We start from the raw sequence: 72,089 nt of genomic DNA on the forward strand, positions 1-72,089 counted from the left end.
TGTTTTTATCTATGAATACTTTTAAAAACATAATTTGGAGAAGATATAAATTTCATATTCTTTTTTAAGAGAATATCAATTATGAATATATTTTAATAAACTGCTAAATTTTTAGATACACTCAAAGAAAATAAAATATTGAATCTTCGTGGTTTTGAGATATGAAAATTCAAGTGAAATAAAGGAAATTTAGTTGATCATTTGAGATTTTTTCTAACTGAAGTAAATTAATAATGTAAATTAGTGTTAAACTGTGCCACTTTGACCAAAATTTGATAATTAATAAAATTAGTCAATAGAGAATTTAAGTTAATAGAGATACATTATTAATATACGTCAATAAAAATTAGTTTTCAATATATTATTAAAATAATTTGTTACTCATATAAAAAAGTAAAGAAAATCAAAAATTATATTAACAAATAAATTTAAATAATAAGATAAAGTTTTAATTTACAAAGCCCAAGCGCGTCGGACAAAAAATTCTAGTTATTGTATACATCTCATAGATAATGGTAAAAATATTTATTATAAGACATTTCGAAGATGAAAATCTTTAATTTTTAATGAAATTGGGCATGAATAGATTACATAGTGAGGTGAATGAATAAATTTTGTAATACTTTTAAATAATTAAATAAATATATTTGTTCAATATTATTTTACCATTTATTTATTTTTAGACTTTTTAATTTTTAATTCAATTTGGACCAAGTTTGACCCGAGCTAGACTTAAAAGTAGGTTTTATTCAACCAATGAAAAATCAGTTCGTGAATAAGTTCAAGTATGTATTCGATCGCTATCTTGGCATCGAGTGTTTGAAAAATGATTTGAATTAATCGGACATTGACTCAGAAAAATAAAATGTTAAAATTTCATCTAATAGAAATAATTTATTAAATATAGTACATTTCATTATTTATTATTAAGTATAATTCTAAAATAAATAAAAAATAGTACTAAAAGTTTAATTAAATTAGACAATAATTTACACCCTCATATTGGCCAATTTAATTTTCATCATGATACCTTTCCTAATATACTTCATTTATTATTATATTTTAAGACACCATGTCATTTTTCATTAGTTTTAATATATCTTGCACTCTAATTAATTACCCAATATTTTTCCAATTTATTTCACTGACCTTAAATATAAGATCCACTTGGTCAACCTGAATGTTAACAATTCATAAGTGAGACAAATTAGTAATTAATATTCTTTTTTTTCATTCTTCATCTTTTATTCTCAACCAAACAAGTAGGATGGGCATTAGTCTTGCCCCTCCAAGACCCCAATCCAATCCACGCCCTGCTTAAGTTGGGGATTCAAGAAATTCTCAGGGGGCGGGAAATAAGGAAAGGTTTATAAAAACTTTGGGGATCGGGGCAGAAATTAAGATCATTGTCTCCCCAACCCCGATTATATGTGTATATATAATATGATTTAAAATTTGGTTATATTTTTAAAATAATCTGTATTTTTCTTGATCAACTGTTTTACGATGTAATATGATATATTTTTAATTTTTAACTTGTCATTTATTTATATTATAAATCAATTTTAAAATAATTTGATGTTAAAAATTGAGATATTATTAATATTTTTATATATTACGAATTTGTAAATTATTTTAATCACAAAAACTTATTAAAAATATAAAATTTGTTATTTTAAAAAAAATTCCCTCTCAGGATTTCTGGGCGGTGATATCATTTTCCGACCCCGAAATGACCCGATACATATCTCTATAAACAAACTTCAAATGTTTCTATTATATTAATATAATTTTGATTTGTTAATAATTAGACTTATATAACTTACAATAAGTATCTAACTCAAAATTTAAAGGGCAAAGGAGAATCGGACTCTACTACAAAAAGTAGACTCTGAACACTTATATTATCTAATCAAAATTTAGCGACATGTATTAAAAAAAGAAGTAAGACGATTCAGTGATAAATTTTATATCATCATATTTTTATTTATATAAATGTACGAGAAGTAATCAAATTTATAAAATATATTATTTATTATTACGTAATTATTATAAGAATATAAAATTAAATTAAATTAATCAGTTATAATATTAAAAAAGTGCAAATTTATTCGAGAATAATCTTAATATATATAAAGGAAAACCCCCCGGAGCTCTACAATCGCTCGAATCATATTTATCTATTTTTCTAGAACTCCTCTATTTTAATTCAATAAAATTAAATTACATTATATACATTCGAATTAATAGGGAAGATAATAAATATTTAGAAGTAAATCGTATTTAGAATTTGTTTAATCGAATTAATAGGTAAGATATTAAATATTTAGAAGTCAATCTTATTTAAAATATATTTAAACCAATTTTACCAATTCTCAACTAACTTAAATCGTAATTTCCTATTTAAATTTGAAGTTCAAACATATTTCATAAATTACTTTATCTTTCTTTTATATATATAAAGGAAAATCCCAAAAAGTTACAGAATTGCCTGGAAATTATTTATTTATTTTTTTAGAGTTTTTATTTTTTGATTCATAAAAGTAAAATTCCTTTTTATTAGAAAAATAAAATTCGAATTTATATAGAAGTAAAATTTAAATTTTGTATTTAAAAATAAAATTTGAATTTATGTAGAAGTAGAATTTGGTTTTATATTATAGAAAGGCACCCTATATATATATTTAAACCATCTAACATGTTTTTCCATCTCTTTTTACTCCGTTCGTTTTTGCATTAATTTTTTTGTTTATCAATGTTTATTGTGCGCAATGTTTAAAATTCAGGTGGCTATTCATAATACCAAATATTTTCATTGTAGGAGGTTGCTTTTTCGTCTGGACTCCGTTCGAGGTGATCAATGTGGGTGGTCAAGTTCATATCTAAACTTTTTACTATGCATAGCACAAGTTATGAATTTATTTATTTTTAAATAATTCTACGATTTCTTCGAGTTGAATTTTCTTCACTATTGTTGTCAATCAATTATTATTCTTTCAGATTTTTTAAAATTATTGTTCTGAACATCTGTATATGCATCAAGATGGTGAGATGATGTTTTTCAAATTATCTCCGTAAATTATTTTATTATAGGTTCAATTATCCATCTTTTGAGTTAAGACTATTTTTGACGTAGGTTCCATTACAGACCATTATAGCGTTATGAACAATTTTTGCGGATAATACTCATTACCTATCCGAGAGGTGTGATTTAATATTTTTTATGCATTCAATTATTTACTAAAATTTAATAATTTAACTATAATATATCCTGCTATTTTGACGATTATATAAGGAATATCTTATATGATGATTTTTGAGTAGAACTTTATCTTCTAAAATTTCTCACTTACCGACATCTTATTTTTAGGGTTTTTGTGTTCTTGGTCATACAATAAATACTAATTTTTATGAATTTAGATCATTTTTATTGGTGAAATTGGTCCACCATATTTGTAATTAGATTTATTGAAATTTATGTTTACCGTGTGTCAAGATGTTTTCATATGTTTATTTTTTTAATATTTAAATATTTTTTGTCTAAATTATAATAATTTTTTATTAGTATTATATTTGACGGAATGACGGCTCAAACTAAATTTTATCTTAATTAGAATATTTTTTATTAGTATTTTGTTTGACTGGTGGGCGGATCAAACTAAATCTTATCTAAATTTTAATAATTTTTTCATTAGCATTGTGTTTAACCGGAAGGCGGCACAAACTAAATTTTATCTAAATATCAATAATTTTTTCATTAGAATTGTGTTTGACGGGAGGGCTGCTCAAACTAATTTTTATCTAGATTATAATAGATTTTTAATGGTATTATGTTTGACGGGAAACCAATTTTTATCTAAATTATAATATTAGTTTATATTAGAATTTATCTAATTTTTTTATTACAACAGACGTCGGTCTAACAAATCCTCATAATAAGTACGATTATTATCGACTTATGAAACGTAATATAAACTGGTATCATGAAGAAAAATGTACACTATGTAACTCCTTAGTTTTGATGATCACAACACAGCAATCCATCATGTTGTTATTTGAGAATGTTTGATGGATATAACAACTTAATGTCATTGGTGTTTAAGTATCATGACAACAAAATATCATTAGACAGTAATCTATTTCAGCAAGTTATGATCAACTATGTCAGAATAACAGCAAGCCAAGATGCACAGTCCATATTCAACAAGGAAGTCGAATTTTATGGAGATTTTATAGGATCTTTATATATATCAGTTGTAAGGACTTCTCTAATATAATATACGTGCATGATATATATAGAGCTCTTTTATAAAACGTTTTTAATCATTCAAATTGATTTCCTAAAGAATAGGAGTTTGTTTCTCTTTCAAACTCTTTCTTCTACCTTCTGATTAAAACGTTTTATCCTCTACAAAATAGAAGAGATTTTTTCTGAACGTTGGACTTCTGTGTTTCTCTTCTATCTAACGTACACATGAACGTTGGAAAACCATCCCAACGATCTTACACGGTAGAATTGGATTCTAGCCGTTGTAATTTGTTGAGGCTGTTTTCAAATGTTAATGTATGGTTATATATATATATGTGATTTCTTGCAGTTTTTTTGACTGACGAATTTGCAAGCAAGAATACATACAACTCCTGATCTTTATTGTTTCTAAAATACTCTCGAGCTCTAATTATATACACGTGTTTTTATCTTAGAGAGAGTTTATAGTTTGAGTTGTAATCTTTATCATTGATTTGTATTGTTCAAATTGTATTGATTAGTTGCTGGATAAGTTGGCTAAGGGAAACAAGGGTTTATTGGTACTTGCTAGAGGAGTTTGTACTACGGGGTAGTATAGTACTTAGAGAGCAGATTCTTAAACAGGGTTTTAGCAAGCCATTATCAGCAGCTGGGATAAAGGGAGATATATTGTTGTATCTTGTAGTTGTAACCTTCATTGATCAATAATATATTCTCTTACCAAGTTGGTAAGGGACCAGGATGTAGACCATAGGGGCTTAGGGGTCGAACCTGGCTAAAATTCTTGTGTGTTCTATTTACTTTCCTGCACATTATTTTCTGCATTGCATTTAGTCATCTCAGCTTACTATCATTGTCAGATTATAGTTCAGTTGATAAAATCTCAGTAAGCTATTATCGGGTAAAATTTAAAAGTAATCCTAATTAGCCATAATCACCTATTCACCCCCCTCTAGGTGTAATTTCAGTTGGTATCCGAGCTTTGGTGTACTAATCTTTCTGTAACAGGAATAGTTTTCGAACGAAATGGCTGACAAATATCCTGAAGGAACCTCAGATTACCGAGCACCTCTCTTGCTTGGTACATAAAATTATAACTGGTGGAAAGGTCGCATGGAAGTGTATCTATCCAGGGAGCCACTAGCTTTGAGAGTTGTTCAAAAGGATCCTTTTGAGTTCAAGGACAAAGAAGGCAAAGTGAAAGACGTTGATGATCTCACAGAGGCTGAACTGATCAAATACAACTTTAATGGAAAGGCTAGGAATTCTCTCATGAATGGGTTATGTCCTAGTGAATGTGATAAAGTCTCTTCATGCAAATCAGCTAAAGAGATATGGGATACTCTGGAATTGTATCACGAAGGATCCAAGAGCTTAAGGAAGGTGAAATTGAGCAAACTAATGAATGAGTTTGGAAATTTCAAGCTTCAAGATGGAGAAACTATTCGATAAAGTCAAGCAAGATTCCAGATAAATCTGAATGCCTTAAAGCAGCTTGGCAAACATATCCCACAAGAGAAAATCAACATGAAGATACTTAGTGCTGTGCCATTTATCTATGAACCAAATGTAACAGCTCTAGAATCCTCTCCAACTATAGATACTATGGATCAATTGGCTGTTTTTGCAGAATTGGAACAATTTGAAAGCAAAATCAAGGAAAGCCAATCAAGTTCTGTGCAAGCTCCAGTTGCTCAAATGAAGCAATTAGCTCTTCACACTAATGATAGCTTACTGGAATCTGAAGATGAGTCAGACGAAGAACTAGCTTTAATATCCAGGAAGATCAGAAAGATGATCGAGAAGAAGAACAAGCTGAAAAGAGATAAAGGCAGATTTTCCAACAACAAGAAGCCCAACAAGGATGCTAAAGATCAGACATGCTTTGAATGTGGAAAGCCAGGCCATTATAAGCGGGACTGCTACAAATTGAAGTCAAAACATCAAACTGTCTTCAAGGATAAGAAGAAAGCTAAAGCTCTAATGACTTGGAGTGATGATGACTCAGTTTCCAGTGATGATTCAAGTGGAGACATGGTCAATCTTTCCCTAGTTGGACTTGATGATGATTCTGTTCGAGGAAATTCAGAAAATGGCTACCTAGAAAGTGATTCAGAAGAAGATCAGAGTGAGGTAAACTCTTGTAAATATAATTTATCTTCTGAAAATATTGTTTTGGAACCTCTAACCATGCAGGAATGTGAGAATGTATCTATGGGAGAATATTATTCTCTTAAAGCTGAAAATAGCAAGCTAAAAGAGAAGAATAATTATCTCAAGACTATGGTTCAAGATTTGATGAGCAAGGTGGATACTTGGATTAACAAGAAGGTGCCTACACAAGCTGACAAAGAGGCTGAAATCAAGGATCTTCAAGCTAAAGTTAGTCATGTGGAAAACTTCAAAAAAATTATCCTCAAAAGAAACAAGACTCAATTAATGGAGATCACAGAGTTAAAGAAGGAGATTGAAGCAAGGGATGAATGTTTGAAGCTGTTCAAACTCAGAGAATCAATAGATGCAACACCTTCAAATCAAGCAGAAGAACCATCTCAGCAAGCTGAAATCATAAGTCAGCAAGCTGTAAAGATTGATCTGCTCACAAAGGAAGTTGATGATCTGAAAAGGGGCATGAGAGCTTTTGTTCAAGGAGAAGAGAGTCTCAAATCAATGATGAATAACACAAATATTCCATTGGTCAGAGAAGGACTTGGAATGAATGCCAACAAGAAGGACAAAGCTCTAAGATATGAAGGAAAATATGGCATACCGTATGATTATGCTATGCCTTGGAAGATATGCAACAGATGTGGAAAGAAAGGGCATCTTGAAAAGCATTGCAGAGTTCAGAATGGACAAACATCATACCATGGAGGAAACAAACAGAAAACAGCTTACTATGGTCAGAATGGCAGAACAAAGACAACTTACAGTCATCAGGATGGCAGAATTAAATCACCTAGATTTATCCAAAAATGGATAAAAAAATCTGATTTACATGTTTTATATGTTTTATCTGCTAACCATGTCGGACCCAACAAACTTTGGGTACCAAAAGGTTGAGTTATTTTATTTGTTTTGTAGATGTATCTTGCCGCTCGAGTCAAACCAACTCAATGGATTTTAGATAGCGGATGTACTAGACATATGAGTGGAGACAAAGCACAATTCTTGAGTCTTCAGATGAAAAAGGGTGGAAGAGTGACTATTGGCGATAGCAAAACTCTTCAAATCCTTGGAAAAGGTAAAATAGGTAATAAACACATTTCAATTGATAAAGTTCAATATGTTAAAGGCCTTAAATATAATCTGCTTAGCATAAGTCAGTTATATGATGATGGTCACACTGTAAACATTGGTATTGATAAGTGTATTATTACTATTGGTACTAACAAAGTCCCCCTAGTTGCTAGAAGGGAAGGAAATATATATATTTTGGACTTTGAGTTGCAGAAAACAGCTTGCTGTCTTGCTGCACTAGACACTGATCCTTATGTTTGGCATAGAAGATTGGGTCATGCTCACATGGACCTACTTAACAAGCTTTCAAAGAAGAAGCTAGTCAGAGGTTTACCCAAAATCAAGTATGTTAAGACTGAGGTGTGTTCGGCATGCCAATTAGGTAAGCAAATTAGAAGTACTCACAAAATAAAGAAAATGGTATCTACTCTTAAACCCTTAGAACTTTTACATTGAGACTTATTTGGTCCAAAAGCTTATAAAAGTATAGGAGGTAAGCAATATGGTTTTGTAATTGTTGATGATTATTCTCGTTTTTCATGGGTATTGTTTCTTAGAACTAAAGATGCTGCTTTTAATGAGTTTGAGAAACTAATTAAATTTCTTGAGAATAAGCTCAATACAAAGCTTGTAGGAATAAGGAGTGATCGAGGTGGTGAATTCCAAAAAGACTTTGTTACTTATTGTGAAGAAAGAGGAATATCACATGAATTCTCGGCTCCAAGGACTCCACAACAAAATGGTGTGGTGGAACGCAAGAATAGGTCACTGCAAGAGACAGCAAGGACATTATTGCAAGAAAGCAAGTTACCTAGAAGTTTTTGGGCAGAAGCAGTCAACACATCATGCCATGTTCTGAATAGAGTATTGGTAAGACCTATTTTAAACAAGACTCCATATGAATTTCTCAAGAAAAAGAGGCCCAACATCAGTTACTTCAGAATCTTTGGTTCAAAGTGTTTTGTGCTCAAGACAATTGGTAATGATGGTAAATTCGATGCTAAATCTTATGAAGCTATTTTTCTTGGTTATTTTATGAATAGTAAAACCTATAGAGTTTATAATTTGTCTAAACATATTGTTGAAGAATCTATAGATGTTACTTTTCAAGAACCTAACAATGATCTTCCAAGATACGAGGAAGATGATGCAGGTCAAGCTGGACAACATCAAGCTGAAACAGAGAAGGCTACTCCAAAACAGCAAGCTAAAACAGAGACTGATTCTGGAAAACAACAAGCTGAAATTGAAACTGCCTCAGGAAATCAGCAAGCAGAAACTTCTACTCCAGTTGATGATGCAATTGTAAAAATGGCAAAGATGACTCTTGATGGTCCTAGAGGAAATAAAGCAAAGGATAAAATGCCAATCTATGATGGTGAAGACTTAGCTCCTCCATCTAAGATAAGGAAGACCTCACATGAAGATATTGCAAAGCATTCATTGCCAAAAGCTACACGAACAGTGAAGAATCACCCTCCAGAACAGGTTATTGGTGATATTTCTGATGGTCTCAAGACAAGAAAAGGTACTGTAATTTTTTGTGCTTATGCTGCATTTTTAGCTCAAGAGGAACCCAAGAAAGTCAAAGAAGCACTTGTAGATGAAAATTGGATCACAGCTATGCAAGAAGGACTCAATCAATTCGAACGATGTGATGTTTGGGAACTGGTCAAGCCACCAAAGGGTGCTTCAATCATTGGTACAAAATGGATTTTCAAGAATAAAGTGGATGAATTTGGTACTGTTACTCGAAATAAAGCAAGGCTCGTGGCACAAGGGTACAACCAACAAGAAGGCATTGACTTTGATCAAACTTATGCTCCAATCGCTAGATTGGAATTAATTAGGATGCTTCTTGCTTATGCATGCTACAAGAAGATCAAGCTACATCAAATGGACGTCAAAAGTGCCTTTCTTAATGGATTTCTGGAAGATGAAGTTTATGTCAAGCAACCCCCTGGTTTTGAACATGAACAACATCCGGACTATGTTTACAAGCTCAAGAAGGCATTATATGGCTTAAAGCAAGCACCAAGGGCTTGGTACAAGAGGCTTAGTAAGTTTTTGATCAAAAATGGCTTCATTCGAGGTAAAATTGATCCTACTTTATTTACTAAGCAAAATGGTAATGATATTTTGATTGTCCAGATATATGTAAATGATATAATCTTTGGATCAACTAATGATTCTGTGTGAGTGGTTTTCTAAGTGTATGAGCAGTGAATTTGACATGAGCATGATGGGTGAGCTCAATTATTTCTTGGGGCTCCAAATCAAACAATCTAAAGATGGAATTTATGTGCATCAATCAAAATATGTCAAGAATTTGCTGACCAGATTTGGTTTTGACAATGTCAAGCCTAAATCTACTCCAATAAATCAAAACAACAAGCTGACATCAGATGAAAAAGGTAAAAATGTTGATATCAAGAAGTATAGAGGTATGATTGGTAGTCTTTTATATCTTACTGCTTCTCGGCCAGATATTATGTATAGTGTATGTGTTTGTGCTCGTTTTCAAGCTAAACCTAAGGAATCACACTTAAATGCAGTTAAAAGAATATTTCGATATTTAAGTGGGACTATTAATCTTGGGTTATTTTATCCTATTACAAGCACATTTGATCTTGTGGGGTATAGTGATGCTGACTATGCAGGTTGTCAAACTGATAGAAAGAGCACAAGTGGTGTTTGTACATACTTAGGACAAAGTCTCGTATCTTGGCAAAGTAAGAAACAAACTTCAGTTACATTATCCACAGCAGAAGGTGAGTATTTGGCAGCTGGTAGCTGTTGCTCTCAAATTTTATGGATGATTTAGACTCTAAGAGATTTTGGAATCAAGTGTGGCAAAGTTCCAATCTATTGTGACAACACTAGCACCATCAACATATCAAAGAATCCAGTTAATCACTCAAGAACAAAGCATATTGATGTTCGTCATCATTTCTTGAGAGATAATGCTACCAAAGGTAAGATTGAATTAGTTTTTGTACCTACTGAATATCAATTGGCAGATATCTTTACAAAACCCCTTGGCGAAGCAAGATTTTCTACCATTCGAAGGGAACTTGGCATGTGCAATGTATAATGGCAAGCTATATTTGGAAATTTGGTAATGTTGGCTTACTATCATCTTTCATGTTAGCTTACTATGATTTGTTATTTAAATAATATTTTTGTGATTAATTTTGTTTTATATGTCATTATCTGTTTAATTATGTTTAAATATTTGCATGATTTGCTGATTTAATTGTTAAATGATAAAAATGCTAAATGTGGTGTTTTAGATAGATTTAAACTGTTTTAATGATAAGTGTTAGATTTTAGGATATGTATAATTTGTTTTTAATTTTTTATCCTAAACTCTCCCCTAAATATCATTAAAAGAGCACGGGTTAGGGTTTTATTTCACACCGCGACTCAGCTTTCTCTATCTACCACCGCTTCGATCAATCAAGATCACCAGTTCAGTTCCACTCAACATGGTTCATGCTACTAGAAATTCTGGTATTCTGGGCAAGCGTAATTCCTTGAAGATGGATACTACAGTGGTCGATTTGGGTCACGAGAGCGATGAAGAAGTCTCTCACACCCCTGATTCAAAGAAACTCAAGCAATCTTTGGTGTTTGATTCTCTTGATCTTCAACAACGATTCACTGAAGATGCTTTGGATGTTCGTCCTATTATTCCTGGAATCCCGATTTTTGTCAAATGCAGATTTAGGCACCGGCTTGGATGATCTTGTGGATGCTGCTGAAGATTTGGAACAACAGGAGAAGCAAGATAAGTTTCTTTCACCAAAAGAGGATGCAGGTGTCAATTCTGCTCATGAAGACTAATATGATTTTGATGATATAAGGGGGAGAACTTAGGAGAATTTAATTTCTTTTAAGTACTTAGTTTCTGAACTTGATTTAGTTTAACTTAGTTTCTGAACTTGATTTAGTTTTTGTCAAAGTATCTGTGGTTTTTTTAAGACTTGTTGCATCTGGTACTTGATTTGATGTTTATCTGTTTATTTGGTGTGGTAAAACTTGTTGATGAATGTTTTAGTTTAAGACTTGTTTATGCTGATGTTACTGGTATTTGAAATCTGTTAAGTTGTTTTTGCATTTTGAAGTTTATTATGCTGATTGTGATGTCTTAAGTTTTAATTTATATTTTGAGATATGCATAGATTTAGGGGGAGTTTTATAATTCTCCTAAATGTGTGTAATCATCAAAAAAGGGGAGATTGTAACTCCTTAGTTTTGATGATCACAACACAGCAAACCATCATGTTGTTATTTGAGGATGTTTGCAGGATATAACAGTTTAATGTCATTGGTGTTTAAGTATCATGACATCAAGATATCATTAGACAGTAATCTATTTCAGCAAGCTATGATCAACTATGTCAGAATAACAGCAAGCCAAGATGCACAATCCAGATTCAACAAGGAAGTCGAATTTCATGGAGATTTTATAGGATCTTCATATATATCAGTTGTAAGGACTTCTCTAATATAATATACGTGCATGATATATATAGAGCTCTTATATAAAACGTTTTTAATCATTCAAATTGATTTCCTAAAGAATAGGAGTTTGTTTCTCTTTCAAACTCTTTCTTTTATCTTCTGATTAAAACGTTTTATCCTCTACAAAACAGAAGAGATTTTTTCTGAACGTTGGACTTCTGTGTTTCTCTTCTATCTAACGTACACATGAACGTTGGAAAACCATCCCAACGATCTTACACGGTAGAATTGGATTCTAGCCGTTGTAATTTGTTGAGGCTGTTTTCAAATGTTAATGTATGGTTATATATATATGTGATTTCTTGCAGTTTTTTTGACTGACGAATTTGCAAGCAAGAACACATACAACTCCTGATCTTTATTGTTTCTAAAATACTCTCGAGCTCTAATTATATACACATGTTTTTATCTTAGAGAGAGTTTATAGTTTGAGTTGTAATCTTTATCATTGATTTGTATTGTTCAAATTGTATTGATTAGTTGCTGGATAAGTTGGCTAAGGGAAACAAAGGTTTAGTGGTACTTGTTAGAGGAGTTTGTACTACGGGGTAATATAGTACTTAAAGAGCAGGTTTTTAAACAGGGTTTCAGCAAACCTTTATCAGCAGCTGGGATAAAGGGAGATATATTGTTGTATCTTGTAGTTGTAACCTTCATTGATCAATAATATATTCTCTTACCAAGTTGGTAAGGGACCAGTACATAGACCATAGGGGCTTAGGGGTCGAACCTGGCTAAAATTCTTGTGTGTTCTATTTACTTTCCTGCACATTATTTTCTGCATTGCATTTAATGATCACAACTTACTATCATTGTCAGATTATAGTTCAGTTGATAAAATCTCAGTAAGTTATTATCGGATAAAATTTAAAAGTAATCCTAATTAGCCATAATCATCTATTCACCCCCTCTAGGCGTAATTTCACACTATTTTATAATGTTATGTATATTAAAACATGTATCGACTCAACAAACCATGACACAAAATGAACAATAATTATGAATAATTTTTTTTATTATAGTTCATGCTTTTTCTTTTATAATCTTCCTATTAAATATTTTAGGGATCTTTATTAGGGCTGCGCGGTACTGCTTTGTCGACTAGTATTTCAATATATAACATAAGCCATCAGGCGCTTGGCACGAATTTTTACGTTACTTTTTTTTTCCTGAGGACACGCGTTTGGTACTACCGGCTCATCCCCTAAATTTTGATACCAAAAATATTCTAAGATTAATTTAGTTTGCATTGCTTCTGGAAATGGTTTTGTCGCATTCATGCAATGTCAGCGATGAATTCGGATAATTACGTCATGTTTTATTTGTTTGGTAGTGACGGACTGACGGGTAAGAGTTTTGTATTTTATATCTGTTACGTATGGTCCATGTTCATGATAAATATAAAGTATAGTTTTATATTTTTTTCAAAACTTTTTTTTTTTGAATAAAAATTTAACTTCTTTTTCTGAATAAAAATAGAATATTTAAATTTTTATTCAGAAAACGATTTTTTTAAAAAAAAATTATAAAACTATACTTTATAGTCATCTTAAAATGCGTGTCGGACACTCTAAAAAACGATAACAATTGGGAGGGACGGAGGAAGTACAATGCAGTAATGTAATAATTAAAGTGCTATTCAAAACGAACATCATTTATCGTATACCCGATCTAATAAATATCATCAATAGGAAGAGATAGGTAAAAGTTTCGATTTAAAATTAATCGAAGAATCGTAAATTAAGCAGAAGAATTTATCGAAAAATTTTTTTGGACGTATTTTAATATTTTAATAATATTTATTTCAAAACCCTTATTTTATTAGTAATTTACCTGTTATTATATATTTGTCATATTACATAATCGATAGTTATTTAAATTTCATTAAAATTCAATTTTATTTCAAATAATTATGGTGTAATATATTGATTTAGAAGGATACGTACGGATTAATCAAATTATAGAAATCAGATCAGTCACATATCTTATAGAGAATTTTCAGAATAGGTCGATAAAATCGGGATTTTTTTGGAACCAGACCTATACCTCAATAATTTGTTTTATCAATTTAGACCAAATACATATTGATGTTGTATAAATCATTCTGCATCTCTGTATGGAAGCTGATCAAATACAAACAAGAAATTTCTTGTTTCTTTTCAACTCATTTATAACTTTGGTTCAACATCGTTTGTTAATTAACAATTAAAATTTACTGATTACGCGTAATTTTTTCTTATCGATAACATTTTAGGTTTGTCAAATTAGAAATAAACTAATATATAAATCGTGCGACGCACGGTTGTTTTTTTTTATCATTATCTATCTATACTATATTATAATAGATGAAACATTAAAAATTTGGTAGTCAATCGGTCGGTACTTGCAAATTACTCTATTACCTTTATTTAATTGTTCTAATTTTAATTATTGGGTTAGATCAATTCTAATTCTAATTGATATTGAATTCAACTTCCTCTATTACTTTACCAATTTCAATTATATTTTACATCGAACTCTATATCACTATAATTTATATTAAATTCAACTTCTTCTGCCAATTTAAATTTTAATTAATATTGAGTTCTATATCATTGTAATTTGTTATTTCGGGCTAAATTAAATTTAAACAAACTAAATATAATTCTTAAGATTTGGTTGGTATATAATGTGACTCAGGTTAAGATAAAATAATAAAACTATCAATCCTCCGAAAAAAATTATACCAAGAACTTGAATAAACAAAATAATATATTTTATTTGTACAGGATAAAAAATACATTATACAATTGATTCAGTCTAACACAAAAACAAAATAAAAATACAATTCGACCAACAAAAAAACATATATACTAATTATTCAGTCTAATTTAAAAAAAATTAAAATTAAACTAAAAATAATTAGTTTGATTACATTGGGCATCGTGCATCGGGCTAAAATTAAATATTGTAAATCATTGATATGAGATAGTCAAATTAATATTAGACTAAGTATAATTCGTATATTATTCATGTGAAATAAAAAATCAAATTTTTATTTAAAATATATTTTTTTAAATACACTTATAATTATCAATAAAACCATATCGTTCAATCAGTAATATTGCCTTTTTCAAATATCTTATATAAAGTTATAGTTAATTGATTAAGTAATCACCATGCTAAAATAATAGTTTTTTAAGGTACCAACATAATTGAGACAATATATTTTTACCCTCAACAAAATAATAATTTCATTATACTAATATTTCCCCCCTTACCAATGTTATTACTTTAAATAAGTTTAAATGTTCTAAAAAGTTATGAACATATACGTTTACTTATATAATTATCATGAAATCATATCATTTAAAATTTTAAATGAACACAATTAAAGGTTGAATTATTATTTTTTTAATTATATAATATTAAAAAAAATCTGTGTAGTACGTGCATCGCACGAGTTTTAAACTAGTATATTGTAAAATATAGTTTTAATATATTGTTGTTGGGATTCGAATATTATACTCTAGTATAATAATTTTACAATGCATCACAATTATTTTTATCATTATATATTGTAAATTATAATATTAATATATTGCTGGTAGGATCGAACTTTATACTTTTTGTATAATAATTTTTAAAATTATATCTAACGATTCTCATCAGTTTCATTTGACGGCTCTGGATTGAGTGAATAAGGATCAACAACCAAGTTTTTAATGTTTCGTATTTAATATAATAGTGTAGATATATATTATGCTATTATAAACACATAAGAAGCCTGAAATACATAAGTCCGTTATATGAACCAAATTCAAATAATTACATTTCGCTTCTTTTTAATTATATTTTAATTTGAACTGAATATTATTTTGTTTTAATTCAGATGAGTAGTACATATTATTTTGTCTTTAATCTGATGTCATTATATCGACCAATGGATTATATTTTGGTTTCAGTTTTATTTTAACCCGGTTCAATAGTAATTTTTTTTTATCTACGTAGACATTTTTTTTATTATTTTATTTTAGCATGATGCAGCAAATCCAACGTATTATTATTATTATTATTATTATTATTATTATTTGTATTTTAGATCAATAATATATATTTTTTAATAGTTTATATTATTTTCTTTCATCTGAAACCATTATACATATCGACGATTTATCTTTTGATTCTAATTTTGTTTAGATTGGTTCAATATTTTTTTTCTTTTTGAATAGTGTATATTATGTTAATTGGCGCCAGACCATTAATTATATTGTGAATATTAATATATTGTTGAGAGTGTTCACTACCAACAAAATTTTCAACGGGTCATTTTTAATATTGTATAATATAAATATATATTTTTTAAATTGTAGTCACTAATAATAATAATTTTTTAAAATACGGATTAATAGGGTGTATAGATTACAATTTTATTTTAGTTACCCAATTATGTTTATAAGTGTTTTAGAAACCATTGAGGTACAATACATTTCCTTTTTTTAATGAAAGGGTATGATACACTTTTAAGTCCAAGTGGTTAGTTATTTTATAGGCCGGTTGTTAATTTTAATTATTAATTTTAAGGGTAATACAGTAAAATTAGCGAGTACCAAAATACAGGCATCATACAAATTTTTTTAATATTTCGTCTTTTATATAATAATATAGATAAATGAAATTTTTATTTGTTCAATAGGTAGACTTGTTGGAGAGTAATTACAATTTTGTTTAGTTAATATTATATAATTTTCAGTTATCCTTACTGTTCATCAATACAATAATTTTAAAAAGATAATTGATTTAATATGATTTCTTAAATTTACTAATGTAATATTTTAAGGTAACATAAATAGTTCTAAATCAATCTCGACCGGGTGGATGGAGTGTCAAACAAAGTTTTGACAAAGGCAATTTAGATTTGTTAAGTTGCGGTAAAGCTGTTATGAAATTAACATTATCTGAAAGTCTTTCCCTCTCCCCTGTAGTGTTCACATACACCATAGGCATAGCGAGGGGCTTGCCCTATTATGGAAAAACAAAGGAGGATTTAAAGTGATCGAAACCACTAGAAATTATATTGACTTTGAGTGGAGAATGAATGTGTTGGAAGATGGCGATATACAGGATTTTATGGCTGCTCTGAAAGACATAAGCATCGAAAATTGTGGGGGATGTTAGTAAGTTTAAAGGAAAGATCAAATTTACCATCTTGCGTAATCGGGGATTTCAACGACATGATTTATGAGGATGAGAAAAGAGGAGGCAATAAACAACCATATTATTTTTAACAGATTTTACAGAGACTTTGGAGTTATGTGAGTTAAGGGATCTTAGTTTTGTGGGCGAAAATTTACCTTGGAGAAGTCAAGAGGTAGTCACCACTGGATTCAGGAACGGCTGGATAGAGAAGTAGCTAATCAGAATTGGCGAGAATTGTTTCCAGAAGTAGAAGTCCAAGTTATTGAGGTAGCGACTTCAGATCATCTGCCGTTATTTCTACAGTTAAATAAACAAACGTATGAACCTAAGGAGAAAAATTTTAGGTTTGAAAATGTCTGGATAAAAGAAAAAGAATGCAGAAACATCGTAAAACATGATTGGGAATCTGGAGAAGCTGTGGATATTGTGCGTAAAATTAAAATTGGCAGCAAGAATGGGGGGGGGGGGGGTGGAATTAGTGAGGAATTTAAACGAAAAATTTACCATTGTAGAGAGATGTTGAAGAGACTACGATCACACAGGAATAATCAGGGGATATGTAGGTACAATGAGGGGCGAGATAAATATTTGAAGTTATTGGAATGACAAGAGATATATTGGAAGCAAAGAGCTAAACAGAATTGGTTGCGCGAAGGGGATAAAAAGACAAAATAATTTCACAGGTATGCATCTAATCGGAGGAAAACTAATAGAATTAGTCGACTTAAAGATGGGTATGATATTTGGAAGGACACACCAGAAGGGGTGATGAAGGTTATAGAGAGCTATTTTATCAACTTGTTTCAGGTTTCATGCATAGATGGTAAGCTGTCGGAACGTAAAGTGGCGAAGCAGGTGTCTGAGACTGAGAACGAGGAATTGCAGGACTTAAATTGGAGTTGCAATGTAAGAGACAAGGGAGGACTGAAGTTACAGGACTTAAATTGGATATTTAGAAGGAGTACGATAAGCTAGAATGGAGCTTTGTGCGGAATATGATGGAGAAGTTTGGGTTTAAGTGGTGTATGAATTGATAGGGTCATGCAGTTTATTAGTTCAGTGTCGTATAGTTTTTTGCATAATGGTGAAGAATTTGGACGTGTTGTTCTCGAAAGAGGACTCCGTCAAGGAGACCCGATTTCGCCATATATATATTATGTGTGCGGAGGGACTTACTACTATAATCAGGAGGATTAAGGAGGCAGGGCTGATAAACGGGTGTCGAATTGTGAGAGGGGCACCGAGTATATCATACTTATTATTTGCAAATGATTGTTACTTGTTGTTTAAGGAAACCAAGGCTGAAGCAAGCAATTTAAAATGGATTTTACAACGATATGCTCAAATATCTGGACATGTGATTAACTACAATAAGTCAAGCATTACTTTTTCCTCGAACATATGTATATGGGATCGTCAGGAGGTACAGGAACAACTTCAGGTGCACGAGAATGAGAACTCGGGCAAGTATATGGTTTTACCTATGAGAGTTGGTCAAAATAAAAAAGTAGTATTCGAGTTCCTGGTAGAGCTGGTTAATTCTAAGTTAAAAGTATGGGAAATGGGGAATATTTCTAAAGCTGCAAGGGTAATACTGCTTAAATCAGCACCACAACCTATACCAATATTTTGGATGAATCTGCTACTAATTCCCTCAGATGTATGTGATAGAATTGAAAAAAAGATGAATTCGTATTGGTGGGGAGGTCGAGGGGAATATGATGGAATTCGATGGATGAGCTGGGACCAGTTATGTGAAGTGAAGGAAGTGGGTGGATTAGGATCTCGAAACTTGAAGGACTTTAATGTGGCAATATTAGCCAAACAAGCTTCGAGATTAATAAATAACTCCAATACACAGGTAGCTGCAATCATGAAGGAAAGGTACTTCGGGAATACTAATTTTTTAAATGCAGATTTGGGATCGAATCTTAGTTTTATGTGGAGGAGTATCATGGAGTCACATGAGGTAATAAAACAGGGGTGTAGGCGAAATATAGGAGATGTGCGAGATACTAATATGTGGACGAGTTCATGGTTACCATGTATAGAGAATGGATTTCTTACGAGTAATGCTTATGTTGCTCTTCAGGATACAACTGTCAATGGACTGATGATGTAGGGGGAAAATAAATATGATATAAAGGTGCTAGATGATATTTGTAGTGAACGAGATAAGAACTTAATACAATAAAATCATGTTCCTAGTAAAAATATTATGATTCTTGGTACTGGTTGCTAGATGATAAGGGGGAATTCTCAATTAAAAGTTGCTATAGACAACTGAGGGGTAAGAGGGTGAGTCAGGATAAAGGGTTTTGGAAGAAATTATGGAGTTTAAACTTACCAGGAAAGATAGTAAATTTTCTGTTGAGGTTCTGTCGAAGTGTATTACCTACAACTACCGAATTAATTAAAAAGGGTGTGTAGGTTCAACAGATATTTTCATGGCGTCATCCGCAGGTTGAAGATACGGTGTATACATTATTCTCTTGTTATTTTGATCGTGAGTTGTGGAATATGGTGAGATTGCAGGAGGTGGTAAGAGTCGACGAGGGTATGACGGGGTTGCAGTTACTCAGACATACATTTCAATGTAGAAACAACAAATAATGTATTATGCTGGGTGTCATTAGTTGGAGCTTATGCGTTAGATGAAATGAATGGGTATGGAATAAAAAGAACATGTTAGTTTTTGGTGTTCGGTCTATGGCTTTGAACCTGATGTCGAATGGAGAAATGTTATTGAATGTGCGGTTGGAGGTATGAAGCAGAAGCAACCATCGACGAAGAAATGGGGTTGACCACCTGAGGGTTGGATAAAAATCAATGTAGATTCTGCAAGTCAGGGTCATACAGAGAACATAGGAGTGGCATGTGTAGCTCGGGATGACATGGGAAGTTTCCTCGGTGCTAGAATTTCTAATTTTCGGGGGTATACACAGACTAGAGAGGAATAATCAGTGGGACTTTGAGATGCATTAGCATGAATAAAAAATGGAGAACAACGAACTACATATTTGAATTGGACGCAAAACTGGTGGTGGAGGCTATCTATAATAACACGGGAAGATCGAACTTTCATAATATTATAGATGATTGTGTAACTTTACTTCAACATTTTGAGAATGTGTTAGTTGCGTATGAACATCGATCTGCGAATAATGTAGCTCATATGTTAGCCTGAGCTGCATTTTCCATGACAGGTCATATGGAATGGGTCCATAACGCTCCAGAGTTTATTTGTTGTAATTAGATTTCGGAGGAATATTAATATATGCAAGTACGGTTATTTAAAAAAAAGACCAAAAAATCTATAAAAAAATATTATAAAATATTATGATATGATTGATCAGGAGTATAAATTAATTTAATTGATGTTATTCGTGTGAATATAAAATTATTTTAATTTAGTAGTCATGATATTTGGAAACCTAATTGTGTAGCCTGATATTTTTCTTAGATATAAAACCTTAACCTTTTAAGTTAGTATTATAGGCATTAAATTTTCTATCTACTCCATCTCTATTTTGGTAATTCTTTGTTCATCATAGAGTGCAATACCATGAATAACACATTAGTTTTTGGTAGCAAGGAGTAAATTGTTAGGATACAGGTTTTTGTTGATGAAATTTCTGAACTTTAATCTGAGAACATTACAATACGATTCCAAGATTAATGGCTATTCAAAAGACAGTGTTCATAGCTTAAAGTTGTTAGGTTGATAGGACTTAATATAATCGAGTTTGACTGGATCTTTCTCTCCTATCTTTCCTCAAACAAACTCTATCTCATAAACCAGTTTTCAATTAATCAATACTTATCTTTATTCAGATTTATTATCTTAAAAAAACTAACGGTTTATCCTCGAAGACTTATTCATATATTTTTCAAACAATCTGTTCAAAAAATCTTATATTATCTCGTGTTTGAAAAACTAACTCATTAGACTTACGCCTATATATACAAATCCAGTTTTCAGATTTGAGACTAATTCTTTCACGTACATTCTTTCTGAAAAACCTTCTTATTCCTATCTGGAATATCCATTCAAATAAGAAGCTAGTTTGAATTGTAAATATTTGTTATTCTTTGCGTGTATTTATATTAACTTGTGCCAGGTTGTGGCAATGGTTTGATTTCAAGGGAATAGCCAAAGGTAGCCAGTGGGCTAGGTGATAGCAGTAGTGCTAGATAGCAAGTGTGCTAGTGGAAAGGGTTCTTTCAGAGACTATCCTTTTGTAATCAAGAAAGATTATAAGTTATTTCACTACACCATAAGTGGGCTATTGTAATGGCTAAATTATGTTACAATAGGCCCAAAAAGCGTTATATTAGGTCTATTGTAACACCGAGGGGCGTTACGTATATGAGCATTACAATAAATACCCTAATGTAACACTTCTTTGTTCTATCGTAACAGTGATAAAAATGTTACAGTAGGCAACTAATGTAACACTGTAATGCCAAATGTACGCAAAATGAGTGATGCATTAGGTTCGAACAAGATTGCAAAAATGGGGCACACTGCTAATGGGGTATATTAATTTTTTATATTATTATTGTTTTTAAATCTCATTCTCAGTGGCTACCTTTCCATTCTATTCCAATTAAATGTATTAATTAACAAAGCAAGTAAGAGTTTATAAACATAACTAAAAACAACCCAGCAAGTAAAATTACATATTCAAATATTCTACCTAAGTTTCTATGATTTAACAAAAATAAGAAGAAAAAGAACAATCATGCTAAGTATATATTTCTTTGGTGTATTTGACTTCCTTTCCACCTATACAAATATCTTCCACCCAAGTTTTTTTTGTGTTGCTTCCGTCCAGTTATACTTCCGGACCATTTACTAGTTGTTACTTTTTGGACTAAAATTTTGCTGATAATACAACCTCAATATTGTTATTCGGTTCTCATGATGTCAAACCGTGTCACATTCCTATGTAAAATTTTACGGTCTTTTTGACATTACTGGCTAGCTCATCCAATGCTCAACTTACATCTGGGTCAGCTTCTGCCTGAGAGGCGGTGGTTTACCCTGCGGCGTGTATCTGCCTCCCCATTAAATACAAAAAATGATAATGTCACCTATCAAAAACTCATTTGTCAAGTATCTGCACAATTAAAAAAAGAGAGGTCAGAGGCCTCTTTGTACAAAGCTACTATTAAGTTATTACAGTTTACAAAGTTGTTCATTAATTATAATTTTTTTACCTGTTCTCGCTTAACAATTATCAATTGCAGTTTGTGACACAATTTTGGTTTCATTTCACAAGTCCTTTAACTTGAAAATAATTTTTTTAAGATTATTGACACTTATATTTTACGCAATTCACCTAGCTATATAGACTCTTGTAAAACTATTTAAATTTCTAAAAAATGAGCTTGATTACAGCCTATAGGAATTGGAGAAAATATATATTAACTTACAAGTTTGTACGTAGGAGATTTCAAGCCATAATAGGAACAAATATTTATTTCTCTGTCAGACTTGCTCAACCTTCCTTTTTGCCTTTGGACCTACTATTAGAAAGGATTGTCAGGGACAAATATAATACAATTATCTTTTCACCGTGATCCAGTTTTAAGTAAATATAAGAGCCAGAGAAAATAACTTGTTGCACAACATGTAATCTAGTTCTGAATTTGTCAAGTTAATAATTGTCTATCATTTTGTGCAAATCAGTCCATTGCGACAAAATCACCAACACCACAACTAGACCATAAGGAAACTAGAAGTACGGGTATCCAATATAGATACTACTTACCAGCACATGGAGACTCGCTCCAATAACGAGGATAGGGTACCAGTGATCAGCATGGTGTATGATTTTGTTGACATAAACTTTTACACAGAATATTAGTGCCGACACTAATATATTGTGAGGTACAAGAAAAAATAATACCTAGCATTCCCGGCAGATTTCACTTCTTTTTCTCTACTTTTTTAGGAGGTATCTGATTACCTAAAAATGAAATGCTAGCTTCACCATAAGCAGTGGAGTCATTCATTACGGATGAATTATCTATATCTACCAGCATGATTATGATGACTTTATATATGTATTTCACTTGAAAGAGAGAAAAAAACTTGATTGTATGCTTTTTTGGTAAAGTTCTTGAAGTGAAGTTCTTTTGGTGTTGAATCTGGAAAAGCTACTAGAACTTGTACATAAAACACTTGCAAGAGTTCCTAATTCATTAGTGGGAAAATAGGAGATGAAAACCTTTTATTCACGTCATAATCATGTTGCATTGAACTCCCCAACAATAGTTCAGTATTTAAAATGACCTTTTTTGCATAGTCGAGCTTGCTTCCTTCAAGTCTAGAGCAAATATTGGCAACCCTGCATAACAACTCAGAAGTACGGTTGAGAAGTTCTGTAACTAACTCTAGACCAGGCCGTCCTTTGCTTAATGAGATTGCATCATAACTCCACTAATCCATCATGATATTTATACACTCTAATTAGAAAGAATTACCAAAACAAATAAGATATAACTCAATTTGTTAGAAGACATAACAATTTTCACTTTATTGCGGGAACTGCATAAAACTTAACTATTTGAATCCAAAATAAACAATCATTCACTTACCTGAAGTATAATCCATAAAGCTGAAAAGGTCACTCTCACATGAAATGGGAACAAGAATAGATACCGGGCTCAGACTATTACTGCTGTCATTTGAGTAGCTTTAAGAATTAAGAATAAGAATTAAAAATTAAGAAACAAAGATGCCACATCATATATTGTAGGATAAAATTAAGAATTAATAATTAAGAATCTTGAATTAAGAATCGAGAAACAAAAGTAATCTCTAGTTTGTGAATTAAGAATTTAGGATAAAACATAACCTTTTATATATACTGAGAAAATATGAAATATCATGCTGGTCTAAGTTTTAATGGTAAATTTCATAAGTAATGTACAATAACAATTAGCATGTTCCTTTTACCCTTTTTGCATAACAGACCACATCAAGTAATCGTCTTTGCAATATATTTTAAAACAAAATTAGATAGTTCTAAATATATTTTCAAAGACTTTGAAGTTATAATCCATTTTATGTCAAAACAAAACCCTTGAGATTCATCGTTGCAATTAGCTATAACAGTTCAATTACCTGCAAAATCAAACCAAAAATTAAAAATTAGAAAGTCTATTGGGGAGAAGAAGATGTTGAAAAGTTCAATGATCGGGGAGGGAAGATGTTCACCAAGAGAGAGAGATGATAAGGAGGAGAGAGGATAAGGGTGAGTGAGAGAGAAGAGGGTAGGAAGAGAGAGACTTGAGAAAAGGGGGTAAATATTGGGGTAAATTTTTTGCAGGAGAACCATTTTTATTAAAGCGGAAAAAATGCCGCCCAACATTTCACATACTAAAACCTGTATAATTTTTTATTTTTTCCTATTTAACTTTTTCATTTAATTAAAAAAATTATTATTTATTAAATAAATAACTAAAAAAAGTCTTTTATATTTTTATATACAATATATTTTATAATTTATAAAATATTTTATATTACATTCTTTATTCATTAATTAACCAAAATATAATTTTAATACTAATTTATGATAATAATTTCACTTTAATATTTTTAAAAATTAAAAAAAGTACCTAATGTAACACCAGGTGCTTGTGTTACATGTTATGCAACACCGTCGTTTCAATGCAACACTAGCTTTATAGCTATTGTAACACTAATTGAGAGGTGTTACAATATGACAAAAATTTCTTAGCTAATGTAACGCTTCTTGTAACACTTGCATTACAGTAGTCCACTTATGGCGTAGTGTTTATTGAAGTTGATATAATACATTCTCTATGCTAGTTGGCATAGGGACTTGGATGTAGGCCATAGACTAGGAGTAGGGGCCGAACCAATTGAAAACGTCTTGCTGGTCTGCATTGTTTATTTCTGATTATTATTGCATTTATATTTCAGTATTTTATATTCTGCGGATTAATTGAGGCTGTCTCATAATTTGTCTCATTCGTGAAAGGATTTATCCCATTCACAAAAGAGACTGTCCCATTCTTTATAACGGACAGTTAATCAAATATACAGATTGTGCCTTTGAATTTCATTTAATATCTCAGATAAATATTCAAATAATTTTCCACCATTGTTTCTCGGTGCTAAAAACTACAACGACTGGAAATTCAACATGAAAATCTTCCTCCAGCGTGATGCTTTTGAGTGAGAGGTTGTTAAAAATGGCATTGAAGTCCCGATGAAGGATGGAAAGCCTAAATCTTTCCAGGATTTCTTTCCTGAAGAAGTCAACTCTTTGAATCACAATGCTATAGCTATGAACTCACTTCTCAATGGAATGGTAGCTACCGAGTTACGCAAAGTATCAGCTTGTACAACAGCTAAACAAATCTGGGATACTATCAAAGTCAACCACGAAAGTACTTCAAAGGTATGTGAAGTAAAACTTAGTATGATAATGAGTGATTATGAAGGTTTCAGGTTGGAAATAGATGATAGTGTCAAAGATGCTCAAGGAAGGTTCTTGACCTTGATGTACTCTATATGTCATATGGAAAGGATTATTCCTCAATCCGAAATCAGTAGAAAAATTCTCAGGGCTATGAAAAAGAAATTTGCTCCGAAAGTAACTCTTATACTTACACTATGGATACTCTAACACTTTTCAGTAAATTGGAAGAATTCGAGAATTAACTACATAGGCGTGATGAAAAAGATGATGTTCCTCGGAAAAAAGACTCTGGCACTTAATGCAGATGCAGATGAATCACCTGAAGAATCTGATGAGGAAATTGCTCTTCTTACCAAGAAATTTCACAAATTCCTTGCTAAACGTAATGCATCTAAACGTCCTATGAAATCTCAATTTCCAAAGAAAGATTTCAAGTCTAATCCCAGCTAGGAAAACAAGACCAACTCAAGCAAGGATGCATGTTTTGAATGCGAGAAAAAAGGGCATTTTATAAAGGACTGTTACAAGCTCAAATCTAAGAAAAAAACATACTTATATGGAGTGATGATGAATCTGATATGGAGATCGATTCAGATGATGAAGTTGCTCAACAATGTTTTGTTGGACTTGAAGATAATTCAAATGATAACGATGAGGTACAAAATGTTCAATATAATATACGTTCAAATATATCTCAAACCATACTAATCTTGCAGGCTCAGAATAGAATGTTAAAATAAAATAAAGCTTATTGAAAATAAGCATTGAGTGAGGTTCTTATTAAAATGAATGATCCAATGAAAGATGAAATGTTGGCTGCTGAAAATAGCACATTAGCTGAGAAGGTTTCTAAGCTTACAGAAGAAAATGAGTACCTCAAGAAAGAGATTAAAATGAAAGGCACCCGTATTGAGGCTTTGCAGAAAGAGTCAGTCTCAGTTGATCCAGAAACTATCAGAAGAGACAGTGCACCTGATCTTGTGGTTCCTGAACTGTAGCAGAATGTTGCACAATAAGAGAAGGATCTAGCCGGTGTTTTAATGATGAAGGAACTCTGAAGCTCTACTTGAAGAACAAAAATCCTCTCTAGATAAAGAAGGTTTAGGATGCGACTCAATCGAGAAAAGAGCTTTTCAAAATGGTTACAAGAGGACTCCAATGAAGTACAAGATGTCGTATGAAAAATATCGAGATTGTGGCAAACCTGGTCACACTATCTCTGAATTATTATTATGTGGTGTCAAGGGCCACTATTATAACTTATCTACTAGATCATCTACTAGATATAAATCCGCTCATGCATCTTTTAATATTATTTATATATGAGTTAAGAAATTCGATAAATATTTATATAATAATCGTGATACTAACAAACAAAGACCCAAAGTTATGTGTGTACCTAAGAGATGAAGTATCTTTTGCAGGTGTGTTTGAAAGTTCATGCTTCTCGTAACAAATGGATTATTGATAGTGGATGCTCTCACCACATGACTGGTGACAATCCAAGTTTCTCTCACTAGAAGCTAAAGAGGGAGGCCTAGTTACACTTGGTGATTCTAATACTGTGCGTATCATCGGTAAAGGTACCATATGTAATGATATATTTTCTATTAATAATGTTCATTTAGTTGATGGTTTAAAGTATAATCTTATTAGTGTGAGTCAACTACCTGATGCTGATCATAAGGTTAATTTCGATAAGGATGTGTGTTTTATTGGTACTAAAGCTAATGAGTTTGCCTTAGTTGCCGAAAGGGAAATATTTTTGTCTTAGATTTTAATGAACAACATGAAGAAATTTGTCTTGCTACTATTCAAGAACAATAAAATATCTGGAATAGGCATCTCGGTCATGTACATATGGACTTTCTTCGCAAAATATGATCTCATGGTCTTGTCCAAGGTCTGTCAATGCTCAAGGACAAGAAGGCGGAACCTTGTACAGCCTATCATCTTGGTAAACACACTACTAGAAAAAGTAGAATAGACATCGGCTAAAAATCGATGTCTATGAACAAAAAAATCCGATGTCTTCATGGGTGATGTTAAAGACCCCCCATTTAACATCGGTTTTAAAATGATGTTAAAGAAGACAAATAACATCAGTTTTTAAAGATGTTAAATTTCTAATGCATATCTAATCTTAATATATTATCATAATATGATATTTTTATCAATTTAAACATAAGTGAGATAAGAAAAATATTTCCATTTACCCATTAAACTGATGTTACTAATATCAGTAACAACGGTTTTCAAGATAAATCGATGTAAATAGAACTTTTGACATCGGTTCTTTATTTTAAACCGATATCTATTGGTGAAAAACCGATGTCTATAAAGCTTAATAACATCAGTTTTCTGTTTTAAGATTTTTTTGTTGTAGTATTTAACATCATTTTTATTCGATATTATTGATGTCAATGTTCCACTAAAACTGATGTATTAAGTTTTGATAGACATCAATTTTTTATTTTATAACAGTTGTTAAAGTGTTAAATTAACATCATTTTCCATTGTAATGATGTCTGATTACCTATTTCATTAACGTACATTTTATAAATGTAGATGCCAAAAATTTTCCAAAATAATAAACTAACAAAACCAATAAACGCATAATACATTGTCTATATATCCAATAACAATATCCAAACATCAGGCACAACACTTTTATCTAATCCAATTATGTAGCATACTGTTTGCAAACATACTGTATCTTTGGCTACATAGGCAGTCAATCCAACAACAGAGCTCCCTCGTCCACTTGTGTGAATTCCGTAAGGGGATAGCTTATGTGTGTAAGTCAGCAACTGTGACTTGCTGGTTCCCGGATCGCCATGTTGATATCTCATCAAAAGCTAGCCCCAGATTGCAATGTCAATGCACTCCCACCAAAAAGCTATAATTTGGCAATCAACCAAAACTCAGAGTATGGAATGTATATGACTAAATTATAAAGGACTGTGTCAACCGTAAAGAAGAGCAATAAAATAGAAAGTTCGGACAACTACATGTAGAATCAGGTAGTTGTATGGAATGTATTGTTCCTGATATCTGTAATCAAGGATGGGTAGTTGTTGCCAAAAATATCTTGGATGGGTATATTGTTCAACTTTACACTAAATTATATAGGACTGTTCCAACTGTAAAGAAATGTATTGGCTAGAAGAACGCACACATAATCCAAAGATAAATCAAGATAACCGAGAGCAAGAAAGAAAAAAATTTAAAACTAAAATCAAGTTTGGGAGCGGTACCTTTGTTGCTTCCAAATTACAGGATTTAAATTATGTAGCGGCTTCATTCCTTCAAGAAAAACCAAGCCATAGAAGTAATTAGTTGCAAACATAATTAGATAAATGATGGTTGCAAAAGGAGATGCAATTTAAGCACTCAGGTGCCTGCCTATCTAAAAGTAACTAATTTAATGTCCTTGAAAAGAATATGCATTAAATTAAATTCCAATGAATTACCTACAAAATTAAAGTGAAGTTATCATATGTATACCTTTTTTTATATGTAAGTAATAGATGAAAATACAAAATTAAGACATATAATCTTAGACACATATATTAGCCTGCGAGAAGCGCCAAAAGAGTTACATTAAGACATATAATGACATAAAATCAAATACAACTATATTTGCCTTTCACATACTTTAATTGCCTTCATATTATCATGCCTTTCGTATACAATAACCAATTTCATTAAATATGAAGTGTGACACATAATTTATAACTAAATCCCTGTACCTTGTGCCACATTAATGCTGGTTTTTTGTCATAGCTATTTTGAAGCCCGTCAGCTTCAAGCTGCTCTGGATCCTTAAACAGACTCGAGCATTCATCCTTTCTGTACATAGTAATAAAAGATACCTATAGCAAGATTATATAACAGATTTGTTAGTGGACATAAAGTTCAAGAATATAATCAAAATTATTGTAGAGAGATAACTTACATCTAATTTTTGGATATGGATAAAATCCAAGAATCTCATCACATCTTCTTTGACTATGGGCAGATCACTAGTTTCAACAATTCTTCCATAAAATTGAATCATATTTCTAAGCTGATAGCAAATCCAAATACTTTCTTCATCTATACTTGATTCAGTTGTTGGTGGAGGGCCAGTAGTATGTTCAAAGATCTATATTACAAGGAACAGATGTTAACAAAAAAGAAATTGCCACAAATGACAAAATCAACCAGATACCCAAGTCAATATTTACCTGCAACCTTTCCAGAAAATCTATGTTATGAATAATATCATCCTTCTCTGTCATATACTTCTCTGAGAGAATGGTTGGGTCGAATCCCCTGATATTCCTTAATTCCTTTCTTCTTTCAGGTGGATCATCAAATCCACTCATCTCTGTTAATCCTTGCTTGCAATGCTTTAATAGATCATCCACATTTCCAAATATTTCATGAGCTTCCTGTAATGCAGCTGAAGTCACCCCTGGCCTGGGCTTCTTATTGGTTACCTTCCTTCTAAATGATGAGGAATATGTAAGGAGCAACTTACGAAACAAAAATATATACATAATATTCTACACAATCTGAAAATAGCAGAAAATGCAGGACATATTTTTGCTAAATCGACCAAAAACCTCAAGACCGTAGTTGGTAAAGCAGGGGTTGATGCCTATCTACTCATCAGCCGATAAATTACACAAAATAAACATATAAATACACACACACACACACACACATATATATATATATATATTAATAATAACTCAGTGAAATTTAAAGTTACACCTCTGTAATGCAGGACACAAACTTTAAGTTTTACATATGGTATGAGCCTATGATGAATGTAAACTATATTTCGTTAATAATCCGATGACTTGTCAACCTATAGTACCACTATACCCTTACAGATCATCACTTTTGTTGGAAACAATTTGGTGCAGTAGTTAATAAGCAAGAACATCTGGTACAGTAATTAATTAGCCTGACATTGTGGTAGGTAACCAGGCATACGGATTTGTACATTATACCAAAATGTACTATTTTGCATCAAGTAAAGCAAATCGAGAATCAAGACAACACAATCAGTTCATTAAGTAAAGAGTTATTAATATCGCGTGGCACTTAGCTTTGCCGCCACCTCCTGATAATATTCTGCTTGGAATCAAGATAGCTTTACCGCCACCTCTGTATACTGCTATAAATTAACTTCCACGCTGAATGATAAACTCAAGATAAAAAACAAATACACTGCAACTCAATTAGTCGTAAAAAAGAGCTGTGCCTGGAAGAAAACAATATGAAATAAAAAACCCCTAAAATTTCAACTCTTGTTAGAATTTTGAAGCAACAACTGAAGGCTTCTTATTGGTTAACTTCACCTGCAGTCCCAGACATTCCCGCTAAAACCCCCTGCAATAAAAACTCCCTCAATCTCAGCTACTAAAAAAAACATCAAAGAAAACATGTAAACTCAATTCACACTAATTTAATAACATCATTTTTCTCTTTCATATACGCATAAACAACTCTCCATTCAAATTCAAAGAGCGATTGAGACAACAATAAAACAATTAAAAAAATAACTCAATTTAGAGTAAGATGTTCAATCTAACATGCACAATTAATAAATTCACTGAACTAATTAAAAAAATACAAAATTTGGATTTCAAATTTAAACCCCCAATTCTAAAATTAGGTTTTGAAGCTTACCAAATTCAAGTTTTAACCACCGACTTAGATTTAACCTCGATCTTAGCTTTAAACTCCAACTCAAACAACCTTCTACGACCCTTTAAATTTTGACGAGAGCACATAGAGATAGAGAGAGCATAGAGCGCAGAGAGAGATTATTCGAGTAGAGAGAGAGGAGAGAGAGTGAGAGAGATAGAGAGCATAGTCGAGCAGAGAGAGAGATAAATCGAGAGCTGTTCTTTCAATCGACAAAAGTGAGAGAGGAAAGAGATGAGATTTGGATTTGTTTGGAAATTTTTAAGAGGGAATGAATTATTTGGTTAAGAGAGAAAGGGGGAGGCGCGTTTGATAATTTTTTTAAAACAAACTGATAACATCGGTTGGTCTAAAAAACCGATGTGTATCTTATAAAAAGATATCGATTGAATAAAACCGATATAAAAGTCACCTTTTACATCGGTGCCAACAACAACTGATGTTTAAGAGGCGATGTCTATTCTACTTTTTCTAGTAGTGACAGGTGAAAACTTCCTTTCTTACTATGAATAGAGTCTCAACTACTGATCATTTGCAACTTCTTCATTTAGATCTTTTTATTCCTGAATGACATGTAAGTTTAGGAGGTAAGAATTATGCTTTTGTATAGTTGATGACACTAAAGATGAAGCTTTTGTTGAGTTTAAAGATCTTACTACTAATCTTGAGACCAAGTATATTTTTAAGCTCAAGACAATTCGTAGTAATCATAAAGGAGAATTCAAGAAATATTTCATAACATATTGCAAATCCACATGAATTACACATGAATTTTCAGCTCCACGAACTCCTCAACAGAACAGAACGGTTGAACGGAAGAACATAACTCTACAGGAAACTGTTAGAACTCTACTTCATATAAGTAAGCTACCACATAAATTCTGGGATGAAGTGGTACACACTTCCTGTTATGTTTTAATAGAGTGCTTATTCGTCATTTTCTGCTTAAAACTCCTTATGAGCTGCTTAAGAAAAAGACTCCTAACATTAGTTATTTTTGAATATTTGGTTTCAAATGTTTTATCTTAGATACTCATACTACTAGAGGTAAATTTGATCCAAGATCGGCAGAAGGAATTTTTTTGGGATATTCTACTACAAGCAAGGCTTATCGTGTTTATAATTCTCTCAAGAACAAAGTTGAAGAATCTATTAACATTTCCTTTAATGAATCTACTCTTAATATCTCTCAAATTAAAGAAGATACTGCTGATCTACCATCTCATTCCAAAATTAGATAGCCCCTTTCTCAAAGAGTCAGTCTCTTTCAGAAAAATCTGGCAGTCAAGATTCTTATAGTTCGTCTCAGTCTTCTGGCGATTCTCCAGTCTCTCCTCATGGTTCAGATCATTCTTCTGGTTCCCTAAAGGACTCCTAAAAAATGTTCAAGTGATTTCAATTATTCTCCATCATATAAATATTCACAAGAGTAAATGAAACAGTCTCATTCAAATGAGATATCCCCTATTCATTTCCTGGAAGATAATTCTAATGCAGAAGAAATGAGTAATATTCATCTTCCAAAGTCTTCCAGGACATTGAAGAATCATCCTCCTGATAATCTTCTTATAGATTTGGATCAAGGAATCTCAACTCGAAGCAGACTTCTAAATTTTTGTGCTTTCTGTGCTTTCGTTGCGGAGTTCAAACCAAAGAATGCTCAAGAAGCTGTTGAAGATGAACACTGATCAATTGCTATACTGGAAGAACTGAATCAGTTTGAGCAATATGACATTTTGGAACTCGTCCCACCTCCTAAGAATACCAAAGTCATTAATAGTCGTTGTGTTTTAAAAAATAAAAGGATGAAAATGGCAATATTCGAAACAAGGCTCATCTTATAGCTCAAGGCTACAATCAGCAGGAAGGAATCGACTATGATGAGACTTATGCTCCAGTAGTTTTTTAGAAGCTATTCGTATTCTCATGGCATTTGTAGCTCACAAGAAGTTCAAACTTTATCAAATGGACGTTAAAAGCATATTTTTCAATGGCTATCTCAAGAAAGAAGTCTATGTAAAGCAGCCTCCACGTTTTGTTCATGAAAAATATCCTAACTATGTTTATAGGCTAAAGAAATCAGTTTATGGATTGAGACAGTCTCCTCGGTATTGGTATGAGCGTCTCAGTTAGTTCTAGTAAACAATGGTTTCATTCGCGGTACACTCGATCCAACTCTCTTTATTTTTCATAAACATGATCATTTTCTATTAGTTCAAGTTTATGTAGATGGTATTGTGTTTGGATCTACGAATGAATATTGTGTAAGTTATTTTCTGACTGCATGCATAAAGAGTTTGACATGAACTTCATGGGTGAACTTCAGTATTTTCTAGGTTTGCAAATAAATCAGTCTACTCAAAATATTTGCTCTTGAACATGTTACCCCTAAGGCTACACCTTTGAGTACTTCAGTAAAGCTGATTAAAGATGAACAAGGTACGCCTGTAGATGTCACTAAATTTTGAGGTATGATCGGATCTCTTTTATATTTAACTGCCTCTCGTCCAAACATTATGTATAGTGTATGGTTATGTGCTCGTTTTTAGTCTCACCATAAAGAATCTCACTTGAATATCTTTAAATATATTTTTAAATATCTGAAAGGTACGAGTGACTTGGGATTATTTTATCCAAGCTCCTCTTCCTTTGAATTAATTAGCTTTTCAGATGCTGACTATGCAGGATCACAGGTTGATAGAAAAAGTACAAGTGGTGCTTGTGAATATTTAGGTGATTGTTTGGTTGCATGGTATAGTAAAAAGCAAACATCTGTAGTTCTTTCTACTCCTGAGGGTGAATATATAGCATCTCATAGTTATTGTGCTCAAATTTTGTCGATGCAACAAACTTTGCAGGATTTTGCTATTTTTTACTCAAATATTACTATTTATTTTGATAATACCTCTGTAATTAACATTTCTAAAAATTCTATCATGCATTCTCGTACTAAGCATATTGATGTTCATCACCATTTTCTTCGAGATAATGTTTCTAGAGGTAATATTAAGCTCATTTATATATCTACTGAGAAATAACATGCATATATTTTTTTAAAAACCCTTAGCTGAAGATATATTTTGTTTAATGCGTAGAAAGCTTGGTATGTGTTCTATGTGATATTAGTTTATGCATGATTTTGTGTGATTTTAATAATTATTGTATCTCATTATTATTTTGTATTAATATGATTCAATATGATTATTGAGATATTTATGTGTTTTTTTATTTCCTTTATTCTTTTTTATCTCGCGTTTGTCTCTTCGAATTATGCATGCATCTGTTGTGTGCTTATCTTAATTGATGTGACTTATCACATTCAACTCCTTTCTTGAAAATCGTGTTAATCTCTTGATTAAAGACGTCTCCTTTTAACACTCAACCTTCTCCAACACCAAACTCTCCATCTTCTCTACCACTTTATATACTCTCTTCTAGTATTCTCATTTTCCTTTTCATTTTCTAAAACCCATCTCTCTTCTCTCATCATCTCTTTGTGGTCTTAACCTTTTTCGATTCACTTTCTTACCATGGCCAAACACAACACTCACAATACTCAGTCACGTTCACAGGTCACAAAACCCCTAATGTTGCGACTTTCTATTCCAAATGACGTCGTATGGAAAAGCATAATTCTGAAGTCTCTAGCAATGCTTCACAAGAATCTTCTCTAGTGCATGCAAAACCAAGCGATTCTAAGGCGTTGTCCAAATCAATTTAAAAGGAACGTTTGTGTGATTTGGAGCTACTCAATCGGGTCGGTGTCATCCAGTTATTTGAAGCTGTTGGTTGTGTGTCTTTGCTATCTCCATCGGAGGTGATCTATCCAGATCTAGTAAATGGATTTTATATGAACTTTCGTATTCTTCAAGATAATATGGTATTTTCGGAGGTCCAAGGCAGCCCCATTATTTTCAAGACAGATCTTTTATCTCGAGTTGCAGCAGTTTCTGACAAGGGTCCATGTCCCTTCACGATATATCAAGCATTTATGGAGCATCCCATATTGCAATAAGAGGAGCAACTTAAGGTTATTCTAGGCGATAATTTTATCTCCTCTTCAGTAAAACCTACGGTATCTGATCTTACTCCAATCTTTCTGCTTTTATTTCATTTATTTTATACAAATGTTCTTCCTCATAAGAGTGGTTATGACCGTGTTCCTTTTTAAGATTTTGTTTTATGATCGGTGTTTATTAAGAAAGTTCCCTATGATTTAGCCTCTCTAATTATTCAAAACATGATTCATTGCTCTAGTCACGGTTCCATGCATTTACCTTACTCTGGTCTTTTATTTAAAGTCTTTGAGTATCACCGTGTCTTGACCCATTCTGTTCAGTCTGATAATATTTATTTGATATGTTTATTTTGACTACAAATAATCTTGTTGTTTCTGAGTCAAATGAATTAATATTTGATGATGTTCATCGTGTGTTTGGTGGTTTGCGTAAGTCTCCCACTTATGCTTCTGAACCCAATGACTAGGACACCACGACTGTCCTTAATTCCTTGCTTGTTAAACTGAATGAAAATTTAGAAGCTCTAGTTTCTTGTTAGGAAATGAATAACACACAGGGGGGGGGTAAATGTGTTTTACTGTTTTTATGCTTTTCTTGAGCTTTTTATGGTTGAACAAAGTAAATTAAATCTTGTAGTGAAATGTGTTACTGCAGAAATTAAACATGCAATAATAAAGAACACAGATATTTTCAAAACTCCCTTAATTTTATATTAAAATTAATAATGTTTTGCTACAAAATTTCTGGGCTCTTTTCTGGCAAAGAGCTTAGCTTCTTCTTGAAAATGTTACAAGATTTTCTATCTAAATTGTTACAACTAACTAAAAGATCAGTGTTAACTTTATAATTTAGTTAACTGTTGGTTTACACAGTGTACAATAAGACATGCTAGTAACTTTAGTAAACTGTCACTTGTCATTTCCATTTTAGAAAAGTGTATCTTCCATTTCTGGCTTAGCATATCTTAGCATCCTGTGTTTACTTTGATCTTCCTTTGCCAGTTAATCTTCACCATTGATCTTGCACATCCTTCAAACTGCTTTTTGTAGACTTGTCAATCCAGCTATTTGGATTGTTTGTTGATTGTAAATCTTGGATATTGAACTGGTCTGCAATTTTATATTTTGAGATTTTACCTCGAGATCTCCATTTGGTCTATAGAGAACTTGACATCTCGATAAGTATATTGGCTTATCGAGATCTCTAATACTCCATAGTTAATTTGACTTGTAGAGGTCTCTGAGTTCTCTATAAGAGAATTTGGCTTGTCGAGATCTCTAGTCTTCATATCTTCACTCTGGCTTATCGATATCTCTGAGTTCTCTAGTGGTTTATTGACTTATCGATAACTCAGAGTTCTCTAGTCAAATCTAACTTGTCGATAACTCAGAGTTCTCTAGTGAATTTTGGCTTATTGATATCTCTGAGTTCTCTAGTGGAATTTGACTTATCGATAACTCAGAGTTCTCTAATGAATGTTGACTTGTCGATAACTCTGAGTTCTCTAGTGAAGAAATGACTTGTCGATATCTCCAATCCTCATGTCTTCAATTTGGCTTGTCGATATCTCTCTGTGAGTTCTCCATAAGCTTTTTTGACTTCTCTATAAGTCATTTGGAGTTCTCGAGTAACTTCTCTATAACACTAAATCTGTGACTTGTAGAGATCTTTGACTTAAAGTATTTTTATACAAACAGATTTATTCAACTCCAAGCTTCTTCAAATTTCTTCTGAGGCATGATCTTCTTGATCTTCTTCCAGATAAAATCCTTAGGCTTAATACTGTTTAAGCAAAAAGACTCCAGTATGCTCGTTTACATTTTTACAGACTTTAAATGGTACAAGTACAAATGCAAACTAAGATTACAATACAAGTTACTTAGGGTTGTCAATTTGACTTAGTCTTGTTAAAGTACAGGCATGTCTTGCACAACATTTCTTTAAATCAATATTTTTCTTCTGTTGAATCATTAAATTTTCTTACATCTCAAGTGAGTATGATGAGGGCCTCTTATGAACTTTCCAAAAAACATGTCTGCGAGTCCCTGGATGCCATTAACTCAAAGCTCAACATTCTTTATGCTCATGACAAATAATTGGCCAAACTGTGGATTTTAAATTTGGTTCTCTGCAAGAAGGAATGTGCTCCACAGCAAAGGCGTGGGAAAAGGAGTTTGTGAAACTATTCTTCTAGCTTGGATCTGAAACAAAATTTTAATCTCAACAATTGGATGCTATGTAATATAAGTCCAAGATGTATTGGCACAGAATGAAAGACCGGATTGGTGTTTGCACCCTTGAAGAAATTATTACACCTTTGCCCCTCCCAACCATACCACCATCATCGGTTTTTGGTATGACCCGTGAAGAATACAAATCCAAGATCTTCCAGTGGTTGCATGAGTGAGATGGGATGGCGGACTCTTTCGATAAGCTGTTTTCTTGAATACGGAAAAGAACCTGTCTATCCCTCACACGCACAAAGGAATGACAACGGAAAGGCCAAAGGCAAATCTCAAGTTGATGTTTCTGATGACTCCGACTGAAGATCATTTTACCATGATGAAGGGGGAGAAGAGTGTGTCTCATTATTAAATGAGACTGTTTCTTTTTAACTAAATTATGACTTCCTTTTTAAGACTATATATTTTTTTAATGATGTTGGTTTTTTGAACTTGGTTTATGTTGGTTTTGATTGTTTAAGAATATGGTTTATGTTGGGTATAATTCTAACTACACAGCAACAATGGACAGTTATATATATAATAACAAGAACATGAAAAATAACCAACTAACCAATAAAACGCGAAGGCAATACCAAACTATAAAGACTGTAATTGACAAAGAAAGTAAAGAAAACTTATCTCTTATCGCTTTGCAAATTCTGATAAGAAGAAGAACACAACAACTGAGTCGCCAAACCTTTCAAGAGGACTTGACTGTTCTTGAAGAGATTATTGCCCCCCACTTAAGCTGTGATGGAATGCAGCAATATCGCTTCCAGGATAAAACAACAACAAATAAATCTGGCCACAGAACCAATAATGATCAACGGCGACTCGCACCTCAGTTTGCCCAAAAAACCTATGCAACTCATATATGTTTGCGAGGTAGGCACCGAGACTTGTATCATTTTAATCTCAAATATACCTCTCACAATATAGGCATCTCAAGTTGCTCTTCTTCTATTTTACTCGATGTGGTACACCAAGTAACGAAACAGAAAAAGTAAACAAAATGGGTTTTCCTTATTATTTATATTATATCCTGATTAATTAATATTAATATTACAAAATATATTCAGAGTATGATTAAAATAATCCTTACTCAATATATTTTATACTAATAATTAAATAATCAATATAAATAATTAAACTTGTAATAGAAAAGAAAAATATAAGAGTTCCCACTAGCACTAGGCCACACAAGCATTCCACTTATGCTAGTAGTTGTAAACAACACTAACACAAGATGCTATATAAACTCAATATCTTTCTTTTACAATACCAATGTGGGACAAAATCCCCATAACCCATTTCAAACAAGCAATTTTGTTGCAATATATTCATGGATTCCACTAAGAAAATATCTTAGATCCAAATATGAAAGTTGAAGTCCTCATGTCAAGGAACAACCTCCAAGTGTTAGTTTCCGCAAATCATATCAAGAACATATATAAAATATGCCTCAAACTTTCCATTTTCTAACAGTTTAAACCCTGGGTTAATGGGTTATTTGATTAAATGTTTGGGTTAAACACTGTTTTATGTTATGTTCATTTTATATTATACCATGTTTCTTTTATTTTGTCTCTTTTATGTTGTACTTGTCTCATTCATATGTTTCATCCATAAAAGTTATAAATCTGCATATATATACTATCTTGTTGCTAATATTTTAAACATGCCTTGAAGTATTTTTGATAGGGGAGCTTTTGTTCTCTTTGTCATCATCATAAAAGGGGGAGAATATTAGCATATAGGTTTTCGATGATGAAACTTCTGAACTTTTATCCGACAACATTGCAACACGATTTCGTGATTGATGGAGATTCAGAAGTCAGCGTTCAAAGCTTAGAGTTGTTGGGTTAATAGGACTAAATGTAATCGAGTTTGACTGGATCTTTCTCTCCTATCTTTCCTTATACAAACTCTATTTGATAAACCTATTTTGAACTAATCAATACTTATCTTTATTCAGGTTTATTATCCTAAACTAACTAACGATTTATCCTAAAAGACTTATTCAAATATTTTTCAAACAATTCGTTCAACAAACATTATCTTATCTCGTGTTTGAAAAACCAATATGTTAGACTTATGCCTATATATACAACTCCAGTTTTCTAATTTGAGACTAATACTTTCACGTACATTCTTTCTGAAATACCTTCTTATTTCTATTTTGAATATCCAGTCAAATAAGAAGCTAGTTTGAGTTGTAAATCTTTGTTATTCATTGCGTATATTTATACCACCTTGTGCCGGGTTGTGGTAAGGGTTTGATTTCAAAGGAATAGCCAAAGATAACCAGTGAGTTAGGTGGTAGTGGTAGTAGTAATACCAGGTAGCAAGTATGCTAGTGGAAAGATAAGTAACAAGTTGCTCTTTTTCTATTTTACTCGAGTATACCTCTCAATATATAGGCATCTCAAGTTGCTCTTCTTCTATTTTACTCGATGTGGTACACCAAGTAACAAAACAGAAAAAGTAAACAAAATGGGGTTTCCTTATTATTTATATTATATCCTGATTAATTAATATTAATATTACAAAATATATTCAGAGTATGATTAAAATAATCCTTACTCAATATATTTTATACTAATAATTAAATAATCAATATAAATAATTAAACTTATAATAGAAAAGAAAAATATAAGAGTTCCCACTAGCACTAGGCCACACAAGCATTCCACTTATGCTAGTAGTTGTAAACAACACTAACACAAGATGCTATATAAACTCAATATCTTTATTTTACAATACCAATGTGGGACAAAATCCCCATAACCCATCTCAAACAAGCAACTTTGTCGCAATATATTCATGGATTCCACTAAGAAAATGTCTTAGATCCAAATATGAAAGTTGAAGTCCTCATGTCAAGGAACAACCTCCAAGTGTTAGTTTCCGGAAATCATATCAAGAACATATATAAAATATGCCTCAAACTTTCCATTTTCTAACAGTTTAAACCCTGGGTTAATGGGTTATTTGATTAAACGTTTGGGTTAAACACTGTTTTATGTTCTGTTCATTTTATATTATACCATGTTTCTTTTATTTTGTCTCTTTTATGTTGTACTTGTCTCATTCATATGTTTCATCCATAAAAGTTATAAATCTGCATATATATACTATCTTGTTGCTAATATTTTAAACATGCCTTAAAGTATTTTTGATAGGGGAGCTTTTGTTCTCTTTGTCATCATCATAAAAGGGGGAGAATCTTAGCATACAGGTTTTCGATGATGAAACTTCTGAACTTTTATCCGAGAATATTGCAACACGATTTCGTGATTGATGGAGATTCAGAAGTCAGCGTTCAAAGCTTAGAGTTGTTGGGTTGATAGGACTAAATGTAATCGAGTTTGACTGGATCTTTCTCTCCTATCTTTCCTTATACAAACTCTATCTGATAAACCTATTTTGAACTAATCAATACTTATCTTTATTCAGGTTTATTATCTTAAACTAACTAACGATTTATCCTGAAAGACTTATTCAAATATTTTTCAAACAATTCGTTCAACAAACATTATCTTATCTCGTGTTTGAAAAACCAATATGTTAGACTTATGCCTATATATACAACTCCAATTTTCTAATTTGAGACTAATACTTTCACGTACATTCTTTCTGAAATACCTTCTTATTTCTATTTTGAATATCCAGTCAAATAAGAAGCTAGTTTGAGTTGTAAATCTTTGTTATTCATTGCGTATATTTATACCACCTTGTGCCGGGTTGTGGTAAGGGTTTGATTTCAAAGGAATAGCCAAAGATAACCAGTGAGTTAGGTGGTAGTGGTAGCAGTAATACTAGGTAGCAAGTATGCTAGTGGAAAGATAAGTAACAAGTTGCTCTTCTTCTATTTTAGTCGAGTATACCTCTCAATATATAGGCATCTCTAGTTGCTCTTCTTCTATTTTACTCGATGTGGTACACCAAGTAACAAAACAGAAAAAGTAAACAAAATGGGTTTTCCTTATTATTTATATTATATCCTGATTAATTAATATTAATATTACAAAATATATTCAGAGTATGATTAAAATAATCCTTACTCAATATATTTTATACTAATAATTAAATAATCAATATAAATAATTAAACTTGTAATAGAAAAGAAAAATATAAGAGTTCCCACTAGCACTAGGCCACACAAGCATTCCACTTATGCTAGTAGTTGTAAACAACACTAACACAAGATGCTATATAAACTCAATATCTTTCTTTTACAATACCAATGTGGGACAAAATCCCCATAACCCATTTCAAACAAGCAACTTTGTCGCAAAATATTCATGGATTCCACTAAGAAAATGTCTTAGATCCAAATATGAAAGTTGAAGTCCTCATGTCAAGGAACAACCTCCAAGTGTTAGTTTCCGGAAATCATATCAAGAACATATATAAAATATGCCTCAAACTTTCCATTTTCTAACAGTTTAAACCCTAGGTTAATGGGTTATTTGATTAAATGTTTGGGTTAAACACTGTTTTATGTTCTGTTCATTTTATATTGTACCATGTTTCTTTTATTTTGTCTCTTTTATGTTGTACTTGTCTCATTCATATGTTTCATCCATAAAAGTTATAAATCTGCATATATATACTATCTTGTTGCTAATATTTTAAACATGCCTTAAAGTATTTTTGATAGGGGAGCTTTTGTTCTCTTTGTCATCATCATAAAAGGGGGAGAATCTTAGCATACAGGTTTTTGATGATGAAACTTCTGAACTTTTATCCGAGAACATTGCAACACGATTTCGTGATTGATGGAGATTCAGAAGTCAGCGTTCAAAGCTTAGAGTTGTTGGGTTGATAGGACTAAATGTAATCGAGTTTGACTGGATCTTTCTCACCTATCTTTCCTTATACAAACTCTATCTGATAAACCTATTTTGAACTAATCAATACTTATCTTTATTCAGGTTTATTATCTTAAACTAACTAACGATTTATCCTGAAAGACTTATTCAAATATTTTTCAAACAATTCGTTCAACAAACATTATCTTATCTCGTGTTTGAAAAACCAATATGTTAGACTTATGCCTATATATACAACTCCAATTTTCTAATTTGAGACTAATACTTTCACGTACATTCTTTCTGAAATACCTTCTTATTTCTATTTTGAATATCCAGTCAAATAAGAAGCTAGTTTGAGTTGTAAATCTTTGTTATTCATTGCGTATATTTATACCACCTTGTGCCGGGTTGTGGTAAGGGTTTGATTTCAAAGGAATAGCCAAAGATAACCAGTGAGTTAGGTGGTAGTCGTAGGAGTAATACTAGGTAGCAAGTATGCTAGTGGAAAGATAAGTAACAAGTTGCTCTTCTTCTATTTTACTCGAGTATACCTCTCAATATATAGGCATCTCAAGTTGCTCTTCTTCTATTTTACTCGATGTGGTACACCAAGTAACAAAACAGAAAAAGTAAACAAAATGGGTTTTCCTTATTATTTATATTATATCCTGATTAATTAATATTAATATTACAAAATATATTCAGAGTATGATTAAAATAATCCTTACTCAATATATTTTATACTAATAATTAAATAATCAATATAAATAATTAAACTTGTAATAGAAAAGAAAAATATAAGAGTTTCCACTAGCACTAGGCCACACAAATATTCCACTTATGCTAGTAGTTGTAAACAACACTAACACAAGATGCTATATAAACTCAATATCTTTCTTTTACAATACCAATGTGGGACAAAATCCCCATAACCCATTTCAAAAAAGCAACTTTGTCGCAATATATTCATGGATTCCACTAAGAAAATATCTTAGATCCAAATATGAAAGTTGAAGTTCTCATGTCAAGGAACAACCTCCAAGTGTTAGTTTCCGGAAATCATATCAAGAACATATATAAAATATGCCTCAAACTTTCCATTTTCTAACAATCCCCCACAAATTCATAATTAAATTGCATACCAGATTTTATCATGACTTGCTTTTCAGAGTCGGTACCCTCCCGGGTTTGAACCCTCCTAAGTCCTCTACTTCGATGGCTACCGGATACAGATAGAATGTTTCACCTTGAATCTTAATCCGTTGGGTGTAACCACACTCCATAGACGACGACAAGTCAAAGGCTATGGTGCCAATCTACGGCTTTGAGACGTTAATGGTCATGTCTCGATCCTGTTCGTCGATTGTTTCGAGGAATAACCCTTTCCTCTAATTGCGACCACACAATTACATTCGCTTAGCTGGGCATCTCCAGAGATGTACTGCTATCATCTCGTCAAACGACTTGACCCCATTCAGAGTTCAAATAACTCTTGCTAACTAGCAGTTCAAGTACCTCTTAAGGTTTATAGGGAATAGACTCAGATACATAAGTATCTAAATGTATATGGTAGAGGTACTACCAATTCATCCTTACAACTTGTTATTACCACATTGAATACACTTCGAGGGATCTCCTCTCAGGTGTATTGGGTTCCCGTTGTTGATGAATTATGATGGGTTACCAGTCCAATCCCCAACCTCGACTCAAGGACTATAGCATGCTCAAGCCCTTTAGTCAGCGGTTCAGCTATATTATCCTGAGTTCCTATGAACTCTATAGCAATAATCCTATCAGACACAAGACCCCTTATAGCCTTTAGTCTAACTTGGATGTGTCTCTTTGTTTTAGCATTATACTTTACACTTCTGACTTTGTCGATAGTTGTACGTCTATCACAATGAACATAAATGGAAGGAAGCGGCTTGCTTACTACAGGTAACATACTAATGAGTCCATGTAACCATTCAGCCTTTGTCCCCGTGGCATCAAGTGCACACAACTCAGCCTCAAAAGTAGACCGAGTAATCAAAGTCTGTCTAGAAGACTTTCAGGACACTGCTCCACCCTCAAGGGTAAACACATATCTAGTCACTCCATTGGAACCAGATTTCTTAGCTATCCAACTTGTATCACTGTACCCCTCGAGTACCCCCAGAAATCTCTGGTAATGCAAGCCAAGGGAAATAGTTCCCTTCAGATATCTAAGAACTCTATCAAGTGCCTCCCAATGAGTCTTGTTTGGACAGCTTGTATATCTAGCCAACTTAGATACAGAATAAGAAATATCTGGCCTAGTCACATTAGCAAGATATTGTAAACTCCCAATATTCTAAGAATACCTTAACTGAGACACAGGAACTCCTGAACTATTCTTGACTAAGGCAACTTTTGAATCATATGGTGTACTAGCGATTCCACAATTTGAATAACCATACTTCTCAAGTATAGATTTCTCTATATAATGAGACTGTGACAAAGTTATTCCATCAGTTGACTGAGTCAACTTGATCCCAAAAATCACACTAGCCTCACCCATATCCTTTATCTCAAAGTGCCTCTTCAAGAAACTCTTTGTCTCGTTAATAATCTCAATATTGGTTCCAAACAACAAGATATCATCTATATACAAGCACACGATCACACAATCATTACCTCTAACCTTATAGTAGACACACTTGTCACTTTCATTAACTAAAAAAAATCCGAAGTCTAAAACAGTTTCATCAAACTTTTTATGCCAGTCTATAGGTGCTTGTTTAAGGCCATAGATGGACTTGACTAGTCTACATACTTTCCTCTCATTACCAGAAGCAACAAATCCCTCAGGCTGATCCATATAAATCTCTTCTTCAAGGTCACCATGAAGAAAAGATGTCTTTACATCCATTTGATGGATGAAAGGACCATGTACAGAAGCCAATGCAATAAGCATTCTGATTGTTGTCATTCGGGCAACTGGAGAATATGTATCAAAATAATCAATGCCTTCCCTTTGCCTAAAGCCCTTAGCAACTAGCCTAGCCTTGTACTTATTTATTGAGTCATCAGGGTTTAGCTTCCTCTTAAAGATCCATTTACATCCAATAGTAGAACACCCTGGAGGGAGATCAACTAACTCCCATGTTACATTTGAAACAATTGAGTCAATTTCACTCTTTACAGCGCCTTTCCAATGCCTTGACTCCGAAGAATCCTTGGCTTGACAGAAAGTTAAAGGCCCATCCTCGACATTATAAGTGATAAAGTCACTTCCAAAGTCTTTGACTACCTTTGCACGCTTACTCCTTCTTGGTTCCTCTACTTTGTTAGGAGTAGAGCTACTACCAGGATCCACCCCACATTTGTCATCTTTTCCACATGATCAGGAATAGAACTTGATGTGTGAGTGGGATCATCCTCAGAACTACCCAAAGATATACCAGTCTTCATTGGGAATACTTCCTCAAAGAAAGTTGCATCACGAAACTCAACTATCGTATTCGCCACAATACCATCTATGTCAGATTTTAATACTAAAAATCTCATAGCAGTTGTGGTTTCAAGATAGCCCAGAAAGATACAATCAACAGTTTTCGGACCCAGTTTCTTTCTCTTGTGTTTAGGGAAAAGCACCTTAGCAAGGCACCCCCACACACGAAGATAACTCAAACTTGTCCTACGCTTTCTCCATAATTCATATTGTGTCTTGTCCATATATTTCAGAGGGACTCTATTCAGAATATGGCAAGCCGTATTCAGAGCCTCTCCCCACATGTACTTAGACAACCCAGAATTAATTAGTATACTGTTAATCATGTCTTTAAAAGTTCTGTTCTTTCGTTCTGCCACCCATTAGACTTATGTGTGTATGGTGGAATAACCTCATGAACTATACCATTGTTTGCGTAAAATTCATTAAACAAGGTACTCGTATACTCACCACCTCTATCAGACCTCAAACGTTTAAGTACTTTGCCAATTTGTGTTTCAGCTTCATTTTTATACATAATGAATTTATCTAGTGCTTCATTCTTATGTTTAAGCAAATAAACATAACAATATCTACTACAATCATCTATAAAGGTAATGAAATATCTACAGTGATCCTTGGTCAATACACCACCAAATTCACATATGTCTGAGTGCACTAAATCTAACAAGTATGAATCCTTAACAACATTATGAAAAAGTTTCCTTGTTTGTTTAGCAGTTACACACACTTGACACTTAGATTTCTTATCAATGGCGTACTTTGGAATCAACTCTAAATTCATCATAATCTTTATAGCACCAAAATTTAAATGACTAAGTCGTAAGTGCCACAAATCAGATGATTCTACACAATTAACAGATGGTGCAACACTATCATTAATAAAACCACCCAAAACGGGTTCAACATTTATTAAAAACAAACCATCAGACAAGTAACCCTTGCCAAAGAATGTACCAGTATGAGTAATAACTACTTTATTACACTTCAAAGAAAGTTCAAAGCCGTTTTTAACTAAACAACTTCCACTTATAATATTTCTACGAATAGAGGGAACATGATACACTCTAATGAGAGATAGAATCCTCCCAGAAGCAAATTTCAGGTCCACGTTTCCTATTCCAAGCACTTGTACAGCACTAGCATTCCCCATCGTCACTGTCACTCCATGACTCTGTTGATAAGATACAAACAAGCTAATATCAACACAAATATATACATTAGCTCTAGTATCAATCAACCACTCATGTGACAAATAAGTGGAAAGTAGTACAGGGTTGCAAGTAACATACCCGTCATCGGTTCCAGAGGCAACAACCTCACCAATGACCATGTTAGCTACTGGCCCACTCGTGGTTCCAAGTCCAAGCACAGTATTTGCTTGAGCTACCACTCCACCTTTCTTAGCTTTCTTACTTGGACAGTCCTTGCTCCAATGACCAACCCGTCCACAAGACCAACATGGTTTGTTCGCCTTTGGTTTCTTAGCCTTGTTCTTGTCAGGTTTAGTGTTAGCCTTCTTAGTGACTACCTTTCTTTTCTGTCCTACAGTCACTACATTCACCTTCGAGCTCCTATGTTCCACAGGCAACACATGTCCCTGTTTGGACTTGTGCTGCTCCTGTACAGAGATGTCCAACATCAAGTTAGTCCATGTGATCTCTCCTTTCTGTCTTTTCAGGGAGAGAGCAAACTCTTCCCAAGACTTAGGGAGCTTTTCAATCACAAACATCACTCGAAACTTCTCAGGCAAGACCATATCGGACTCACCCAAAGCATGAACCAAAATCTCAAACTCATGAACCTGTTCAGTCATGGATTTCCCATCCACCAACTTGAAATCAAGAAACCTAGCCACATAATACTTCTCCAGACCTTAAGAATCAGTATTATGGGTTTGGTCTAGCTTATCCCATAAGACTTTAGCAGTATAGACATCTGATGAATAAATATCGAACAAGGTGTTCTCCAAGGATGCCAAAATAGCTGCCCTGACCACCCCTTCCTTCTCAGCCCATAAAGCATAAACCTTAACAGATTCAGCTTTCTCTTGATCCAACCCAGGAGGATCATACTGTACCACTAACCATAGACCCTTAACCGTTAATCAGAGCTTCATTTTTTTTTCTGCCAACGAGAAAAAGAAGCTCCACCACTGAATTTATTAGGCATACCTAATAAATCAATTGGTTGGGGAAACGATACGTGGTCCAGTCAATGGTAGTAGTACCACCAGAACCAAAACCAGTCTCAACAATTTTAGGAACATCAGCAGTTTCATTAACCATCTTGCTAATTAATATATAACACAGATAATCTCTTCAAGATTTTTGGGTATAATTCTAACTACACAGTAACAATGGGCAGTTATATATATAATAACAAGAACATGACAAATAACCAATTAACCAATAAAACACGAAGGCAATAACAAACTATAAAGACTGTAATTAACAAAGAAAGTAAAGAAAACTTATCTCTTATCGCTTTCCAAATTCTGATAAGAAGAAGAACACAACAACTGAGTCGCCAAACCCTTCAAGAGGACTTGACTGTTCTTGAAGAGATTATTGCCCCCCACTTAAGCTGTGATGGAATGCAGCAATATCGCTTCCAGGATAAAACAACAACAGATCAATCTGGCCACAGAACCAATAATGATCAACGGCGGCTCGCACCTCAGTTTGCCCAAAAAACCTATGCAACTCATATATGTTTGCGAGGTAGGCACCGAGACTTGTATCATTTTAATCTCAAGTATACCTCTCAATATATAGGCATCTCAAGTTGCTCTTCTTCTATTTTACTCGATGTGGTACACCAAGTAACAAAACAGAAAAAGTAAACAAAATGGGTTTTCCTTATTATTTATATTATATCCTGATTAATTAATATTAATATTACAAAATATATTCAGAGTATGATTAAAATAATCCTTACTCAATATAGTTTATACTAATAATTAAATAATCAATATAAATAATTAAACTTGTAATAGAAAAGAAAAATATAAGAGTTCCCACTAGCACTAGGCCACACAAGCATTCCACTTATGCTAGTAGTTGTAAACAACACTAACACAAGATGCTATATAAACTCAATATCTTTCTTTTACAATACCAATGTGGGACAAAATCCCCATAACCCATTTCAAACAAGCAATTTTGTTGCAATATATTCATGGATTCCACTAAGAAAATATCTTAGATCCAAATATGAAAGTTGAAGTCCTCATGTCAAGGAACAACCTCCAAGTGTTAGTTTCCGGAAATCATATCAAGAACATATATAAAATATGCCTCAAACTTTCCATTTTCTAACAGTTTAAACCCTGGGTTAATGGGTTATTTGATTAAATGTTTGGGTTAAACACTGTTTTATGTTCTGTTCATTTTATATTATACCATGTTTCTTTTATTTTGTCTCTTGTATGTTGTACTTGTCTCATTCATATGTTTCATCCATAAAAGTTATAAATCTGCATATATATACTATCTTGTTGCTAATATTTTAAACATGCCTTAAAGTATTTTTGATAGGGGAGCTTTTGTTCTCTTTGTCATCATCATAAAAGGGGGAGAATCTTAGCATACAGGTTTTCGATGATGAAACTTCTGAACTTTTATCCGAGAACATTGCAACACGATTTCGTGATTGATGGAGATTCAGAAGTCAGCGTTCAAAGGTTAGAGTTGTTGGGTTGATAGGACTAAATGTAATCGAGTTTGACTGGATCTTTCTCTCCTATCTTTCCTTATACAAACTCTATCTGATAAACCTATTTTGAACTAATCAATACTTATCTTTATTCAGGTTTATTATCTTAAACTAACTAACGATTTATCCTGAAAGACTTATTCAAATATTTTTCAAACAATTCGTTCAACAAATATTATCTTATCTCGTGTTTGAAAAACCAATGTGTTAGACTTATGCCTATATATACAACTCCAATTTTCTGATTTGAGACTAATACTTTCACGTACATTCTTTCTGAAATACCTTCTTATTTCTTTTTTGAATATCCAGTCAAATAAGAATCTAGTTTGAGTTGTAAATCTTTGTTATTCATTGCGTATATTTATACCACCGTGTGCCGGGTTGTGGTAAGAGTTTGATTTCAAAGGAATAGCCAAAGATAACCGGTGAGTTAGGTGGTAGTGGTAGCAGTAATACTAGGTAGCAAGTATGCTAGTGGAAAGGGTTCTTTCAAAGACTATCCGTTTGTAATCAAGAAAGATTGTAAGTTTTTTTTATTGAAGTTGATATAATAAATTTTTTATGTTAGTTGACATAGGGACTTGGATGCTAGCAATTAATTAGGAGTAGGAGCCGAATTAAGTAAAAATTTCTTGTTGGTCTGCATTGTTTATTTCTGATTATTATTACTTTTTATATTTCAGTAATTACATTCTGCTGATTAATTCGGTATGTCTCATAGTTTATCTCATCCGTAAAATGATCTGTCCCATTTACAAAAAAGACTATCCCATTTATTATAACAGACGTGTAATTGAATATATAAATTATGCTTTTAAATTTCATAAATTTAATATCACTTCATACTTGAATGAATATCGTAGCCAAAAAACCTATTTGTTCTGTTTTTTTATATCTCCGTGATAGTCAAAAATAAGTTTAGGGCCGTACCAATTTGATTATTCTAGGTGTAAACGAGTGAACTAATTTATTGACCAATCTATCTACATACCTAAACTAGTGATTAGAATTAGGATAATAATTAATCAACCACTTTCCTCACATTCCACACTGTACCTAAAACAAAACAATTAGGAATAATATATGTATGCAAGCACACGACGGACGACTGGACTGGGGCATCCACACACCTCTCCCCACTATCTTTTTTTGGTTTACGCCACGCCCGAGAGACATAAAAATTTAAGATTCTGAATAAGTAGATACTATAAATATCAAGCAATTTCATTGAAGGGGTCATTAACTCTTGGACCTCCTTGTACTGTCTTGTAAATGTATACTTAACCAAAAGTAAACCACATGGCGAAAATGGCAACATTCAAGAAAAGTCCATGGACTTCTGAAGAAGACATGCGGCTAGTGACTTATATCACTAAATATGGCATTTGGAATTGGAGCCAGATTCCTACACATGCCGGTAATTACCTAAATCTCATCATGCTCTTTTTATTTTTCTTTACAATTTAAGGAAAATAGTTAATGATTTGTACTAATTTAGTGTAGTATATGTTGTCTAGGCTTGTCAAGGAGTGGGAAGAGTTGCAGACTGAGGTGGATGAACTATTTGGATCCACAGGTTAAACGTGGCAACTACACTCAAGAGGAAGATGAAATCATAGTCAACATGCGTCATATCGGAGTAGGGTAAGTGATTTGTTATTTATGTTAATTCACAACTAAATCAAATTAATGCTATATGTTAAGAATTGTACTTAGGGTGTATGTTCATGTACCTCAGATGGTCTGCAATTGCAGCAAGGCTTCCAGGACGAACGGATAACGAGATCAAAAACCGCTGGCATACGTGTTGAAAAAACTTTGAGGAAAAAAGAAGACACCTACATTTTGCAGAGAACTTGTAGCTAAAGGTTCATCCTCAAAAGGCACAGGTAACAAAGTTCAATGCAACCATTGTCATAAGATGGGACATGAAGAAAAAGACTGCTGGTACAAAGGAAAGCCACAATGCTACAAATGCAAAAAATATGGGCATCTGGCAAAGAATTGTAGATTTCAGAATGATGAAGAAAGGATGGCACAATTGATCGAGGGAGAACCACTCCTTTAGAGTTGTGGAGAGAAAGTGCTCCAAAGTGTTTTTGGAGAGAAAGTGCTCCAAAGTGTTTTTGATGAGATAGTGCATCAAAATTGATGGTGATGAGAAGTGCATCACAGGCGAAGAGAAAGTGCTTCGTAAATTTAAGATTATGGGGGTGAATGTTGGAATAATCTTAAATTTAGTTATTAATTTAAGATTATTAACCTACATTTTGCAGAGAACTTGTACTGCTATAATACGTACCTCAAGAAACAAATTGCCAACAATATTATAGCCGTGGAAAGCACGGAACCCTACATGGAGCAAATAGAAGCAGAAATGGATACAATAATGAGTTATGTCTATCCAAATGAAGTAACCTCTCCAGAAGCTTCTAATTTAGAAGAACCCAACCAACACTACCCTATTGCATCATACATATTAAACATTGGTGTCTACTCCAACAATAATGTTCCTGATTCTACATTTGAAACTAATGTGGTCCGTGCTGATCCCCTCACAAGTTTCTGGAGAGAACCATATTCGTTAGAAAATGTTTACGACGATATTGATGATTATGCCACATATGTTGATCCTCAATTTGGAGTGCAAAACCTGGGATATTGGTTCAACTAGCCTTTCTATACATGTTATATGTGACATGTTATGAATTGTGGCTTGGGGGTATGGCTCATCGTATGATATATCCAGATACGGGACACAGTTCGAGATTAATTTGTAAAATTATACCTGTAAAGAATACTACAGAAACACAATTTTGGGAGAAATAAATTTTAATGTGCGTGTTTTTATATTTGAAACGTTAATGTTACCTGCAGTACTTTTTGTTACCTTGGTTTAATTTTTTGATTAAGAAATCGTGGATACAATTACTTTTTAACTCAATTAATCTTGCTTAAGTGCATGACTGTACTATCTAATTAATATTGCATGTTCCGTTGCATCTCCCATGCTTATATATCTCAATAAGTAATCAAAGAATTACAGAAAGTTCAGTACAGTAAAAGATAAAAATAACTTCAACTATATATTCTAACTTAATACAATCATGATTTTGGTCTAACATGATCCTTAATCCTTATTTATACTGTACATATACATGTGCATAGCTTAGAGATTATCATATTTAATATATTAGTATTTTTAAATTATTAGGATGCTGTTTTTTAACTCTTGTCAATTAGACGGTCTTCACATCATTTAACAATTATTACAACATTCTAATTAGGGAATCTAAGCTTTATTGAAGAAAGAAAATGTTAGCTAGCTAGGAATCCTAAAATTTGTTCTGAAATGTATCATAAGATTATTGATCATCGTCCTAGTATGTCACAAACGAAAACACATCATTTGTTAACCAAAATCAAAATTCCGAATTAACATATTGATCATGACATCACAGCATTATAATGCCCTTAACATTTCAGCATTATAAACTTGGCCACATTCACTACAAGAATAAATAAGTTCAAAATACGAATCTTTTAACGTGCATAGTACAGTCTTTTGTATTCCTCATTGCCAGGCCAAGTGACCAAACATTCTAAACTTCAGATAATCAGATTCATACATCAAGAACATTTTTCGACCTTATTCATGGTGTTAAGCATTGAGATTCGAGCCCTCTGAGATATATTAGATTATATATTTGTAAATCTTATACTATAATATATCGTTATCCTCTATAATTTTTAAAACAACATCTCCTTCGACTGATGCAGCAAAGAATGGTTAAGACGAGAGAGTCTTGAAGCTATATGCTCCAACACTTGAGAATCTTGAAATTTTTGAATATATATCATTGTAACAAAATCTAGCCTATATATACAATACGGTGCTAATTTTTTCAAGTTATTTATTACCGTAACTAATTTATTAACATCACGGCATTATAAAACTCCTATTGTTAGCCCAATAAGGTCTAATGAACGAAAGCCTACCGGAAGACTGAAATGCTGGGCTGAAGGCCCAATACGCTTATGGACTAAAGGCCCACTTCAATGAAGCCGTTCGACAGAGAATCAAAATGTCTCCCCCTTTCTCTCGTCTCCAACATTCGTCCCTATTTCACGCATAATGGACGAACATTTAATTTAAATCTGGGTATAAATACCCCCATGGAACGTAAGAAATAGAGAATTCAACACACACTCTCTCAACTGTCTCTACTTTCTTGTATTCCTAAATTCACTTTACATGCAGATTACTGATTTTCATACCGGAGGTGAATCGGGGGGACAATCACTCGCATTCTCTTCTATTTCAGGTTATAGCCGACAAACGTTATTGATAGGTCGAAGTCTGTTCTTGCAAACTGAAGAAATCTGGGCATAACATTTGGCGCCGTCTGGGGGAATACGAGAATTATAACGAGATACTGAGAAGATGACAAATCCAATTCACAAACAACCACCACCACCTGGTTTCCCTCCTCACAACGAGGACAAACGTCCTCTCTGATTGACGTTGATGGAGTCATCAAATTGACTCCCGAAGAAGAACCCATACTTCTAAAGATCCGCAAAGACAAATTATCCACGGAGAAGGGTAAGGCAAAAGAGAACGAACAGGCCGAAATGAAGGCGGAGGCCTGGGCAAAGCGGAGAGAGGCCGATGCGCTGCGATTAAAAGCCTTATAGCTCCAGAGAGAAGAAATTGAGCTACAAGAGAAGGCGTTTCGTGAAGCATTGCATGCCGATGAGACAGTGATAATCACCAAGCCAAGAAAAGAGCGAAGGGGGTATGACGAAGAAGATGAGTTTGACTCTGATTCGAACTCCAAAAAGAAGCGAACGAAGCAACATTATTCCTCTGATTCGGATGAAAAACTTGATGGGTCCCGAATTAGGCTAATTCGTCTGGAAAAAGCCATGTTCGGCGACAAGAGGGTCGACCGAGAACCGATCGCGACCGAAGAAATTGAGCAATATCGGTCTTCTCCGGGCGAGGAAAGGCAATTCCCGAAGATAAGTGAGTTTAACGGAAAGGGTGACCCCGAGAACCATTGTGAAAAGTACGAACTATTGATGATAGGGATGGGACATAACAACATCATGCTCTGCAAGATGTTCAAAAATTACGTAAAGGGCTCAGTTTCTATGTGGTACAAGTCCCTCAAACTCAGGTCCATCGATTCATACGAGCAGTTAAAGAGAAAATTCCTGAAGTACTATTCTCATCCGTGTCGAAAGGCGAAGGATACCGAAGGCTTGGTCCACTGTAGGTAGAGGACGAATGAGGTACTTGGGGATTACCTGGATCGGTTCAAGGAAGAAGCTGCAACGCTTACCAACCTTGACAAAGTCAAAGCAATGGGCTTCCTCAGCCGTATCTGTTATAGTGAATATAAAATAAAAATCTTGTAAAATTTGTTGATCTATAAGGTGATGTGCTCCAACGGGAGTTGGCTATAATATTAAATTTGTCTGTACAGTTTTGCTACAATTCTAAAGAGAGTTTTGGAGAGCATCGACAAATTTAGTCAATATCACCAGGTTGGCTATAATTTTAACGAACAGGTTTGTATGGTATGAGCTTCCCAATTTAAACAAATTATGTATAATATATACCACCCAGGATATTTTTGCTAATGGATGCTCTTAACCCCAATTTTAAATCAACAATTTCAATATTTTATAAATAATTGTTATATATACATAAATAAATATGATAAAATAGAGTTCCAATATCATCTTGCTATTTCCACCAAAAATTAGCATCCATCACTCATACCTTATTTATAAGAGCAATTCCAACAGCTTTCTTAAATAACGTCTTAAGTCAAAATATAAGAAATTTGATTAGAAAATGATAGTCCAACATTGTATTAGTGATTCCTTATTACTACGAAACCCTCATCGTACCTTATTTTTAAGGTACCGTAACTCATACCTTATATCATCTTTGTCAATAAAAAAATTATTTATCTTTCTTGTTGTTGCCTCTTATCTCTCTTTTCTTTTTATTCTTATCCATATCCTTTTAAATTTATTATTATAATATAATATGAAAGAAGAATAAGGAATATTGCTGGAGTTAAATACAATAACATATCTGAGAGTTATTATTTCATAATATTTATAAGGAACTAACTAGCACGCTGTTGAAATTGTTATAAGTAACTCCTAGTGATTTCTTATCTTGTGATTTCAATAGTAAAAAAATTATTTTTCTCTTCTTCTCTATTTCAAATACATCACTAGATTTCAAATATAATAATAAATATTTACAGAATTAACTTATAAGAAGTGTTATTGAAATTGACTTAAAATAAAATTTATTAAATTACTAAAATTTATTTTTCTAATAATAATTGTAAGGAACTTATCGGAGATGCTCCTTTTATATTTCATTCAATTGTATTCCCTCGCATTAACAAATAATATCTGGTCCCCCTATTTTAACTAGCCGCCTCCATTTTGGCTCTTTCTGTGAACACGGCGTTGTTGGTAATGATTTACATGGACATAACCCCGAACCTCCCCACATATTATATTGGTGATATTTAGCATCTCTCTCTTCATATACTTTCCCTTTCAAGTTGTCGCAACAATTTCCTACTACTGTAATAATTAGGGACAAATTGTACTTGAATATTCATATCTTTCCATTAAAGTAGTACAATGGAAATGATGAACCCCTGAGACAACGACCCTAGATTGATTTAATATGCAAATTATGTCAAGCATTAGCTAAGCAAGACACTTCACTTGCTGACACACCACCCATGCATGAGTTTTTGGATGGTATGTATATTAGTAGATATCCTTAAAAAAAATTCCAAATTTGAAATTCAATCCGATATGATTAGGAGAAAATTTCAAAAAAATCGATTCAAAAAAAGCCCGATTAGTATCGGTCCGGCCCATGAGACCAATAGGCCTCCTTTTTCTCGAAAATATGGCGCGACGCGAAACCCTAAAAATCCACATTTAACAAAGTCATATCTAAAAAACCCCAGATAAAAGTCCGGTTCGGCCTGGATAAAATCCGGACATTTTAAAAATTTGGATAAAAAAACCAAAATTTTAATATAAAATTTGAAAATATATAATACTTTTTATAATTTTTTTAAAACTATATTATAATTTAGAAGCAATTAAGGTATATTTCACCAAATTAAAAAGTATTAAAGATAATTACTAAATTAGTTGTAATTATAATAAAATTTTATAATTAAAAATCGCAAATGATGTTCTATTTAAATTTATAATTTTAAATTATGTAGTCTGTGACTAATATAGAATGTAAAAATTAGGCAGTCTAGTGCATCAATTAATACCTACAAAGAAATAACAACTAACAAATTTGTGTTTGATACTAATAACTAGCTGATTATACCAGATATTGGACAATATAAATTGTTGTACATAATTATATTCTTATAATTATATATATTATATTAAAAAGTAATTATTTATTTTGTGTATAAACCACTTTATTTGATATATCAAGATAGGGTCATGTTCCTGACAATCGTGTGTTAGATAAATTTTATCTAATATACTACTCTAGGGGCGTCGGATCTATATTTCAAGGCTTCAGATTTAAAGAAATTGTTTTAGTTTTCCGCGGATATTTTCTGCGGAAGGGATTTTTCCCTTTATGTGAAAAATATCCGCGGAAGGGGGAAAAACCCTTCCGCGGAAAATATTCGCGGAACGCAAAAAAAATTTCCTTTCATCTAGACCCTTAAAATATTGATTTAAGGGTTCTGGAACAGTATGTTAAATATGGCTTATCTGACACATGATTGTTAGGGATTACCACCCATCAAGATATTATTTTCTCCGGTATTTAAACTACTCGTAATTTGAGTTATAAAATATAGAAAAATATATTTAATATATAAATAAAAAATCCAGATAAAACCCGGTTCGGCCCGACCCGCGATTCCAAAACAGGCCTTATATTCCTTAGGAAGTCCGGTCCTGTCCGACCATATTTTTTAAAAAATCTGGCCAGATCCGTTTACAAAAAATTCGGGTTTTTTAAAGTCCGAATAAAATTGTACCAAATGAACTTTTTATGCATCTCTGTACAGGAGCAAAATGGATACTCCCTCCTACCATCCATTTATTTACGATTTTATTATTTGTTCTCGATTTTTTTATATTTCAAAATTTACTAAAAGCAATTTTATTATTTAAAAATCCACTAAATCAACTATTATACTTTATTAAATTTATTTTATACCTTTAATATTGATTTATCATAATATTTTACTCACCTTTTTTACTTCTCAATTATAATTTTCACATTTTCTTAAATTACGTGCCTTACCGAGTGCATACCGGGTTTATCTACCATAAGAAACAAAGAATTGGGCGAGAGGGTCGAGTTCCTTATACATACAATCAACTTGCCCTTATGATCAGGTTTTTCACTTTATAAACAATTAATTGATCACAATTTGTCAAAGACGGACCATTTCATGATAGCTAGTGCTTTGTTTCAGATAAACAGATGAATAATATTTTGATGCATAAGAGGAATATATGCAGAATTAAAAAAAGGTAGTGTTATTTCTGGGGTAAAAATTTATTTTTCAGTGTAAAAAGTAATTGAAAAGACAAAAATGCCCTTATTATTTTTATTTACTTTTTATTATTGTGTTAATATGGGGGACAATTAGATTTTGCTCTAGAATTAAAATTTTGCTCAGAAAATATTTTCCTTAGAAAAAAGAGTTAATTAGGTATAGGATACTGAATTTATTTGCTTATTCCTTTCAAAAATATTTTACTTAATCTTATAAGAAATATTAAATTAAATAATAACTCGTAATAAATGTAAGTATGTTTGAATTCTGAAATCTGTTAAGTAGCTACTTGTCACTTAATTTTCCCCATAAAAACGAGTAAAGCAAAATCGTAGTATTTTGACTAGTCTTCTAGGGACATGCATAAAACATGTAACATGATACGACAAATATCTATATATATTGTACTATTTTAAGCAAAATATATGAACTAGTACATATGACACTTTAGGAGTCGCACCTATAGTGTCGGTTAAATAGAGACACTCTTTACTGCCTAATGTGTCGGTTAAATAGAGAACCGACGCATTTTTCTATTTTTCAAAGCTAAAGGTGTCGGTCGTTTCAATTAACCGACGCTGTAGAGTTAGAATAGCGTCGGTCAAGTTGAATGCCGTCGCTAGTTTGGTCTTCTGTGTCGGTTGGTCAAACGACCTACGCTATTGGTATTGCTATTGTGTCAGTTTTTTTTAGCCGACGTTATTAAGATAATATACAGTGTCGGTTTTCTTTTTGACCGACGTAAGAAGAAATAATTTTAAAAAAAGATTAAAAACAAACGCGGGTTAACACACATACGCGGGTGACTAAAATTTTTCATTTCACTCGTCTATGCTACTATTCTACTTTAAACATTTCATCTCCTGTTAGTCGAGCCTCCCTCCCAGGCTGTGCTTTTCTTCTAGAGCGTTCTTGCCGGCTGGAAAGCATTCTGAGAACTAGCAGCTATAATATACGCCTAGTGTCGCCGGGCGATTCTGTCCTATTACGCTCTTATTACAACTGCAATTTCAATCTCAACTGCGATTTCATCTCAACTGCGATTTCATCTCTACTGGATGTACTGCGTGAATTGAATCTATTGTGTGAATCTATTGTGACTCTGCGATGGCTTTGAGAAAGAGGGCCATCGATTTCTAGGGTTCGATTGTTGGCTCTGAGAAAGGGAAATCGATTGGGTTTATTCGATTGTGGGGTTTTGGCTGCTGCTGCTTAAACAATCGAAGAGGGTGCTGCTTCAAAGAGGGGAATCGAAGAGGGTGCTACTTCAAAGAGGGGAATCGAAGAGGGTGCTGCTTCAAAGAGGGGAATCGATTGGGTTATTGTGAAGTTTGAGACTTCTTCCTTTTTTTTCCTTCTAATTGGGGTTCTGTGCTGTTATGATTGGGTTATTGTTATCTGTTATCTGTTTCTAATTGAGGTTTGAGACTTCTTCCTTTTTTTTCCCACAGTTCTGTTACTAAGTGTTTTGAATGCAATTTTGCATACTTCAGGCAGCTTTCTATTCGCTGGAGGGGGACCAAGTCCACGATCACTGAAACGCTCTGCTTCCGGCCTGTGTGATCCCTGCAAAGCATACACAAGCAAAACACAAGTACGTAACTTAACTGTTAATTAGTTCATAAATTGTTAATCCGCAGTTAACTAAATTCTGAAATGTGATTACCTGTATTTGTCTATAATGCTACTAGAACTTACTGATAACAAAGCTGTGGAATTTTAACTGCCTATCCAGTATCCCCGATTTTATGTGATATGTTCTCGTTTAATAAAATCATCATAACAGTATCAGCCTTTGACAACTTATCACGACAAACCCCCTAAAAGTATCTAGTTCTCTGTTCAGACAACATTTTGAGAGGGTGGAAAAATTCCGGTAGATTCCTCCTGAGATACAAGAATCATGGCTTAAAAGGCTAGACTGGTTAGAATAAGAAAAGGAATTTCAATATCATTAGGCGCAGACACCTAAGCACTAAAGCAATCAAAACAACGGCATGTGATTGATCCTTTTAAAGAGTCAAATACAAATGCATCAGAGCTTCAATTTTGCAACAAAACAGTACTAAATTGTCATTGGTAATAGCAAAACTTAATCAACTAAAGCATCAAATGATATGCAGTCAGCAAATCAAGGCTCCCCTTACACTGAATATGCCCCAACTGAAATCGTAGATTAAGAGCTTCTCAATGGCATCCTGCGGACACAAGGATAAAAATTAAACCTAATATGATTAAAAAATTCATGTTAATGCCTCTGCAAAGTGCAAACTACGAATATGTAAATGAATAAACCTTAAGTTGTTGTATTTGAGATTTTAGCTGGCTTCCCTCGTTGCTCGTCACAGAACATGAAATTACAGGTCTCCTGACTCCACAAGCTCGCCCAAGTGCTTGCTTTGACGGGACAAATACATAGGGCACATTCTGCAATAATGTTATGATAGCATCAATACGCTGCTGTAATTATACCACAGTAAAGAAGTTGTTCTTAATCACATTGTACCAAGAAATCTACAAAAAATCCTAATCATGATTCTATAATAACTAAAATTGTAGTGCCTAATTATAAGGATTTACATATAATGCAGCTTTGTCTTCTGTTGGCTTACACTGGTTAAATAATAAAAACTAATAACAAGCATCAGTAAAGAGGATGGTAAGGTCGGATATCAGATTTATAGAAAGATTCATTAAAGTTCCAAGATATATGGAGAAGTAGGAGGTATTCTGCCCAAATTTTCGACGTTACACTAAATTTAATACTACCGACATACCAAGCAGAATAAATAATAACCTCTGTCCTATTAAGATAACCTTCTGTAGAAGAGGTATTAATAATATTATCAAGAGTTACAAAATCATTTTGAGTTACCCATGTAAATTAGTAGATCATATTAAGGAATAACTATAGACATAAATCTCTTTGTAATTTTATATTTACACATCTCTATATGCAACATAAACAAAAATAGATACTTGAAAGTAATGTAATCAATAGGGGTCACAAAATCCAACATGACGTGAAACTGGACACAAAAAAATACGAAAGTAGGACCGAGTTTAATCAGTTTCAGGTCGAGGTCAGGTTACCCAAAAATATCCCCGAAAAATCAGGTCAGTTCTGGGTCAACCTGAGATACCTAAACACATCTTTCAACTTCCGGTCAAGTTATGGTTACCCAAAAAATATCCCCAAAAAATCGAGTCATTTCCGGGTATGCTTTTAGGTTCACTGTTTCTACTCCTGCTGCCGTCTACATTGTTTTTAACATATAAATACAATTAATACGTACAAGAATCAATACAAAGTAAAGATGAAAAGAAAAGTGTACTAGTACCATTGTGTGAAGTTGCGATGTTGCAAGAGAAAGTGGCTGATGCTGCCTCTGCTAGGGTTTTTGTTAAGCTCCACACTACCCAGGGTTTAAGAATATACTTGTACCAACTTTTAATAGACAAAGGGGCCGCTGTAAAATGACGTCGGTAGTAACTTAAAGGCTTGGGGTTTTTTTTTCTTTTTGTTTGATGTTTCGTTACAATTATACTCATTTAATCGGTTCATTCGTTATGTACACGATAAGCATTTCTTAAAAAAGACTTGAAGCAGTCCCATAATAATCATTTGTCTAAAAAGCTAAAAAATAATCATTTGTCTAAAAAGCTAATAATTTGGTGTCTAAAAGCCAACCATGCCACTTAGCTAGCTAGAATAATATTACATAGGTTACTTTTATCACTAAGTTCAAAATTAATTTAATATAATCTGACCTTCTTCCATACATTTTTGATAGAAAGAGAAAATGGATCATCTCACGTGGATGTATAAAATACCACGGGTCTCGCATGCCTATGTTAATGGTGTTAATGAGTTCATTGCATGTGCGGTAGAAAATCTAAAGAAGAAACAGATCAAACATGGAAAAGAAGACAGGATCACATGTCCATGTCGTGATTGTTATAATCTGAAAAAGTATCCTAATATTGACACTGTTCGTGAGCATTTATTTCGCCGTGGTTTTATGGAAGATTATACTAAGTGGATTTGGCATGGGGAGGGAATACACACTAGCAAGACTGAGACTTCTAGCAAAATTTATGAAAGTTATGGAGACAGTATGCCTCGTAATGAAGAAGATAATGCTGAAAATGATAGGGTTGAAGAGATGATCCAAGATGTTGAAGAAATCCTAGTGCACCAACCAGAAGTTCTGGAGAACTTGGTTGATGATTCTAAAAAACCTCTCTATCATGGGTGCAATGTTCAATTTACTAGGTTATCAACAACCTTAAAGTTGTGTAAACTCAAAGTAAAAAATGGTTGGAGTGACAAGAGTTTCACTGAAATGCTCAAACTTTTAGCATAAATGCTTCCTGCAAAAAATGAGCTTCCCACTTCCACATACGAGGCGAAGAAGATATTGTGTCCAATGGGTATGAATGTAAAGAAGATACATGCTTGTCCAAATGATTGTGTGCTCTTTCGCAAGGAGCATGAACATTTACACACATGTCCAAAGTGTGGAGCCTCCCGATATAAGCGGGATGGAAATAATTCTTCTACTAATGACAAGAGGCCTCCTGTCAAGGTGTTGCGCTACTTACCCATAGTGGAACGATTCAGACGTCTCTTTGCAAATTTCAATGATGCAAAGCTTGTAAGGTGGCACGTGGAAGGGAGAAAATCAGATGGAATACTCCGACACCCGGCTGACTCTCCGTAATGGAGAACCATTGATGGTAAATTCCCAGAATTTGGAGGAGAAGTTAGAAATCTACGACTAGGGCTTTGTGCAGACGGCATGAATCCGTATCGCACTCTAAGATGTACACATAGCACTTGGCCGGTTCTTCTACCATATTGGGAACACTTGCAAGTGAGACATTGCCTTGACTTTATGCATATTGAAAAAAATGTTTGTGAAAGCATTATTGGGACACTATTGAATATACCTGGTAAGACGAAGGATGGGATGAAAGCCAGGCTAGACTATCAAGAGCTGGGTGTACGAGCTGAGTTAGCACCACAACAATCTGGTAAACGTGCGTATCTACCTCCGGCTTGTTACACTTTGTCTAGGAAAGAGAAAATAAGCTTTTTTGAGTGTTTATCAAGTGTCAAAGTTCCATATGGATATTCCTCAAATCCAAAAAACCTCGTCTCAATGAAAGACTTGAAGCTTGTAGGTTTGAAGTCACATGATTGTCACGTGCTAATGCAACATCTTCTACCGGTTACAATTCGAGGCATATTACCGAGGCACGTGAGAGTGGTTATCATGAAATTGTGCTTCTTATTTAATGCTATATGTAGCAAGGTCATCGATCCCTTGACTTTGGATAAATTGCAAGCTGATATTATAGTCACACTTTGTGAATTTGAAATGTATTTCCTACATTCATTCTTCGATATTATGGTGCATTTAGTGACTCATCTTGTGAGAGAGATAAAAATTTGTGGTCCTTTGTATGTGCGTCAAATGTATCCTTTCGAGAGGTTTCTGTGCATTTTAAAAGCATATGTGAGATATCGGCGTCATCCTGAAGCAATCATAGCTGAAGGGTATTCGGTTGAAGAGACTATTGAATTTTGCACGGACTATCTAGCATCTACCGATCCAGTTGGAATTCCGAGATCTCGTCATGAAGGTAGACTTGATGGTCAGGGTACAGTAGGACATAAAATGATCACTCCCGGTGCTGAAATGCTTGATAGAGCCCATCTCTTTGTTCTACAACACATGACAGAAGTTAATCCTTACTTACAAGAGCACATACTGGAGATTCGACGAAAGAATCCCTCTAAGGGTGGCAAATGGGTTACAAATGAACATAATCGATCTTTTGTGAAATGGTTTAAAGGTCGAGTGATGTTTTAATATTCAAAAAGTCCTTCAACAGTTTCCAATACTCTGAAGTGGTTAGCTTATGGCCCAAACATGCCACTGAGTTCTTTCCAAGGATATGACGTAAATGGGTACAGTTTCTACACACAACATCAAGATAATAAGAGCACCGTGTAAAATAGTGGAATATCTGTAGAAGCTTTTTCAACAGAATTTGAAAAAAGCAATTCCATTGCATCATGAGATGTAATGAAATATTATTATGGGGTGATTGAAGAAATCTGGGAGATTGATTACAAAGATTTCAAAGTTGCACTATTTAAATGTAAATGGTTTGATATCCGTCGTGGTGTTCGAGTGGATGAGTCAGGTTTCACTTTGGTTGACTTCAATCGGTTTGGTCATGAGGACGATCCATTTATACTTGCAACACAGGTCAAACAAGTTTTTTTATATTCGAGAACCGGCTGATGTGAGGTGGTCAATTGTTCTTCAAGGTAAGCGACGTATTATTGGAGTTGATAATGTCGAAGATGAGGAAGAGTATAATCAATTTGACGAGAACCCCCCTTTCTCGATTGGCCTACAAACCATATCTATAGAAGATAGTACGAATATAAGTTATGCACGCAATGACCATGACGAAGGGGTATGGATTGATCATCAATAATGATTTAAAATACCTTCATGCCAATAAAGGTAATTTTCTACCTTATAATTAAGTTTCTTTTTCTTTTTATTTTAAAATTAGCATCACTAAGATACTTACAGATAATAATTCATCTATAGTAAACCTGAATAATGTAGATTGAGCTGTGAAGAACAGAAGAACTCTGAAAAATTCATCTTCCATTTATTCATCTAGTGAGAGATCAGTAGATTGAGCTTGATCCTTAAGCTCTGCTGCAACCCGATACAATTGCTGAACGAGGGGTAAGCTGATCATTCTTTTCATCAGGCTTGTATTGGTTAACTTATTTCTTATAGGTGTTTAGATGAACAATGTTAGGTCACATACACTGTAGAGGGGGTGAATATAGTGTATATCACAATCAAATCGAACTTTAATAACTCAAGTAACAGAAAATAAACTTTATTCAAAACAATAAACTCTGTTACAGTATGGAACTGTCCTCTCTCAGTGATGAACAAATATCACGAGAGCTGCTAGGGTTACAATGAATAATCTTCTCGATAATGATAACACTTTTTGTGTAAACCCTATGTCTGTGGTTATATACTACACAGTTACAAGATAATCGCTAATTGATATGGAATATATTTCTGCTTCCTAAAATATATCAATTAGATATCTTTTCTTTCAAGTATTCTATTCTTCATAGAATTCCTTCTCCATGCATATCTCTTCTTATGTTTGTCTCGATCTTCTCTTCCTGTAAATCAGCTGCTTTCCTTATCTGAACGTTTCCTTTAAGTCCTGATATTATCTTCTGATAGATATCTCCTGAACCTTAAGTACTGATGACTTAAGTTCTGACTTCAGTATAAGTACTTATTTCAGTTAAGTACTAATTTGTCCTGTTTAAGTAAGATCTGAAAACTAAACATAAATCATATTAGTCATGACATTATCAAATATATCTAACAATCTCCCCCAACTTGTAAATTAGCATAATATACAAGTTAACAGATATTTGATGATGTCAAAAACATTAAGTACAAATAATGCATGAGAATTTGACTAGATAACTACAACTTACAGTCCTTAAAGCTTTACCAACTTTAACTTCTGATAACAACTTCAGTCTGTATTCATATCAGAATTTGAGCAGTTGTAGATCTTGACTTGGCTTCATCTTCTGATCTCTCTGATGTCAGGAGTTGTTCTGAGATAGTTCTTTAATAAACATCTCTCAGCATATCTAAGTTCATCAATCATCCTCCTTTTAGCATCTTTAAGTTCTGCAGAATCTTCACCAGTTTGAAAGATTGCAGCCCTGAGATCATTAATTTTAGCTTTCTTTATATCCTGATCCAGTCTGATCAAATACGCCTTGTCAGACTCAATATTGAATTCCACAGCCTTGTAACCCAGAAAGGTATTTATAATCTTAGCAGAGTTAGGCTTCATCTCAACAATATCACCCTTGTGATCTCTGTACTTTGGAAGATATGTGCTGTCAGATTTAACAGAATAAAGCCTTTTCTGTCTCTGAATTTGACTCTTTAAATAGTTTGCAACACTTTCTATTAATTTGTCATTCACTTGAAGTAAGAATAATACATGTTCCAATTCTTCAAAATACTTCAGTGGAATGGCATTTTCCCTTATATGATAAACCCTACCATCTGTCATGAAGTACAATAAAATGTGTTCTTTCAAGTAGGTATGGTAAACCATCTATACAGATTCTAGTTGATTCAATCTTTCAGGAGTTGCTCCAATACCTGGTTCACTTAAGGAAGTTGGATCATTGGTCGTGTTCTGTATTCTTCTTTCATCAGCATTTCCCAATCTAGTTTTATCTCTTGCTTCCTTTCCAGTAACCACTCTTGCTTCAAAACCACTTGCAGCAGTCTTCAAAGGGTGAGTCTGTTTGGCTTTGGTAAATCCTGGTAGGAGTATCTTTGAAGGTTTAACATGAGCAATGTCAGAGGTTTCCTTTGATTTATCTTCTGATATCAAGTTAACTTGAGCTATGTCAGAGGTTACTTGCTTCTTTGAGATATCAGAACTAACTCTATCTTTACTCTGAATAACTTGAGCCATGTCAGAGGTTGTCTTAGAAATTTTTCTTGAAGTCAGAGCAAGATCAGCATCTTCAACAGTAATTTCTTCATCCACATGAGGCACATAAACCTTGATAGGTTCACCAATTTTCTCTTTGCCCTTAGACCTTGGATCTATCTGCAATTATGATTTAGCCTTGGTTGCTTCAGGATTTGTTCTTTCTTTTACCACAATGCCTTTGACTTTTGGAAGTTTCTTTTTACCAACAGAAGCTTCAGATTTAGATTTGACTTTTTCTGACTTAAGTCTAGCTTCTTCTTCCATCAGACTTTCCAAGTCCATTCCTGGATTCTCCTTTAGAAATAACTGTCTTGATAATTCTTCATCAAGATCCAAAAGTTCATCAGAACTTATCCTTTTACCAGTGGCAGAAGTAATTCTTTTTCCAGCATCAGAACTTGTCCTGTGACTTGTAATTTCAGCTCTTCTTGGTGAGAAACTTCTACCTTGACTATGACCTCCACCCATTCCAGAGTTTCCCTGGTCATCTTTTTCATCATCCTTCCCCTTCAGTGCCAGATCAGTTTTGCATTTGGACTTAATTACTTTCTCCCCCTTTTTGGCATCAGCAGGTAAGAGAAGAGAGACAAGCAATTCCACTGAGGCTTGGATTTCATCGAGTTGAGATTGCTGAGAAGCTTGATTTATCAAAATATCATCAATCTGAGACTGTTGCGTCTCTTGGGTTTTCTCAATGTAAGCAACTCTGTCAAAGGTAGGTTGAAAGAAACTTTTCTTTTCAAGTTTCTTAACTGTTTCTTGCTTGAGCAATTCTTCCTGAATTTTATGTAACTCTGCATGAGTTTTTGAATGAAGACCTTGAAGATGTCTAGTACTCAATGCAGTGACTCGAAGCTGTGTCTTGAAGTCATCATTAATTAACATCTGATCAGCTTTGTCCAAGTGCTCAGCAAGAATCTTTTTAGATGGAACAAAGGTAACTGAGTTCCATTCCTTAGTCCACTCCTGTCCTCTAGGAGTTTCACTCCAAGGTACTGATGTTTCTCCTCGTACAAACTTCTTGACTAGTTCAGATTTAGAAACAATTTATGGAGGTGCATGTCCTGAAGGACCAGCTTCATCAGCATCAGCATTTGAAGCAGCATCACCAGTATCATCAGCATTTGCAGCATCAGAACTTACAGAATCAGCATCTGCTGATAAAATAATAGTATGAGAAGCAATCGAGGCTTCAGCATCATCCTCTAAGTGCTGATCTGTTTCCAAGTTCTGATCAACAGCCATATCCTGATGCTCACCTATATTCTGATCATCAACATCTAGATGTAGAGAAGGTGTAGTAGACAATTCTAGAGTTTGAGTAGCATCAGTAACAAATGTTGTTGATGGATTAATTGCTGTTGGAGCTTCTAAGTAGAGAACCTCAGGCACAACCAGGTTTTGAATATCAATTTCAGCACTTGTACCTGGGTCTACAGGAGATACAGTTTCATGTACAGGAGACACATATGGTCTGTTTGCCTTGTCTGTAGCAGCTTCCTGAGTTTGGGACAATGGAGAAGGAGATGCAGTAGCTTTAGCAAATTCTGATTCTTTTGAGATCAGAGATTCCTGATCTCATTCCTTAGCTGCTGCTTCCTCATCATCTGAAGCTGGCCTTTTAGCTCTCTGTTTCTTGTATCTCTTTGAAGCTGGGGATTCCTTGGGAGGTTCAGCAGAAGTCATTCTTCTAAGCCTTTTGAGAAGCTTAGATCCCCCAATTCCAGAATCCTTCTGAGAAGGAACCTTCTCAGCTTCTGTAACAACAGGTTCTGATGCAGAAACCTGTTCCTCACTATCAGACTCATCTCTCAGAACAATCCTCCTTCTCTTCTGTGGTGTCTGAGGAACAGTCTTTGTCCTCTTGGGCTTGGAAGATGAAGGCTTCACAGTAGGTGCTGAGGATGAAGGGTGAGCTGTCTGTGAAGGTGTGAGATATATTTTAAGATATGTTCTGAGGGAGGGTTGAGGTATAAATGTATCTATGGTTTGTTCAGATGGTTGGAGTGGTGTTTGAGTTGTGGTGGTAGATTGAACATCAGGATAAACAGATCTATAGGTTTGAGGATCAACATTTACCAGGATCTGTTTTACAGACTGAGGAATCTGTAAAGGTCTAACCACCATTTTCTTAAGGTCAGCATTTACCAAGTCATTAAAGGCTCGTTTAGCAATTTTAAAAGGTGGATATAAGTCAGTGGTAGGTTGGGGTTCATCAGCACACTATAAATTATATATAAGCTAACAAAATCTAGCAAAGTAGACAACAGTCCTATCCTCTGTCATCCTATCCCCAATAAAACCTATCACAGCACTTGCAAAATCAAAATGAGTTTGGTTAATAATAGCATACCCGATGTGCTAACTCATTATAGGAATAGCATCAAAGTTGGAACACTTATTCCCGAAGGCTTTAGTGATGCAGTTGAAGAAAAAGCTCCATTCCTTTCTGATATGTGTGCGTTTCAACTGTCCAAGCTTAGCCAAACTCCTCTCATATCCCAAACTGGCCATGAGCTGCTGTAGAGCTGGTTCATCCGGTGTTGAGAAAATGCAGCCTTCTGGTAAATGTAAAGCCTTCCGAACTGTATCAGGAGTTACCACATATTCTGAATCATCCACTTTAAAAACAATGCTTGGAGAACCATTAGTACCACCATTATCAAAATGCCCAGTCCGCCAAAACGTCAGAACTTGTTGGCTTAAAAAGACGGAAGGCTGGGTCAATGCATACCCAATTTCACTGTGTGCAAGAAGATTTTGCACAAAATGTAACTCAGACGGAGCTTCATCATGATTTAGAATTGCAGCATAGTTGTTGGGAACAAACTTGGCTCCATCGATGATCAAATCCTTAGGTTCAATGAGAAAAATTGAAAATTAAGATTGCCTGTAAGGTGTTTCATAAAATGTCTGTATGAAAAACTAACGTCAGGAGATGAGAGAGAGTAAAAGCAAAGAAAGAGAGATAAACTGTAAAAGTAAATAAAAGATTGTATAATCTTCTCTCTCTCTTACTTATACTTGGTTAAAAAAAATAACCGTTGGACACCTGTTAGACATGCAGCAATAACTAATAGTTAATGGGCACGGGAAAACAGTAATCATTACTTATCACATACAGTTTTTCAAGAAAAAACCGTTTCACTTCCCCAGTAATCCCATTAATTGAGATAAGTCAGTTTTAATTCAAAATTTAAACTGTTCCCACTTATTTAATTATTGGTACTGTAAAATCAATATTGTGAAAAAAAAATCAAGTGTGAGAATGACCAAAAAAAATAAATCAAGTAAACAAGTACTGATATTTTAAAATCAGAACTTAATTTAAATCAAAAAGTAAAAATGGTCATCATAATATGGATATATCAGGATTTAACAGTGCAGTAAAATTGTAAACATCTCAGAAACAAAATCTTGCAAAAATAAGAAATTCCATTAATATATTAAGAGAATACATCCATGAAATTGAAATTACATCAGAGCATTACAAGATTGTCCTAAGCTTCTAAACCTAACATCAACAGCTTTTGTCCTTGGCTAAGAAGCCGGACAAGGCTGACGATGAAAAAAACAGGAAGAAGAAAATAAATTATTTCTTCTTCCGACTCTCTACAAAAAGAATAGCGAGTCGTATGATTCGCTCTTGTTGGCGGAGAGCTTCCAGCCTTTCTTCTTCCAATCGCTCCAGATGGCGATGGTAGTCCATGTAAAAGAACAGGAGGTGTATGAGAACCTCCTGGGGAACCGAGTCCCAAATCTCATCAGGAATGACAGTTATGTGCCATTCCTGCTGCCAGTCCTTACAGCTCAGCTCCATGTTGAAGGTCTCATAGTTCAAAAACATATTGTAGTTGACCATTTTGTGTTGGTATGAAGGAAAGAAGAGTGAGTATGTGAGAAATGAAATGATGTGTAGGCTAATTTGAGGTGTTTATATAGGCAAGAGAATGCCAGGAGACGCAAGAAAATTTAATGCTGACAGGTAGAAATAATTCTACCTCGTCTCCCTAGACTAGGAAGAAGAAAAACAGTCATTGGAAATGTAAAAGAGGGTTTAATGCGCACAACAAACAAGTAAAAAAAATTACTGTGCATGTACGTGTTCTACTAACCCTAATTAGATTGACTGTTAATATTCCACCCAAACATATTCTGATTGAAAATGAGATTATTTTAGATTTTAACCACAAATAAGCCAAGTAAAGGATCAGAATTTAATATCAGAACTTAGACTTATATCAGAACTTAACAGTCATCAGAACATGATTTCTTAACTCGAAAAATGAATGCCTATCTTTGTGATTCTGCACACAAATTTTGATCTCGGGTATTCAGGACTTATTTATCAGAACTTCCATCAGAACTTGTCCTCAGAATTTATGCAATCTGACACATAAACTGTTCATCTAAAACAACATTGATCACCACAGTAATTTTCATCATTCATATGGAGTGTTAGTGTGTGCATTAAGCTAAATATCAGACAAAGAGTAAGGTCTGAGGCACTTCAGTACATCTTAGAAATAAGGCATAACAAAAACTTTACTTAAAATCTGTCATTATTCTGAAGCCTACTATTGAATGAGTTCATGCATGAGTCCACCTCAACTGTTTTGTGCTTATTTTATGCATCTTTTGAAATTCCATTGTACAGTGGCTTCTCAATGTAAGTGAGTCACGACTGCTTATCAGAATTTATGCTATTAACAGAGTATTTCTCCAGTAATCATAGAGTGTGAAAAGTCACCAAGAGAAAAAAAAAATTTGCTTTTCTGATGCATATTACTTAATACCAGCAATGCACTTGGGTCGTCCCTTCTACATTTTTACTCTAGACCTCAAAGGAGTACCTAATTTTTATTTCTTTTTCTTTTACTTTTTTTTTGATGAGTGAGGTTTAACAGCACTTAGTACATTCATCAGATTTACTGACATGAGATCTTAACAGATGAGAAGCATGATTCTAGTTTTTGACTTAGTAATAAGATAGACAAAGTAAACTGAACTAAGCTCAATATTAGAATTTGCTTGTGTCAATAGATTTCCATATAAATAATTACTTCTAACATGGGATTTCTAGTATATTGAAGACTACTAGGTTAGCATCAAGCACAGTTATCTTCATAAGATTGAATAGTCACATAAACAGTCATATCACTATCAGAGTTTAAAAATACACATCAGACAACAATCAGTACTGGAGCAATTTTCAATTAAGCACAGAATACACAAAGAGAGTAATTTCTGTAAATACTGATCATAGAGTCTGATGCATCAGA

General features: G+C 33.4%; 2 protein-coding genes and 1 long non-coding RNA gene across 8 annotated transcripts; 1 reads left to right on the forward strand and 2 right to left on the reverse strand.

The window, feature by feature from the left end:
- Nucleotides 1-21,850: 21,850 nt before the first annotated feature.
- On the reverse strand, nucleotides 21,851-24,538 carry LOC141668764 (uncharacterized). 6 transcript variants are annotated; one of them, XR_012553189.1, is made up of 4 exons: nucleotides 24,423-24,538; nucleotides 23,431-24,329; nucleotides 22,634-22,726; nucleotides 21,851-22,317 (listed from the first exon to the last, which is right to left on the reverse strand). It is a non-coding gene; the product is annotated as an uncharacterized LOC141668764 (long non-coding RNA). The 6 variants fall into 6 exon arrangements; XR_012553192.1 differs by having other exon boundaries at nucleotides 23,431-23,898; nucleotides 24,330-24,516; XR_012553190.1 differs by having other exon boundaries at nucleotides 23,431-23,668; nucleotides 23,801-24,513.
- A 3,857-nt stretch (nucleotides 24,539-28,395) lies between these two features.
- LOC141664164 (transcription elongation factor SPT6 homolog) lies at nucleotides 28,396-30,256 on the reverse strand. Its single transcript, XM_074470054.1, has 5 exons — nucleotides 29,883-30,256; nucleotides 29,612-29,800; nucleotides 29,406-29,528; nucleotides 28,911-28,959; nucleotides 28,396-28,552 (listed from the first exon to the last, which is right to left on the reverse strand). Exons 1-4 carry the CDS (start codon nucleotides 30,195-30,197, stop codon nucleotides 28,954-28,956), a joined length of 633 nt encoding a protein of 210 aa, XP_074326155.1. The 5' UTR covers nucleotides 30,198-30,256; the 3' UTR covers nucleotides 28,396-28,552; nucleotides 28,911-28,953.
- Nucleotides 30,257-50,799: 20,543 nt separating this feature from the next.
- On the forward strand, nucleotides 50,800-51,420 carry LOC141664931 (transcription factor MYB14-like). Its single transcript, XM_074470887.1, has 3 exons — nucleotides 50,800-51,026; nucleotides 51,127-51,253; nucleotides 51,348-51,420. Exons 1-3 carry the CDS (start codon nucleotides 50,909-50,911, stop codon nucleotides 51,418-51,420), a joined length of 318 nt encoding a protein of 105 aa, XP_074326988.1. The 5' UTR covers nucleotides 50,800-50,908.
- The last annotated feature ends 20,669 nt before the right edge of the window (nucleotides 51,421-72,089 follow it).

Source organism: Apium graveolens, chromosome 6, assembly GCF_009905375.1.
Source record: "Apium graveolens cultivar Ventura chromosome 6, ASM990537v1, whole genome shotgun sequence".
Lineage (NCBI taxonomy): Eukaryota > Viridiplantae > Streptophyta > Magnoliopsida > Apiales > Apiaceae > Apium > Apium graveolens.

What these genes read in the sequence shown, in the direction of transcription:
- LOC141664164 (XM_074470054.1), bottom strand. Translation starts at nt 30,197, where the DNA reads ATGTATATATTTTTGTTTCGTAAGTTGCTCCTTACATATTCCTCATCA. An exon ending in ATTTTCTGGAAAGGTTGCAG is followed by an intron (nt 29,801 to 29,882) that starts GTAAATATTGAC and finishes CTTGTAATATAG; the next exon opens with ATCTTTGAACATACTACTGG. An exon ending in TCCATATCCAAAAATTAGAT is followed by an intron (nt 29,529 to 29,611) that starts GTAAGTTATCTC and finishes ATCTTGCTATAG; the next exon opens with GTATCTTTTATTACTATGTA.
- LOC141664931 (XM_074470887.1), top strand. Translation starts at nt 50,909, where the DNA reads ATGGCGAAAATGGCAACATTCAAGAAAAGTCCATGGACTTCTGAAGAA. An exon ending in CCAGATTCCTACACATGCCG is followed by an intron (nt 51,027 to 51,126) that starts GTAATTACCTAA and finishes TATGTTGTCTAG; the next exon opens with GCTTGTCAAGGAGTGGGAAG. An exon ending in ATGCGTCATATCGGAGTAGG is followed by an intron (nt 51,254 to 51,347) that starts GTAAGTGATTTG and finishes CATGTACCTCAG; the next exon opens with ATGGTCTGCAATTGCAGCAA.